The sequence below is a fragment of the Poromitra crassiceps genome (genome assembly GCF_964638095.1).
Source record: "Poromitra crassiceps genome assembly, chromosome: 6".
NCBI classification, from domain to species: Eukaryota; Metazoa; Chordata; class Actinopteri; order Beryciformes; family Melamphaidae; genus Poromitra; species Poromitra crassiceps.
In genome coordinates, this window is record NC_139627.1 from 4819556 (window position 1) to 4890360 (window position 70805).

At 43.2% G+C, this 70805-nt stretch overlaps 7 protein-coding genes across 8 annotated transcripts in view; all 7 read right to left on the minus strand.

Moving 5' to 3' along the window:
* Positions 1 to 3366, minus strand: part of slc13a3 (solute carrier family 13 member 3) — a gene marked incomplete at both ends in the record, with an annotated part of 12754 nt that extends 9388 nt beyond the window's left edge. Inside the window, 3 exons of the mRNA XM_083639270.1 lie at positions 1018 to 1196; positions 1344 to 1609; positions 3256 to 3366. Of these exons, the coding sequence (XP_083495396.1) occupies positions 1018 to 1196; positions 1344 to 1609; positions 3256 to 3366 (556 nt within the window). The remainder of the gene's footprint in view (positions 1 to 1017; positions 1197 to 1343; positions 1610 to 3255) is intronic.
* Positions 3367 to 7382: 4016 nt separating this feature from the next.
* On the minus strand, positions 7383 to 11351 carry LOC310778961 (uncharacterized protein). The gene is made up of 5 exons (XM_083639433.1): positions 11274 to 11351; positions 11005 to 11130; positions 10118 to 10325; positions 9300 to 9457; positions 7383 to 8316 (listed from the first exon to the last, which is right to left on the minus strand). Exons 1-5 carry the CDS (start codon positions 11298 to 11300, stop codon positions 8266 to 8268), a joined length of 570 nt encoding a protein of 189 aa, XP_083495559.1. The 5' UTR covers positions 11301 to 11351; the 3' UTR covers positions 7383 to 8265.
* A 7339-nt stretch (positions 11352 to 18690) lies between these two features.
* On the minus strand, positions 18691 to 20151 carry tcf15 (transcription factor 15). The gene is made up of 2 exons (XM_083638805.1): positions 19591 to 20151; positions 18691 to 18828 (listed from the first exon to the last, which is right to left on the minus strand). Exons 1-2 carry the CDS (start codon positions 20077 to 20079, stop codon positions 18766 to 18768), a joined length of 552 nt encoding a protein of 183 aa, XP_083494931.1. The 5' UTR covers positions 20080 to 20151; the 3' UTR covers positions 18691 to 18765.
* Positions 20152 to 26451: 6300 nt separating this feature from the next.
* srxn1 (sulfiredoxin 1 homolog) lies at positions 26452 to 31280 on the minus strand. Its single transcript, XM_083639069.1, has 2 exons — positions 31034 to 31280; positions 26452 to 27130 (listed from the first exon to the last, which is right to left on the minus strand). Exons 1-2 carry the CDS (start codon positions 31259 to 31261, stop codon positions 26921 to 26923), a joined length of 438 nt encoding a protein of 145 aa, XP_083495195.1. The 5' UTR covers positions 31262 to 31280; the 3' UTR covers positions 26452 to 26920.
* A 2391-nt stretch (positions 31281 to 33671) lies between these two features.
* LOC310778058 (torsin-1A-like) lies at positions 33672 to 42634 on the minus strand. Of its 2 annotated transcripts, none has more exons than XM_083638375.1 (5): positions 42432 to 42634; positions 40324 to 40589; positions 38786 to 38955; positions 36655 to 36782; positions 33672 to 35311 (listed from the first exon to the last, which is right to left on the minus strand). In XM_083638375.1, the coding sequence occupies exons 1-5, from the start codon at positions 42586 to 42588 to the stop codon at positions 35070 to 35072; spliced, it is 963 nt and encodes a 320-aa protein (XP_083494501.1). In that variant the 5' UTR covers positions 42589 to 42634; the 3' UTR covers positions 33672 to 35069. The 2 variants fall into 2 exon arrangements, with proteins under 2 accessions (XP_083494501.1, XP_083494500.1); XM_083638374.1 differs by having other exon boundaries at positions 38786 to 38961.
* Positions 42635 to 44733: 2099 nt separating this feature from the next.
* On the minus strand, positions 44734 to 46623 carry LOC310778826 (uncharacterized protein; the record flags this gene model as incomplete). The annotated part of the gene is made up of 1 exon (XM_083639271.1): positions 44734 to 46623. The coding sequence occupies one exon, from the start codon at positions 46621 to 46623 to the stop codon at positions 44734 to 44736; it is 1890 nt and encodes a 629-aa protein (XP_083495397.1).
* Positions 46624 to 61828: 15205 nt separating this feature from the next.
* Positions 61829 to 67205, minus strand: scrt2 (scratch family zinc finger 2; the record flags this gene model as incomplete). Its single annotated transcript, XM_083639384.1, has 2 exons — positions 61829 to 62676; positions 67037 to 67205. 2 exons carry the CDS (start codon positions 67203 to 67205, stop codon positions 61829 to 61831), a joined length of 1017 nt encoding a protein of 338 aa, XP_083495510.1.
* Positions 67206 to 70805: the final 3600 nt, after the last annotated feature.

Genomic DNA, 70805 nt, shown 5'->3' on the forward strand with positions numbered 1-70805 from the left:
AGACCTTTGCTATTTAATATATGACTTGAGAGCAATCTAACATCATCAATCAATTACCACTTGAGTATTGACTTTGCGTCCGAGAGCTAAATATGTTGGAACAAGTTGTGGTGCAAAGTTCGCATCCTGGATTACATATTAAAGGTTACAACAATGCAAGTATCTTTGGTAGACATCTTTGTAAACATTATGTATGGATGATCCTGGATGATCCTTTGACTTAAGTAATTACACTGAGTTTTAGTGCTGGTTGTATTAGGGGGTGAGTAGGAGTTCAGACCAGAGCCGTATAATAGAAGAGTTCCGACATCTCCATTCACTCCAATGGACCAGTTTTTTTCCAGGAAGTAGAAAGTGGAACTCTTGAGTAAAAAAAAGCAGCACTGTCGAGTTGCAGCAAAATAGACAGTTTGTGTTGTACTCTGAAAGGGTTTTCCCCCCCTTGAATCAAATTGTACATTATCAGCTTTATTTTAGCATGCAAAAGTAGCGCGAGACCCATTCCTGGCTGTTCATTGGCTAATGAGTCTCGCATTTTGGTCCTCCGCTGACGCCACTTTCTTACTAGAGGACACTAGTTCAGCCTATTTATGTGGGACAGACAGTGCCTCAGTGTCAGATCACAGTCTTGCTTGAGTCAGTGTTACCAGCCGCGACAGCATGTTATCATGGGGTGGCTGTAGCTCAGGAGGTAGAGCGGGTCGTCACTAATCGCTTTGGATGAAAGGGGTCGGTGGTTCGATTCCCGGCTCCACCAATCTGCATGTCAAAGTGTCCTTGGGCAAGATAGTGAACCCCAAATTGCTCCTGATGGTGTGCCAGCACCCTGCGTGGCAGCTTGCCACCATCGGTGTGTGAATGGGTGAATGTACCTACTGATTGTAAAGCGCTTGATTACAAAAAAAAACCCATTGATACCCCTGGCGTCAATTTGGGCGTGGTCACGGCTGGTGTAATCCCAAGATGGCCTAGTTAGATATACATTTTAAGAAACATAATATACACAAGTTAAGTTACCGTTGATCATATCGTTCTCAGGATCCTCAGGGGATCTGCAGTTCTTTTTCAGGGTCTCCAGGTCGCCAAACAGACTCTCCAGGATGGCATTAGCGATAGGCAGCATCATGGCGGTGGTGGCAGTGTTGCTAAGCCACATGGACAGGAAGGACGAGGTCATCATCATTCCCAATATAAGCCTGGGAACATAATGCAATGCGCAATCTTGAATGAGCGTTACTATTATGATGATCGCTGACGGTGAAGATCAGATTTTTTTTTTTTAATTAGGGAGCGTTCTCGCTCAAAACGGCCCTCCAATAGAGTTGAAGAAGGTGTTTCCTCACCAGGCCGGCTTTACTCCAACAATTTTGAGGACCTTCAGGGCGATCCTGCGGTGCAGGCCCCATTCCTCGATAGCCGACGCCATCACGAGACCGCTGAGGAAGAGAAAGTTGGTGTCGAGGAAGTACTGTGGGCAGACCTTCTTGGACGGAAGAATCCCCATTGTGGGAAAGAGGCAGACTGGGAGCATTGCAGTGACGGCCAGAGGAAGCGCCTCTGTGCACCAAAACACGGCCATCAGCAGCACCACGTAAAGACATTTTCCCTCCTGGAAGAGAAGCAACACATGTTTGTAAACGTTCTGCCGACTTAAACGGCAAAGGGTTATCGGAGAAAAACAATTCAATTAAATAAGCTATTGACATTTATGGGAAAAATGTATTATATTTGTCTGTGCTGTCGGTGATCGGGAATGCAGCCTTCGTTTTGGTCAGATCAAAAAACATGGCTAGTGTGTGTGTGTGTGTGTGTGTGTGTGTGTGTGTGAGAGAGAGAGAGCGAGAGACAGACAGACAGAGTGCATGCATGTGCGATAAGTTGTGTAGGTAGTATATACATGTATGCATTTCCAAACGATGCAAGGGAGCACGCACATCCAAACCTAACCTACAGGAGGCGCACTAGAGTTTGCTCCAACATCTTTCAGCAATTTGTGTGGACTCTATCTTGCAATATATGCATTTCCATGCATCCGTCTGTGTGCACAGCAGCGTGGCGTAGCTACTGCAGGCATGTCCAAAGTCCAAGACAAGCTAAGCGAGCAATAGCTATTCACCTTATGTAGAAGAGACCGTCTGGCTTGAGAGACTAACAGGAAGTGTATATGCATTCGCAAGTTCCGATTGCATTTACACTTCCTGTGACTCATAAACCTAGTCTGACTCATAATGTGAGTCAAACTAGGTTTGACCAGGTGAGTCAGACTTGTTTCAGCAGGTAAAACAGCTGACGTTTTGAGCAGGAAGTGGTGATACAATGGTAGCCTGGGTAAACCCATCCCCCACGTGACCTGCTCTCAGACCTGTTCTCAGTCACTATGTGACTGGGAACTGAGAGAGCAGGTCACGTGGGGGCTGGGTTTACCTAGGCTAATACAATGGGCCAAGTGGGCGGGGCTGCATAAGGTGAATAGGACGGATAAATGTGAACAACCAGTATATCAAGGATCTGTCAACATGTGTGGCTATGGAAAAACTAACTTATATTTAAAGGAAACAATGAAACTCCTGCTCAAACATTTGCAGCCTGAAGCCAGTGGTTCTCAAAAGGGGGTCCAGGGCCCCCCAGTGGTCCTTGAGGGGATTCCAGGGGGTCCCCAGCAGAAAGGAGGCAAATTTTATTTTCACTATAATTCCATTCATAAGTAACACAATGACAGATGCTCATGGGTTTCATACACATTCTGTAATAAAACATCTAAAAGCAAAAAAATCTGATCAAATGGTGGACTACTTTTTTTTAAAATCAGTTTAGGGGTCCGGAGATGAAAAATAACCACTGGCCTATAAGCAATATCAACATAATGTAAAATCTTGCAATCAGCATTAACGTTTGATGGTCTGTCTCATCATTGAAAAAACGTAAGAATTAACTTGAGGCTGTTGAAGTTGTTCATGCAGGACAGTCAACTTTTTTTGACACCCAATATAATTCCAACGTATAAAAAGATCTGAAACTCCAAAATATAAATATTAAATAAATAAATAAATGAAACAAACAAACAAACAAACAGACCCATGCATATCCTCTACGCATGAAGACTAAATGGGCTGTAGTGTTTCCTGCTTAAACGGTTTAAGCTGCATTTGTGTGGAGTTTATCCACAGAGCAAAGTGCAGGAAAAGTTGGAGCTGAAGCTGAAGCTGCACTGTGAAGGAGATGCTTTGCTTTGCATCATAAAGTAACAGCACTTACCTTCTCTGGTAGAGCAAAAAGCAGAGGCAGCAATATGAGTGGAGTGAGAAGGAGAATCAGCTGTTTGCGGACGCACCACAGCTTCTTAGGGAGAAGTCGGAGAACTTCCATCGTCCAAAATGAGCTTTATTCGGCTGAGGAAGCAGCTGTGAAGTGGCTGTGTGTGTGTGGAGCCTGGCTGGGCTGGCAGCAGCAGTGTGAAGCCTCTGTGTTTGGGGACTCTTAGGGAAGATTAACTATGCGCTTACAGGTTAACTCCTCACATGTGGGTGTCAGTTTGTTTGGAGGGCTGGTCGTCCTTGGAAGGAGACAGCGGGGGGAGACTCAGTGAAGAGCCAGGTAGAGAGGGATGCAGCATGTCTTTGGAGGCAGAGGAGGTTGGGAACATGGTGTACACTGTACAGTACAGCACACTACAGGCAGACTGATCAGCTGCTGCCTGCACACCAGCCAGACTCAACCTCCTCTTTACAGATCAGAGGCTTCTGTAACTTGTGACGGATGAAATTGCCGTTTGGTTTGGTTCACATTTTCTCGTGTGGCTGCACTCTTGGCCTTTCTCATAAAACTGTGGGTTAACCCTGATGGAAAAGACATAAAGTAATGTCATCCTACATTTTAGAGGGATTCATAGCAAAAACTCTTAAATCCCCGTAATATTATAGCGATAGGCCTACCACAGGACGATAAGGTCACATATTGGGCACCACAGACAGTCCCTAAAGGAATATTATAGCAAATGTATAGTGATAGCATAGGACAAATCTAAAATCAATCAACCAATCAATCAATCAATCAATCAATCAATCAATAAATACCCCAAAGAACAATGAGGTCACTAGAAACTCAATATTGGTTGCCGCAAACACTACAGGTTGATTATTATGGTGATAACATCAAGTAGGCCTAGCTGCCAGCTACAAGGCCCTAACTCACACGTCATGGAGCAGAATATCTAACCAACAGACCAAAGATTAAGCAGGTCAAGAACTCTGTAGACTAGAGCCAAGGGACCTGGAAGTCAATACAGGGATGCCCTCTGGTGTCCGAATCTGTCTGGACTGTCAATACTGACCCTGACTACAGGAGTGGGAATTTGGCCCATATAGGAACACGCACAAAAAGTGTGTGGGGGGGGGGGGGGGGGGGGAATACACTGGGAATATATGTGTTATTTATACATTTTCTTGCCATTTTTTTTTACGTTATTTAATTTGACAAAAAACAACAATACACCAAGTGAACATTTGATAAGACAGGACATTGGTCAAGTCAAGTCAAGTCAAATTTATTTATATAGCACCTTTCATACACAAAGGCAATTCAAGGTGCTTTACAAAAAAATAATTGAAAAAACAAGCAGCAAAGCAATGCATATATAAAAAACACAGCCGACAGTTTTAGTTAGAATATATACTCAAATTAACAAACATGAAACATTATTTCTGTTTTAAATAAGTTACAAGGCATTCTTCAGTATTATTATTACATGTACAGTCCATTTGTTGGAAATGTACAGGAATTTTTTTTTTTTAATTACAGGCCGAATACAGGTTTATTCTGCCGGGCTGGAGAGAGGCAGTAGTTTAGTAGCAGTTAAAGGCAAGAGTAAACATAAAGGTCTTTAGCTTGGATTTAAAAATAGGCAGAGTAGGGGCAGATCTAATGTGTTCAGGGAGTTTGTTCCAGTTATGAGAGGCATAGTGGGAGAACGCGGCTTCACCATGTTTTGATTTGGTCCTCGGGACAATTAGTAGACCAGTGCCTGAAGATCTCAGGGATCTGGATGGTTCATAGTGTAGAAGCATTTCAGAGATGTAGTGTGGGCCTGACCCGTTGAGAGATTTGTAAACTATTAGCAGAATTTTAAAGTCTATTCTAAGATTTACTGGCAGCCAATGCAGGGATTTGAGAACTGGTGTAATGTGTTCAGCTTTCTTGGTTCTTGTTATTGGTGAGGTGAGCAACAGAACAAGGGGAAACTAACTGATAAAACGGATAAGAGAAGAATGGCAAATAGATTGGGAGGGTTACTTTAAAAAATGTAATCGGATACAATTACTAATTACAATCACAATCACAATGTAAAAGTAATGTAACTGATTACTTTCTGTTACTTTTGGATTACTTTTGAACAAATTTCCTGCATTCGACCACTGGAGTCCAGGGGGCATGCTTCCTCAGAAGGATATTTTCCCAAAAACTGTTCATGATTACATATTTTCTTCTGTAAGAATGAGTTTACAGTACACACACACTCACACACACACACACACACACACACACACACACACACACACACACACACACACACACACTCACACAGACACACGCATACACACACACACATAGTGGAGAGAGACAAAGTATAAAAATAAATATTAAAATTATATCTATTCTAATTATCTATTAATCTATTTTGTATTAATTGGTCAATAGATTTGAACAGACAACCGTCCAGCCACGAGCCTGCTTCTCTAACTTGAGGTTTACTGTTGCTCCACCACGTTACCTTTTTGAAAATCATCCTGTTTTTAATAAGTCCTGATGGTGGAGGTGATGTTTGATTTGGTCTGACTGTGCCGGCGTTACCTCTGAATTGCCAGCAGGTGGTGATCTGTGCACATTTCTTTCAAGAGGAGTTCCACCTGGGCAAGCTGCCTCACCTCATGTGCTCTCAAATCAATACTGGCAATAGGCAGTGATCCGTCATGTAATGCATCATACATCATTGTGAAGTTGGAAAGCAGAGGCGGTCAAATTCACTCCTGTGTGTGATCAGTGCACGTTGCTGTCGATGTCAGCAGCAACCAGTATCTAACGCAGCTGGTGGCCTTTACACGCCCGACACAGAAAAGTCAATACAAGCTCGAGAGCACACAGAAAATACTTTACTGTTTAACCTCAAGAGGACTTAAGGTGTCGCTCAAAGAAGAAAGTGTGGAATGACTGATCACTCTTCTTGTTGAGATCATTAGGATACATTGTTGCTGACTGTGACATTGTAGTGCAAAATAGAACGTCAGAGTGGAACTGTTCCTTGCATGCTGTCATTTCCTTTTGGACTACATTCAGAGGAACCTTAGGTGTAGTACATGAAAACCACAAGCCCTTTTTCACCAGAAAAGACTATAGTTTTATATATAAAGATCTATATATAAAATTGAGGATGTGGGCAATATTTATGTTTCAATTCTGTAATTCAGTAATGATGGAGCTGGATCTCAGCTGTTTCAGCCTTTGTCCCACTCATGATCAGTGTTGGGCAAGTTACTTTCAAAATGTAATATACTACATATTACTAGTTACTTTCATTTGAAAGTAATAAGTTACTTTACAATATTACTGTCTCTGTAGAGTAACCCGTTACTTATTACATTACTTTTGCATTACTTTCATCAAAACAACAGCAGCAGCAGAATGACATTGCTGCCCCGGAACCATCCCGAAAAATAATGTCAACCGCCTTGAAGTCAGTGTAAACAATCCAAAATTCGAAATGTTATTCTTTTCCTTTGTTATTGTCATCTATAGTGGTTATTTGCATAAAAATAGACAGTTTGATTAGGAAATGATTGTATCTTTATTTATATATGTGCCTTGATTTAAAAAACAAAACTCAATTTGTAACTTGAGTTACTTGACAAAGTAACTGGTATAATATTACTGAAATCCTATAAGTAATAAGTTGTATTACTGAGTTACTGCTAAAAGTAATATATTACATGTAATATGTTACCTTTGTAATGAGTTACCCCCAACACTGCTCATGATGTCATAGACATTGTACAGTCTTGTGACATAATTGATGACATCATCAGTGGCAACAGCAACAGCCTGTTTCAAGGCTATGGCATCACTAATAATGTCACTGTTGATGTCACAATGAAATTGATGTCATCGTGACCTATTTATAGAAGAATCATCAACTCGAACTCCTGAGAAAAGGACGATGACTCCTGATGAGAAAAAGCAAACTTCATGGGCCAGGGGAGCTACTGACCTCAAGGGCAGAACAGCTGCTGGGACAGGCGAGGACAAGCTACGGGCGAGGCCGCGCAGCGGCTGAGCCTAGTACATTTAAAAAACAACATAATGAAACACACCAAGATGATTCCCTTTTATCACTGCACTTTAATTTAAATCAATATCACATAATCAATATACATACTGTACACAACATATACGTTTCAAGCCTTAACAATACAGCAGTGTGTGTGTGTGTGTGTGTGTGTGTGTGTGTGTGTGTGTGTGTGTGTGTGTGTGTGCGTGCGTGCGTGCGTGTGTGTGTGTGTGTGAGATCAGTGTGACAGTCATTGTTCTTCTTTCTGTACATATTAGATCCTCTTATTTTTGTTTCCGAGCTAATTTTAGTTGAGCTGACCTCTTCAGAAAAGGCAGCTGCTGCGTGTGGTTCCTTCACATGATGTGGGACGACCCAACTGTCGTGCAGTTCTGGACTAAAGGTGGGAACTAAACTGTCGGACTTCATATCAGTAACTATGCCTGGCTGCCTTGTTGTTGAATGGTTTGTCGGAGCTTAATATAACCAACCTTACAAGGCCCATTGTACTAGTAGCTGGCCTGACTAAAAAGATGGTTGCGTTGCATTGGAAGCCTCCTCGCTCCCTCTGGTGGTGACATTTTTGGATGTTATAGAGACGTTTTAACTGCTGTTAACTGCTGTTAAGTGACTAGGCTATTTGAATAATTGGTGTGCTGCAGCGGACTTTTAAGGGGAATCCCCTTACCAATCAGGTGCCTTTCAAAGTGAAGTCATTTATAGAAGTGTGCATGTGTGTGTGTGCGTGTGTGTGTGTGTGCGTGTGTGTGTGTGTGTGTGTGTGTGCGTGCGTGCGTGCGTGCGTGTGTATGTGCGTGCGTGCGTGTGTGTGTGTGTGTGTTGTATGCATACTCTGTCTATTCATATAGCTCATTGGATGAGCTTGTTCCTTGTGTTCAGATCGATGGGGTGTGTGCTCTGTGATGTTCTCAAACAGGAAGTTATATTCAGCTTCGCCACCTCTGCCGTTGTCGTCTGGAGCCAATGGCTCGAGTAACCTGAATGGTAAAAAAAAGAAAAAAGAAAATGGAAATTGGAAATTTGCCACCCACACAAAAAAAATTACCCTGAATGTGGGAAAGGACCATTTAAGAGGAAACAGCAGCTCAGAGCACGAGGAACTGAGTTAGCTCGCCTACACTGCAGTGCCCCTCACCACCTATATATATAAATGCAGGCCATTCACCTTTCGGGCACACATATACACATTCACAAACACACACGCACCCACGCACATCCCACCCCCATCCATGATCCTCTTCCCCCACCCAAACCCCCCACCTTGTTAGCCCTTGTTAGCTCTTGCATCATCCCCCCTCCCCCCCCCCCCCTTTTCCTCTGATACATCCATCTGGCGCTGATTGACAGCGAGCCACTTGCGTTTGTTGACGAGCTAGTTTGCAACAAGGCGCTGCGCACGCGGCGACTCGGCAGAAGGGAGCAAAATTTGGTCCTTTGGAATCTGTACGTATTGCAACAAATGGATATGTATTGTATAATATTGAAGTGTGCCTTTATTACTTTTCAAACTAGTAATAATGTTACTATAATTCTGAAGTGTGCCTTTATTACTAATCTCAAACTAGTAATGATGTTGTAATAACCACTACTGCCTGATGTGAACCAAAGTGCCCTTCTGGGACATGTATTAAACTGATTGATTGATTGACCCCACCTGACCCACAATGTCTATGACATCATCGGTGATGTCACACGAGCACTCGATGATGTCATCAGTGATGGTCACTCGCAAAATTGTGATGTCACAATGTCTATGACATAATCAGTGATGTCACTCACGAGCCTGCCTCCTGCTGATTGTCATGTGATGTCATGTGGCGCATGCCAATAGAGCAGGCGAGGCCATGCAACAGCTGATCGAGCTGCAGGGCGGGCGAGGCAGGGGGGACTGATTTCTAGTATATAAAGATTATACATAAGAAAACCATGTAGTGCAAATAGATAAATGATATTGATTTACCCCAATGGTGATTACACATAAAGCTAATTTGATGGAGCATATTCCCAAGAAGCCTATAATAATCCACATGACTGGCAGCTCCTCAGAGTGTACAGGGCTGCTGGTGTCAGTGATGTTCGGCTTATCCACTGTTGTCAGGTAAGCCTGGGTCACACAGTCTGTAGAAGAAGAACACACACAAGGACAGGAAACTATGAGTGTACACATGAAGAGCTTCAGTCCAGATTGCTATAAATAAAAAATCTGATATTTGCATCTCACAGTAAATACAGATGATTGTACTCTCAAACACGTTTTTCTGAGTAAAGGTCTTTAAATAGCTGAGCAATTATCATTTTGTCAGAGAGATTTAGAAATGTAGAGAGCTGGTGAGTGAATAGGTAAACTTTGTATGGAAAACTTCAAAATGTCACAAAGGAAACGAAAATAGTGCGTGTTCGAGTGGGTTTCAGAAGTCTGCATGCGCCTTTGATGTTGCAGTTCTGTGCTGCTGTTTGCAGACTCAAACTCTGAAAATTAGATTTAAACTTATCTAGGCTACTCAAAACCACTGCTGTGGTTGGTAGTCCCCGGTATTATCATTTTGCCATGGGGACACACACATACGCATGCATGCACACGCACACACACACATTCAGAAAACACAAGCTGTCGCGGCTGGTAAAAATACAGTTTCTTATAGCTGCGACAATCTCCTCTTCACTGTAGCATTAGAAATTAAGATCCAATATATGAAAAAGCTCACCTTATTTGATCTAATCCTCTCATTGAAAATGTGTATATTTAGCTAAGGATGGTGGTAACAGTAATAAACGTACCTGGAACAGTGAGGTTGATTTGGTGGTTTACGTTTTTCCCCCCTACATTTGCTCCGATGTCACACTGGTACAGCCCTGAGTCTGCAGGGGTCAGTTTGGGAAGGAACAGACTGTAGTCCTTTGAGAAGCTGGCGGTCCGAAAGAAGTTATAGTGCTCGGTCTTATTGGCACCCCTCCTGATGATGCCAACATGTTTCTGGTTGATGAACTGTTCAAAGTGAAAAATAACATGGATGATGGCAGCTTTTTCACAATAATAAATCAAAATGAAAGTCAGTAGCACACAAAGTGATAAATATATGTTTTTGGCAACTTAAAGTTAGTGTAAAGTAAATGATGGAGACAATAGTAGGCTATATTTCTGCCTGGAAATGACCAGTGTTGTGCAAGTTACTTTCAAAATGTAATATACTACATATTACTAGTTACTTTCATTTGAAAGTAATAAGTTACTTTACAGTATTACTGTCTGTGTAGAGTAACTCGTTACTTATTACACTACTTTTGCATTACTTGCACCAAAATAACAGCAGTAGCAGAATGACATCGCCGCCCGGGAACCATCCCGAAAAAGTCAGTGTAAACAATCCAAAATTCAAAATGTTATCCTTTTCCTTTGTTATTGTCAACTATAGTGACTATTTGCATAAAAACATTGATTAGGAAATGATTGTATCTTTATTTAAAGATAAAGAAAGATGTGCTTTGATAAACAAAAATGTAACTCAATTTGTAACTTGTGTTACTTGACAAAGTAACTGGTATAATATTAATGAAATCCTAGTTGTAATAAGTATATATTACTGAGTTACTGCTAAAAGTAATATATTACATGTAATATGTTACTTTTTTGTAATGAGTTACCCCCAACACTGGACATGACTGACCTTATACCATGTCACTGCGCGGAAGTTGTTGCCGATGATGCCTGGACACTGCAGAGAAACATCTTCATTGCAGTCTTTTTGGATTTCTGTCACACTCTGTGTTGCTGCTGCAAACACCAACAGCAGCTGAGAGAAACACACCACAGTGTTTGGAAGCATCAACAAATCAGGACATTGACACAACTATAGTCTCTGGTTTAAACAAGCACATTACGTTCAACGACTGTCGTTTGGGTATGATCGAATTGTTAATAAAACAGGCTACTCACCTCAACGAATAAAACAACTCTGTACATCTTTAACAGTTCATCTGTCGCTTGCGTGTGCTAACTGAAGATTGATTTCACTTTTACAGAAATGAAAGTAGGGTTTCCTGTCAGCATAGTTTAAAAAGTTTTTTTTTTTTTTACAGTAAGATGCATTCAGCATCTTTTTGTGGGGGAAAGATGCCACCGTGTGGCGGTCGGAGTTGTTACGCCCGTTTGTGAACAGTGCATCATTACTGTATTATTAACTCATTTTCAAATAGTCTATATTAGGACTATAAAAATGTGGGAAATGTGTTTGAGGTGTGGGTCACTTCCATACAGTAGCAGCCGGTCAGTCAGTGTGGGTCTGACTGTCTTCACACAGAGCAGTCAGCAGGCTCACTGATCAAACGCACAGCACAGGCATGGCTTATCCTGTTGTTTTCATCCCAGGGAACTCCCCATTGTCTCCCTTCAACCATAATGATTTGTATGTGTCGCTCTTGTTGACAAAGGAGGCTGATATATGGTTATTAATAGGATACTGGCTTTATGGAAAAGGGAAGAGTGAGGTCTTTGGATACCACCATCTGGATTAAACAATGCTTCATTCAGCAGCAGCTGACACAATAGAAAGTTATAGAGAGGCAAAGTGACCGCCTTCTTCCTGCTTCAGCACTGTACCAGAGATTTCCATCCGCCATTTATTTTCCCATAGACATTTCGTAAAATGCTTATAAAAATAGTTTTTACTTGTTCAAACCAAACGGCACAGATATATTTAGAAACAGGAGAGACCACATAACATTTCACATAACAAATTGCGGATTTAAAGAAAATATTTTTTCGATGTAGTTTTTTAAGTTTTGGTCCCAGTGAAAATGTTCTATGATCTCTCCCGATTCTAAATATAGCTGAACCGTTTGCTTTGATGAAGTAAAACAATTTTTATCAGCATTTTATGAAATGTCTATGGGAAAATAAATGGCGGATGCAAATCTCTGGTACAGTGCTGAAGCAGGAATTAGGCGGTGGGAATGAGGATACTTGGCCACTTCCTATTGCAAGCAGGTAACTGCAGCTGTGTTTCTGGCTTTAGAAGAGGCAAACAGCAGTGAGCAAAATTGCAGACAGAAAAGTATAATAATACTCCACATTTCAACATAATCCAGTAAATGTGGTCTCTATTATTTTTTGTGGCGACGCTTGTAACACATTTTCGAAATTATTTTTTCACTTGTTAGGCCGTGCAAACGTCCAGGTGTCCCAGTGTTGTGCTGCGTAAAACGCACTTTAATCAAACACAAGGGAATTTTTACAGTTGATGCAAAGTATGTGTTATACTCGGGGGGGAAATGGGCTAATTTAGTATCGGAGGTCAGTGAGGTTAGATTTACTGTAGCTCGAAAGAATCCTTAGTCATCAAAGTTGTGATTCTCTGATGGTTTGGAATAATATGTGACTGCGGTGGTGTGGTGTGTGCACGTACATGTCTGTCTGGTTTTGACTCTGTATATATTGTAGCTATACTGTGTGTGCTGCATGCTACAGTAAATCCCAGAGGTTGTTAGCATGTCCAGCTGCATGTTTCTGTCAGCGAGGTTGTTCATTGCACACTCTGCAGCCTCTGATTGAGGAAATCCTCTGACTGTTTGCTCTGGTGCTGAAATGAAATGTCCCAATAGTTCCGGCCGTCTCTCCCTCAGGCCCAGCGCAGGGAGACTTTCCCATGAAGGCTGTGCATGTTTACTATGCTTTGACCGTTAAAGGAACAGCTCACCCTAAAATACAAAATACATATTTTCCCTCTCACCTGTAGTGCTATTTATCCATCTGTATCGTTTTTGGATAGTTGCCTGAGTTTTGGAGATATCGGCTGTAGAAATCCATTTGAAAAACTCAACAGCATTATTGTCTCTTTCCAGAAATCATGACCCGGTTACTCAAGATAATGCACAGACTTAACTTGCAGTCTCATGTAGGAACTAGCTAGCAGCTAGCGGGTGTAGTTCCTCCGTGAAACTGCTCATAACAAGGTCTGTGGATTATCTTGAGTAACGGGGTCATGATTTCTGGGAAGAGACATTGCTGTTGAGTTTATCAAATGTATTTCTTTGGCACTTTGAGCACCACAAGCCGAGTGCCATCCAGTTCCATTGTATTGGAGAGAAGGCAGAAACTCTGCGGCCGATATCTCCAAAACTCAGGCAACTAACACAAAACGATATAGATGGATAAATAACACTACAGGTGAGAGGGGAAATATGTATTTTGGATTTTAGGGTGAGCTGTTCCTTTAAGGCTTTTGGAAGGCAGATAGCCTACCAATCTTTCTGCACTGAACTGGCTGATAGATGATATTTTAAGTCACTTTTCAGTGTTTTCAAATTGGATAATTTTCATGCCAAAAATTACAAATGTATGCGTTTCTCCCAGAATTGTATTTTTAGCCGTATGGAAAATAAACCGAAACAACACTAAAACCAATCATGTGACAGTAAAACTCTCCATTGAGTTAATGAAAGGTTAGCAGCTCTGTAAGGCAGGGCGACCAGTGGAGAATCTGTTTATGCAGCTGCAGCGCTCTGGGAGGAATCTCCATCATATCTGCACTTACTGGCCGGTATCCAACATTGAAGAAAAGGGAAATATCAGCCTGATATAATTAGCAAACTGATATCTTGGTCTAACCTTATAATATACACACTTCTCACTCATGCATATTTAATGGGCAATAAAGCATTTCTTATCTTATCATAACACATGATTAAACACACACAGCAACACATGCTCTTGGTGTCAATCCTCATTTTCAGGTTCTTTGAGTTGATGATTCTTCTTCTTGAATACATGATGCAACATGTTTGATCTGGGTAATAATACAGTTGATCTTAGGATGCTGTCGATTGTTATAAGACCAACTGCACTCGGCCAAAAGCGTTCCTGCGTTTGTGAGGGGATCGCGGCCATAGGGCTCAATCACATTGTTCAATTGTTTGTTTAAGGAAGCGAAGCCTTTGAGTCACTATTACTGGATTCTCACCTCTGCCTCTGGGCTTTGGCAGGGCTGCTGCTGAGGGCCGGGCGAGGTCGTCCAGGCGGGTCGTCCAGGCCTGCACCGGAACAGAGCTTCGTTACGATGGTCTGCATTGTTCCATAATGTCTTCTCTGGGAGTTCCTCTGTTCTCTGAACACCCACCCTTCCCCCTCCCCTCCTCCCTCTCTCCCTCTCTCCCTCCATCCCTCTCTCCCTCCCTCCACCCTCCTCCATTCACTGTCCATGCACAGTCCTCCATCATCCTCTCCTGTCTCCAGGCCCTGCCAAAACTCTCTGGCACTGGACAACAATTGTTCCTGTATGTTTGGGAGAATGGCCTCAGATGCAACATGCTCCTCAGACAGGCTCTTCTCCCCACAGAACCTCAGCTGATGATGGTCAGGCAGACTTCCTCCTCCGCTTCTGGAAAAGTGGTCATGTATACGCTCAGAAGTGGGGTATCCAAATCTCAGGACAGTGTCTCAAAGCCATTAATATCTTTGACATGCTGGCTGAGCAAGTACAGTCTCCCCGGTCGATGAGCGTTTGAAATGTGGTGAAGTAGACTTTGCTTCAAGCTGAGAGAGGATGCTATTAAAATATTACCCCATGTGCAGGTTTGTTTCCTTTCCATAAAGAGCTCTCTAGACTCTCTGGGCAACAAAACGCACGCAGAAGGTAAGCACCCATCTGGGAATCAGGGGTGATGCACGCAGAAGGTAAGCACCCATCTGGGAATCAGGGGTGATGCTCCCACGTGATGTTGAAAAAACATTTGACTTCCCTCCATTTTCTGGATCATCTATTTGAGTTTTTCCTTCTTCTTCTTCTTCTTCCTTTTGGGGGGGGGGGGTTGAGGGTAGGAACACGTGTAAGCAGCCAGTGCTGACAGAGCAGTGAAGAGCAGTGATTTGTGTTTACTATATAAAGATGGCTTTTCGGTTCACGTTTTTTTTAATTTATAGTGCTATTCCTCACCAGGTGCATATAGTACACTTTCTCTTTTCTACTTCTGTATGCTTTACTTGTGCAAAAGTTATTTATTTGGATCGCCTTATCATAATTAGTCATTAAAGGGGATAGCTCTACTACAAATGATAATTTGTTTGATATCATTTGTGCATGAATAATTAAATAATTAAAATCTTAATCTGTCATCTCACGAAGAATGTCGAATATATAGCCTTGGGCTGCTGTATGACAACATACAAACATTCAAGTGCAACCATCGCTGATCCAAACCATGTAGCCTATAGCAGTGGTTCTCAAATGGGGGTCCGGGGACCCCCAGGGGTCCGTGGCACTTTGCCAGGAGGTCCGCGAAAAGTTTTCAGGAAAATCAAAATAAAACTTTTTTTGTGTGTGCAAAAGCTTCATAGTTCAATGAAAATATTGTATGCTTTAAATCTAAAATGGTTCATGGATTACATTCTAATCTAACAAACCTATCAATTTAAAAGTCAAGCACGTTACCGTGGAAACAATTAAGCCTAGCCCAAAATCACAAATCAGAATGAGGCGGTCCCCGGTATATTTTCTATCTTGTAAGGGGTCCTTTGCTGAAAAACATTTGAGAACCTCTGATGTAGCCTATAGTATCATCTCATGAAACTCATAAAGAAAGTTGTCACTATCACATCGTCATCCAACTAAAATAAGACAAACAATATGGCCGAAGTAAAAGAGAAATGGAGACAAGCAATGAGGGTTTCCTCTCCTTTTTGTTTTGTATTTTCCCATCTTCCATAAACAACAGAGCAGCACATGTAGGCCATTTTTCATCTGGAGGTCGTAGAAGTGGCAGGAGGAGGTGGAAGCGCCGTCTAGCTTCATTTCACCCCCGCTGAAATTCTTCCGGCACAAAATCCTCTCTGGGCAGCTGGGAGATTCCGAGCTTCCGAGGAGGGAAAAAAAACCTCTGAGTGAAGTAGTAAAGTATAAGCGTTTGCAGCCCTCCCCCAGGTGCATCCATATCCTCGCCTGTCAGACATGTTAAGCAGATCCGCAGTGACCTTATTTGCTGCCTTTGCTTTTCTCCCCCCCCTCTCTCTCTCTTCTCATATGGTCTCTGTCATCAATTTCTACCTGTCATCTTGGAAAAACTCTCCCTCCGAATTATTGGTTGAAAACTCTGTTTCGTTCACTCTGGTCTGGAGGTACCACCAGAGAGCCGTTTGTACATCTGGGTCCCGGTGCCGGATGATGTCAAGACTGGCACTGACCCAAAACCTGCCGCACAGAGAGGAGCTCAGAGGGGTCGGCCCGTGCGTGTTTTCCCTTCCTGTGCCTCCGTGACATCTTCCTGCTGGAGGAGGGGAGGGGGGGGGGACCTCAGGGAGCCATTCCAGGAGGCCTGCTGGGCCCGAGCATGAAGGACTTAGCACAGCAAATTCTAATTAGCCTGACAGGGCAGGTGGACTCAAACCCCCAGCAAGCACCTTTAACTGCCTTGAAATTCACTTTCCATATCCCCCCCCCCTTTCCCCCCAACACCGGGGAGCCGTCCTCTGTCATTTTCAGGAAAGTGTGAGTCTGCAATCTGTGTCTGAGCCACAGTCTGCCTGTTAGGCCCATCACTACAGAGGCTTTCACTGACTGCAGAAGAAAGAAAGAAAGAAAGAAAGAAAGAAAGAAAGAAAGAAAGAAAGAAAGAAAGAAAGAAAGAAAGAAAGAAAGAAAGGGAAAGAAAAGCCGCATGGAGACTGGATTGTTTTTGCTTAGCAGCCCAATTTCAATTGACTAGTTATGAAACATTTTGGTCTAAGTTGGTTCTTTGCTATGGCGACTATGTTTCAAGAGAATATAGCAAACAGAAGAAAATGCAAAACCTTTTGTGCATATTGTTAGTGAATAAATGTTTAATGATTTAGAAAACAAATGATTTATGGATATGTTAGATTGCAAAAGATGTCACTGCCAAATACAATAATCCTGAATCCAGCCAGTCTGTATTATAACTCATGATGCTCAGGTGCTGGATGTTAAAGTGAAAGTGAACCTGGGAAATGCAGATGTGCAAACTACTAATCAAACCTTATCTACTAATAAGATACGGTGGCGCAGTGGTAGCGCTGTCGCCTCAAAGCAAGAAGGTCCTGCTGGGTTCGAATCCCGCCTGGGACGCTGTGGGTGTGTCCCCATTCCCATGTCCTCAGTATACAGCCCAGGTGGGGTTGTCAAAAAGTGCTTTTCTGTGTGGAGTTTGCATGTTCTCCCTGTGCTCCCCTGCGGGTTTCCTCCAGATAGGAACCCCCGCTAAAAAACACGCAAAAAAAAGTACATGCAGTGTCCTGAAACTATAGAAAGAGTATTTCACAATTGAATATCAGCCTCAGTCTCCATCATTAGATGGAAGTTTCACTTCTGTGCTCCACCATGACCTCTGACCTCTCACCCCATCTCTCCCTGTCCATTGGGCCCACAGCACAGTGATTTATCCCTTTGACATAGCAGCAGCTGTGTGGGGGGCTCCCAGCAGAGTGAGGGCTACTATTTGCCGTGACTAATCGATAACAGACTTCAAAACACAGCAACCGTGAGATTTGCAAAAAATACACCAGTCAATGACACCAGAAACCCTGACCCTTTGCTGTGGCTTCACGGGCTTCATAAACAACTTCTTGGCAATGCTATTGGAAACAATGGGATGGAATGTGTGTGTGTGTGGGGGGGGGGGGGGGGGGGGGGCGTTGTCACATAAAAGCCAATTCACATTTCTAATTTAATGATATGGAGGATCAATGTTTGCAAACGGAGCTGAAGATAAAGATATTCATCATTGGGCTGTTGAACAAAAAAACTTTGCATGGGGAGTCAAGTGTTTGGGGGGACCAGTCTGTTTTTTTTCACTGCATGCTCACTGCTTGTTATAAAATAACAGCACCCTCCCCACATCACACTAGAGGTCTCAAAGATCGATACTTGTTGATCCCAAAAAGACAGCACATCTAGTTTTGTTCTTATTATTTCTTTCTTTTCTTTTCTTATAGAGTCTGTCATAGCTTTCCATTCACATCCCACTGTAACCTAACGACCAAGCAGAAATATGTTCAGACAATAATACAATAATACTTCATTTGCTTTGACAATTGAACTATTTCTTCGGATTGTTAATTGTTAAGAGTGTTGTATACATGTGTTTTCTTGCTGACAGCATGTGATAAACATTATTTCATGAGAAAATAATAATCACGAGCCAGGAAGAAAATGAGCTTTCAGTTTTGATAAAAAAAATATATTTTATTTTAAACTTTTGCATTCATGCTCCAAAAAAGTCATAAACTCTAAACAAATGCACTGCATTTTTTAAAGGCCCATGCCTCATTTCTCACTCAAGTATAAATAGTCTCTTTGGTTCCGTTATTTTATCCAGCAAGTGTGTTTGTGTGTGTGTGCGCCATGCTCTTAAACCATGCTTTGCTTCCCTGAGAAAGTCTGTGAGGATTTACAGGTAGCTGATCATTCACTGGTCTTCAATCAGCGTCTCATTCGCAGGGAGCCCAGCCCTCGCATTTTTAAACAGTCTTTGCCATCCTTTATCTGGAAAAAAGGAAGAAATTTAAATCAATTAGTCATACAATGCCACAAGGCCTTGGACAAAATGACAGTCATAATTTCTATTTAGTTTTGTTACCAGCTTTGCATTTTAATGTATCTGTAATGCATTTTAGCATTTTAATGTATCAATTTTCTTTTCTAGGGCAAATGACAGCATATCTAATAAATCATTTCAAGATGAGGTATACAAATGACCAACCCATTGACAAGCGCATCGTTATGGTAACGAGGAACCCAGCTAGCTCTAGTATTTTTTGATGTATGTGTATCAAATTCCAAAACGATGCTGAGAGTTATAATGCTGTATGTTATTGTATTACGTTGTGCCCTATAGTGTGAACTTTTCAGTAAAGAGGTAAGGTTATAGTGATAACCACCCACAGCTGTGTGAAGAAGCCGTGCGTCATGAGAGATGCGTAAAAAGCAGACAGTGCGTAAAAGTGCTTTTTACGCGCGCAAAAGTGCTTTTTACGCACACACGCCTAAATAATGGAATATGCTGCAATACGTACAATAACAATGGATATGACTAAAGGTAAACAGATACTGCAGTGCACGAGACCCAGCCTTATAAAACATTATCAAAACGAACAAATATTGCCTGGTGGTCTCAGAGATGCCAACCAGCCAATGTGACATACCGGTAGCCTAACATGTTTTTTTTTTTACAATTGCGTTGTATTTGAGCTGCACTGGCGTTTTGGGCTGTTTGTTTGAATCTATGATCTAAATGGCAGTAATTACCCCTCTCCTCTGGTTGCTCAAACAGAAGGTGCAAATGGTCCGCGGCTGCTTTGCGCCACTCTCTCCTTGCGCATAGACCGCACCGAGACACGGCTGCCCATCACCGCTGCCGCCGTCTCCCAGAAGAAGCACGTTGGCCAAGTGGGAAATGTAGCTGGACGCCAGGCGAAGCGTTTCGATCTTGGAGAGCTTTCTGTCCACCGGCTCGGTGGGAATCAGAGTCCGAAGTGCTGTGAAAGCCGTGTTGACGCTCTGGGTCCGGTCTCTCTCCCGGGCATTAGCGGCGTTCCTCTGTTTTATAATCACTACGCCTCCTCCATCCGATTTTCGTGAAAGTCTTAGTCGTTTTTCGGCGGTGGAACAAACTCCGTAACTTTGATCCGAGCTGCCGTCGCTCTCGCTGCGGTTTTCATCATCCTCGGACATCATGCTGAGGTCCGAGTAGATCAAGTGCGTCGCCATAGGCCGCAGCATGGCGAAAGTCATCATCAAAGGTTTGCCGAGCCCGAAATCACTGCAGGACTCCTCTCTCTGTGAAAATATGTTCTGTATGACCCTATAGACTCATCTCAGTTTTGAACGAACGGAAGGCTGCACAGAACCGCTGAAAATAATCCACGATGGTTCTGATATAATTGACCGACCTGTCATCAGCCAGGAGCCTTTCTTTGGCCTGTTGAACGAATGGACCCGGACTACCTGGTCAGCTGGACTCTTATAGCTGGATGGGAGGAGTTGCCAAAAGGAGTCTACCCTCATAAAATGACTATAGCAATCACAGAATAGAAAGATATCTGCACCTCTACAATTATCATGGCGAAAGTAGCCTAAGCCCCTGGAGGAAAATTAAATAAACATTATATGCAGGCCTGGTGATTTTTCGTTTGGCTAATTAATTATCAATAATCAGCACACTTATATAGACTGATTATAATTTCATGTTTGTAAGTTTATATGGATTCTTTTTTTGGATGAATTAATGATGTCTTGCTTATTTCACCCAAACTATATTTTAGCAAGATATTAACTATATTTCAGCAAGATATCTAGAATATAGGCTATCTAGGCCTTCTATAGCTGGAGGACTCTCTCGCCTAATTCATGATATCAATTAAAAGTCAGAGGCATGATTAAACTTGGAAAAGTTTCATCTAGGGTATTTTACATTTTAATCCCTTAAAGTAAGAGAAGTGTTTGTTTTTAATCGCTTTTCGACAGTTACCATGTGTTTGCTTGACATGTTTATGGTGCTGCCACCCGCTGAGGTTTGTTTACCTTGATTTTAACTGGGTCATAATAGTCAAGATGCAAAATGGCGCTTTTTTCCCAAATAGCTATATAATATCAGCTTGATTAATCACCTTGATTAAAACAACCTGAAGACACAAGTTAAATCAATTTCATAACAATTTTGTGCAGAGTTATATGCAGGTGCTTGGAGAATTGAAGTGCATGTGATTGTGATTTCAAATCATATAAAGATTTCAGTTCTTCTCTTTGTATCTTTGAATATATTTTCAGGAAGCCCAATTTACCATTTTCTGCCACTAGTGCACAGCAACATATCCTATTGGCCTATTATAGGCTCTCTTTTACTGAATGCTGACAAAACTTACATTGTAGAATTGATATCATACCTATTTCCTGGAGTTTCTATAGGCTACTATAGGCTAATATCTAAAATCTTCCTATAGGTTCCTGTCTCTCAGTAGCTGAGCTTCCCTCATGCTGAGCAGGTTAGGCAGAGGGAGAAAGTGAAGTGTGCATCACCGTCAGTAAATAAATAAACACTGAGCAGATGTCCTGACCAGAGTGATCCTGGAATGGCGAGGATTTCTCTTCTTGTTGGTCCGGGTTTGAAAAAACAAAGTGGGAGGAGGGCAAATGGCTCATTTAGAACCTCCTATAACCTCTAACAGCCACGTCACCGGAGACCAGGTCCTGCACACATGTCCCCTCAGCCGCCCGCAGCCACCGGCTCATCCAACCACCTCAATGTGCCTCATCAGCTACATCAACATGCTGTCATATAGACTGCCTGGTGAAGCAGCACCAAACACAGTCATCTGACGTGCCAAAGGCTGTGCGAATGTGTGGTCTTGCAAACAATTATCCAGAGAGATTTAAGTCCATGCAATTATTTTTACAAAACATTTACAACAAACTGCACTCTTGAATATCTCCAAAAATGGTACAACTTCTAACTTGTCGATCTCTGTTGTGATATCCAATATCCCAGCAATGCATGCAATTTTACGATGGGATTTACAAGTGTTATTCTCTCAAATATTAGTCAGTAAAAATATGTTGTAGAAGCTTCAGTGGCAATATACTCTCATGACAGTCAGAATTTAACAGTGTGTGTTTGTAGCCTATATTTGTGCTGTGTGAGCCTGTGCCTTAAGGCAGTGGGTCACAAACTTTTTGGCTTCAGTACCCCCTTTCCCTGATTTCTGAATCCAAGTAGCCCCTTTATCCAACTACAACATTAAATGTTGTATGCTATAGGTTCTGTTGCAGTTTTCTAAGCAACAATTTTGCTTAGAAAACTGCAAGAGAACCTATAGCATAATGATGCAATGAATGAATGATAACCCACCTTTTGAAGAATATAACATTACAAAATAAGAAATTAGATCAATTAGTGCCTCCTGAGCACATTTATTTTAACGTTTCATTTATGTTCATGCTTTCCCCCCCCCCCTTTCTCTCAAGTACCCCCTGTAGTACCTCCACCTACCCCTAGGGGTACACGTACCCCAGTTTATTTCTCTCTGTGTGTGTGTGTGTGTGTGTGTGTGTGTGTGTGTGTGTGTGTGTGTGTGTGTGTGTGTATGTGTGTGTGTGTGTGTGCGTGTGTGTGTGTGCGGGCATGTTGACTCGGGACTGAGTCATGGAAGGTTAAGCCTGGCTTTCTTAGAACAACACTCATATTTCATGGGATTTTGGAAGGCTCTTATACTCATCCGGAAGAAGTGCTGCCATTCATCCATAGTGATGAGCAGAGGCAACAACAGCCTGTTGGCTTCGTCCCGAGTTGTTTTGCTTCAGAGAGCAGCTCTGTCTGAGCTGTCTGCCATGTCTGTGCCACTGCTGCATCTTTCAGAGGACAGCGTCCCACACCCAGGCCCACTGAACCGTCCTCCCAACGGGTCAGGGGACACTTGTGAGAAAGACAGAGGCCTATTTCCAGACAAACTGTTTTATGTCTTTTCTTAAAGCTTGAATTAGCTGTACCGTTGAAACAAATAATGCAATAAATGTGGTACGATATAGGCTACATGTATGCACATACAGTACATTGCAAGTCAAAAGTTTCGACACACCTGATTGAATGTTCTCCGTTTTTCCCACGGCGCTGCGCCAGCAGGCCCTGCTGGGGTCAGAAGACGGCAAAGCAAAGTCAGGGCACTCACTCACTCACTCATGGATGTAGTGAGGCTATAGGAAATAGGGGCGGGAGCTATAGGGATTAGGAAGGTTGGATGTAGAGAGTCGGGATTCGGGGATCAAGGATTCTAGAAGCAGCAACTTCTAGAATCTAAAATATGAGACAGTCTGGATTTGTGTTTAACACTTTTTTGGTCACTGCATAATTCCATTTTTGTTCTTTTATAGTTTTGAAAAAAATGCGGTGTGTTCAAACCGTCGACTAGTAGTGTATGGTATGATATCGATAGGTTATCACATAATTTACAATGTATTTTATTCTATTGTCTATGCTGATCCAAACGGAATTACACTTCTAATACAAGATTGTGGGAGCATGACCGGAAAGAAAACCTACAAATCACATCAAGCTACATAGAGTTGTGTTAAAAAGCGGTTGGGGAGGTTTGGGGCACAATGCGTCTGTGTGCAGCAGGGAGGTCGGAGGCCGCGAGTACAGCGTTGCAAATCTGGCGCAAATGACACGCCTGTAGCGTCCGGTAGTCTAATGGAATTCCGGACAGGGAGCTGCTGTGAGAAGACATCATCTCCTCCAAACACAGACACCCCCAACCTCCTTCAAAAGGACAGCGGCTGTAACGCCTGCTCGAGTGGAACAAATGGGTGAGCTGGCTAACCAGAGATCACTTTTCAGCTTTCCTTTTAAATGTAGACGGACCCTACAGGAGAGCGAGGATCAAGGGAGGGCGTTCAAACACCCTAGGTAAGACCTTGGTAGTTTTATTCCGCCACTGTACTGGATCAAGTTACAGACCCACCAGTGACCCAGAGACAAGAAGCAGGTAAAAGCTCTTTCTCTGGACATGTTCGCTCCTTTATGAGCCTATTTGCAAAAACTGTACGAAAACGATACGCTCAGTTGGATGAAGTGCATACAGGTTAAAAGATTCATAACTGCCCAATAAAAAAAATTAAAAAAGGACCTTTTGCTGAAGGTCTGCCATGTCTCTGAGCTTTAATAAATACAACTACACAAATAAACGGTAACTGAACTCAGCATGAGTTAGTCTGGTCTTCATTGAACAAAACAATTCCAAATGGCACAAAGCACAGAGGGCGGCAGGAGTGTGACTGACATGGCAATAAACCATTTATCCAAAATATGACCTGAACCACTTCCTTTTTCTTGGTCCCTAAACCCCCTTGATCCGTTTAAATCCTCGCAGACCAAAGCGTCGAGCACCACCCATGGAAAACGGCTCCCCGAAGTAACAGGTGCAGTGTCTTTTCTTTTTTTCATACCGCTTTTGCGTGTCAAAAAGCCCTTTGAGGATACGGTTACTTCCAGACAGTGAGCGAGCCACAGGAAATCTTCTCACACGCGACGATTCATTGGAGAAATTTACAGTCCTTCAGGGCCTCGCCGGTGAAGACCGCCTCCTGGGTCCCCCCCCCCCCCCCCCCCCTCACTTCCTCGATGGTCACCGAGGGACGCCATCAGGCGGGTCGGAGCTCGCATTGTGAGGGCAGCACTGCTGTAGGAAAGTGTCGGTCTCTCTGCGTAACGACCTGCGATTTAGAGTTTACCTGGTATTATTCTGCTCTGCTGCAGTTCCTTCCTCTATGATGCAGACAGACTGATTGAGTAAGCAAGGCCTCGTCTCAATGTCTGGACCAACAAACATGGGCTGGTGTGGAAAACACTCCGCGGTGATGCGTTCGCTTAAAGGACAAGTTCATCCAAAAATGAAAATTCAGTCACTATCTTCTCAGCCCCCGTGCCGATGGAAGGACGGGCGACGTTTTTTTAGTCCGCAAAATATTCGTGGAGTTTTTCACAGCAAAACACCATTGCAGCATTCTCCAAAACAATTGAAGTGAATGGGGACCAACTTTCAAATGCAACAAAATAATCCGAGTCTCTTCCATCGGCATGGGGCGAGTACATAATGACCGACTTTTCATTTTTGGGTGAACCTATCCTTTAACAAGATTCTTCATCATACCTGCAGAACAAATCATTAAACGTTTTGGAATGATTAAGGCATGCACGTGGCCGATTTATGTGCAATGTAGCATACTGGAATGCGTACGCGTTTAACTAATTGCATCGAGCACTGCAGTGCCATGCATCCGTCAAGCATAACATAATGTTGTTTATTTACAACAATGTGTCTGTAATTAACTTTAACAGGGGGACCCTCCATGCAGGAATGGTTGATTGAACTGGGAAGGGTGGCGTCCTATGAACATTTGTTCTATAGGATGCACAACAGATTGGAGGTCTTCACCTTGAAATGGGGGACATATCTGGCTACTAATGTAGCGTAGGACACTTTATCATAGAAAGACTCTGGACTGATCTAGAGCTACATGATGTAAGATTCAAAAAGTCGCTGTGCCTTTTTGTTGTCATTGTTTGTTTTTTGTCTGTTTTTCCTTTTAAGTTATTTACTATGTATGAGGGACTATTGTCTGATACTGATGAATGTTGTGAAAATAATAAAAAACTTTAAATCGTCAACTTTTACCTGGTGCCATTCACCCTGTCAGTCAAGATGGAGGAAGTGAGAGAAAAGCTCTTGTTTTAGAAGGGGGCTTTTCTTATGACTTTACCACTCAGCCCTGCCATCCCAGAGGAAAGGCTGCGTCTCCTTCTCCTCTTCGGTCGGGCAAAACACAATCTGGAAGGAGGTGGAAGGTTAACATGAGGCATCCTTTTTACAGACGGCGGCTGGGTAAGACTGATGATGGGAGGAAGAGGCAAGACTCCCAACGCCTGTCTCAAAATAGCTCCGTACTGTAACACGTGAAGAAGACCGTCTTTTCCCCAGTCAGCCTGAACCCGCCACTGTGTTCTCATGACACCTGACCCCTCCTCTACAACCCATCTGATCTATCTATAGGCTCCTTTACATCACGATGCTGCCTTCTTGTGCTGTCGAAAAATCATTGTAATTATAATTTGAGTGTGCATGAACGAGCCCACAAAGTGGTAAATACCGCTGGTTTTCTGTGATACCCCCGAGCAGCAGAGACTACTGCATTTTCTTGCTAACTTGCTATGTTATTTTTTGGTTATTGTCTATGTAAATCATTAGCATTGTTATAGGTTTCTATTTTAACTTTTAGCTGTCACTCATTTTTGTCGATGTTTTGGCTAATGCAGAAGTAGGTCTGTGCTGAAGGCGGCGTTACACTGTAAGCGACTGTTGGACACAAAATGCACAAACTTTATCCCCCGTTTTTTCCCCACTCAACTATATCCCCACGGCAATGTCAATATATTAGATCTTATATTATATCATATCTATTCTACAGTATTATAGGAAAATGGCAATGAAGCCTAATCAAATCAACGATACATTCATGTTTCAGTCACATACAGAAGAGAATAACGGCAGGAAATGTAACATTTAAGTTAGTTTTTATGTATAAGGAATGACATATAAACATTTACTTGGTAAAATGTGAACCTCTCACACTCTCTCTCACTCACACTCTCTCTCTCTCTCTCTCTCTCTCTCTCTGCAGATGTTGGCTGACAGAGCAGAACCAGGCGAGGCCGGCCAATCTACTGCATACATTTTGCATTACATTTTGGCACAGTATCTATCCGATACATGAAGGAGTATTTTTAAATATGGGTTCTGCTTTGAATATACTCTCATCTTATTCAATATTAATTCATGAAGTAATTATAGCTCTGATGATAATAATATGCCTTCAGCTGCAGATTCCTGAACAGGAAAGTGTCTTGTGTATAATAACTAAAGAGTTACGTTTCCCCCTGCTGGTGCACACTTTGCTCTGCAGTCATCAGCTGCAATTGAATCATCACTCCTAAAAAGGAAAATACTAATTTACCCACTTATGAAATACAAATGCAGTCTAACTTCAACGGGCATGTCTGTCAAAACAACCCCAGACGACTGCAGCTTCACAGCAGATCAGGCGTTGAGGCACCCAAGTAAGTCCTGAGGTCTGAGATGTTTGATTTGAAGATCTTGGCTGGGATCGTTGGCATGTTCAGCCTCTCGTACGCAGCGAACCTGTGACAGCCTCCAAACGAGTAGTAGTAGTTTCCTCCTTCTCTACCTTTGATCCAGAGGACATCGATCGGAGGAACAGTGTTGACGTCCGCTGTCTCCTGGAGGCAGAGATCAATGGCGGTTAATTGAATTTATACAGGTGCATGGAGCAACATTGGGCACGTGTCTCACTCAAAGGAAATGTATTGCGGTGGGAAAATGATGAGCAACAGGCATAACAACAACCCACTGGAGTTTGATGTGTAAAATGACAAATGTAAATGTAAATTAATTACATCATTAAGATGTGTCTGTATTGATGGTGGTGATCACAGATACCCCACAAAACCAAATTACTTGTCATCAAAGGAGGAAGCCATCTCTTTACTCTTCAGATACTACATAACTAACATACTGCAAGTCCCTACAGGAATACTATAGTAATGCATAGTGTATCACATACATGTACATACTCTTATGTTCCTATAGGATTATTATAGGAATACTGGTTGCAATCATTAAAAAACACCCATATGTTCCTGTGATTACAGACTATTATGAGACCATGAGATATAAATAAATAAATAAATAAATACATAAATAAATACAAGGTTACTAACTAACCTAAACTCATGGTTTAGGAGTGGGTTTAGAGCAGACACAAAGCCACGCCCACCGTGTGGACAGCCAACAGCCTGACAAGGTTGTATCATCCCTGGTAGGCAGTGGTGGAAGAAGTACTGAAAGTTTGTACTCAAGTAGAAGTACTGTTACCTTACTGAAATATTACTCAATTACAAGTAAAAGTACTGGTGTTAAAAATATACTTAAGTAAAAGTAAAAAATACTCTTCTAAAAAACTACTCAGAGTATTAGTTACTTTTTTAACCATCGATTTTTAATAGCAGGCTGTCACAGGCATTCACTTGAAACGGGAGATCCATGTAAAAAATACATTATACACTTTCAACAAAGCATATTTCTCTAATAAATGATATGAATGAAAGATCAATCGCTTCTTAGTATCAACAGGGAGCAAAACCCTAAATAACTAAAAACTGGTGGGTGGGAGGGGTCTGTCAGTCACACCTGCTGAAGGTTTGCTCATCCCCCAGATTTTATTCATTTTTAATAATACTGGTAAGCATTTGACTCTTAAAGAGGACAGGAAAGATTTGATCATATGAATCTAGTTAATTTGCATGTCACCTCAGAGAAGACAGGACACTGCTTTCAAGTCTGAAATGTACCTAGATCTGTTAGAAGGATGAACATTTCACCTTTTTGTTACAGAACTGTTTTTTTATTGCTTAAAGTCCCTGGAAACCAGAAATATTTCTTTATTATTTAGCATTTTGAGTTCATCACATCACAGGACCCTATGTTAATAAGCCACCAGCCAAATTTGAACGATGATGAACGTCGCAAAGTATATAAATTTAGGTTTGACAGGTGTGGCAAAACGCATGAAAATCGATTATTTTTTAGAGTGTATTATCTCCCGCGGAATGTGTGGGCGTGTCCCATCTACAGCAGGGAAATTTCTGTCTCGGAGAGCGCGAGAGAGAGGGGGGAGGGAAACGGAGAGAGAGAGAAAGAGAGATGAGTGCACACACCGTGTGTGTGTGTGTGTGTGTGTGTGTGTGTGTGTGTGTGTGTGTGTGTGTGTTCGCGCGTTGCTCCCCTGGTTGCTCCGTGGCTCTGAGAGGAAGAGATCTCTGTCCGTTCTCTCTCTCTCTCTCTCTCTCTCTAGTCCGAGAGAGAGAGAGAGAGAGAGAGAGAGAGAGAGAGAGAGAGAGAGAGAGAGAGAGAGAGAGAGAGAGAGAGAGAGAGAGAGAGAGAGAGAGAGAGAGAGAGAGAGAGAGAGAGAGAGAGAGAGAGAGTGAGAGAGAGAGAGAGAGAGAGAGAGAGAGAGAAGCACATGGCTTGAAACCCGACACCTTGCTAATCTCACACACAGGCACAGGGAGACGGACAGCGAGGGAGCGCTGTCACTGGGGCAAAGAACAGACTTGCCATAGGTGGGTGCGGATTGCACGCGTGTACAAAGGTTATATAGAGCTTATGACGTCATAAGCTCCTACATTTTAGCACCTCACGCGCTGCTCTCTTCAATGAGGAAGTATCTTGTAGAATCTTGTAGAAAAGTGTCGATTTTAAGGCTTTGGGTTGAAAGTAATGCATAATAATTTCGGAGGCATATAATTAGTAACATAAGATCCTAAATAACATAGTTAGAACGTTTTTGTGGATTTTGGTTTCCAGGGACTTTAACTGTGAGTCTGTGACTGTTTTATTTCTGAACAGAAGGATTAGCCTTGCCTCCAATAAACAAAACCTGCTGATGCTGTTGCTGTGCATTTATTTGAAAAGTAATAGGGCCCACATGACATGCAAATAGTAAAATAATATCAGCAGCACAGACATCAGCACTGAGCAACACTTTTTCCAACAATAAAGAAAATAAATGTTATTCACATACCGAGTAACTGTTCTCCCTTACACCACTATGATTTGTTTCCAGACTTTTCAAGATGTGCTCTGTACTGACACTGAACCAGTGGAAACAACTATTATGAAATTAATGGTTGTATTTTCATTTAAATATTTGCTTTGATTGAAACAAAAATCTTGTCATTAGTATTTTTTTATAGCCTATACCAAGCTGTTAGGCGTTAAACAGGTCATAATTCCCTCTCTCAATTTTATATTGCTGTGAAAACACATTTATTGTGCACTGCAAACTATTTGGGCTTATTTTTATTGGTTTTATTTACGGAATACACATTGAATATCCACACTGGGTAGACTAGCCTCTATACCTAATACAGTATATACAATCAATGCTCTATACCCATGGTCACCTATTAGGCTACATATAATAGCCCCATAATATAATGCCCTCCTAATATGGTCGGACAACGGTACATGTCATGACGTGTCACAGAGCATGGGAACAGAACACAAGGAACTTTCATCACTGCTTGGGACCGCATATTTTGGGATTATTTTATCAAGTGGATTACAGTATGTCAACAAACGGCATTTGCGTGGCGTCCGTGGACAATGCATACCTGGGTGGCATACCAAGGTAGGGTAAGGTAAGGTAAGGTTGGCATACCTTGGGTGGCTTGGCTTCAGGTTTGTTTTTCACTTTGGTGAAGGGTTCAGCATCATGTCGCTTCCTCCTGAGTCCTGTGTTGACTGGTCGCGTGACAGACCAAGTTCGCAACCAAATTAAATTAATGATCAAATGAGCAGTGAACAGGGGGGCGTGTCGCGTCACACGTGATGCACGTGATTCAATAATCGAATTAAAAGTGTTATTTAGACAGTCACTCAAGCGTCTGCACACAGGCTTGAGTCAGTGACAGAGACAGGGCACTTGACAGCGAATTCAGCGCACAGATCAGAGAGGGGAAAGACTGGCGGGGGGGAATTAATGGACCAAACGGCCGCTGCTCGATAACAGTATCATAAGGTCGGACCTTATTGATTTTCGGGTTTCGGGTCGAGTCCCATCCCTACCTACGAGCGGCTTGAAATCCCCGTCTCTGCCGGTCATGCCGGAAAACAACATCTAACCTGTGGGCGTCTCCCCGCCCCCCCATTTCATGGTTTTCATTGCCCCGTTTGCAATCACTTGATAGTTTATTGGCTGCGTAAAATGCAGATCAAAGGTTTGGATGTTTGGATTGAATTAATTAAAATTGTACTCAGTACTCAGTATGATTTAAAAAGTAACGAAGTAGATTACATGGTGCAATCCATACTTAAGTAAGAGTAAAATTACAGACTTGAAAAAATTACTTTTAAAAGTACAAGTACCCAAAAAAAGTACTTAATTACAGTAATGTGAGTAGTTGTAATTCGTTCTTTCCACCCCTGCTGGTAGGTTATGTCACTACTTATCTCGTCTCTCTCTAATAACATTTTTAACTACAGCCACCTCTCAATACATTAACAGAGCTGACTTCAAAACACACCGACAAAATATGTACGCTATAAATTAAATGTTTTACCTTGACTGTGTCCATAAGGCTCTGAACTTTGTGCTCGTCCAGTACAGGAGGAATGGGTCTTGTAATGACATTCATTGGGACGTTGTGAACCTCTTTAACGCCGTCGGAGTGGACCGACCTGTTGTCGCTGTTTGCACCGGACTGCGTAGACATGGCCGGGCTTTGAGTTTTAGGGAGGAAAGCTGACACGTTCACTCGAGGTTTTGTCCCGTGAAACAAGCGAAACATTTCCCTACAGTGCTCTCTGGTCATCAGTTTAAGCGTCATGTGTTTTTCTTCACTTCCCTCATGACTTCCCTGACGCGAGTTTGAACCATTGAACGCGGAAGTGAAACGTCACACGTGCGTAATGTTTTTGTAACCTCGCGTCACCAGGCTCTTCTCGGCGAGAAAGAGCCTGGCCTGCCTGCGTGATTTCTAACCCCACATAGGATAAGCAATAACCACGCCCTGTGGCGCCGGGATTGGCCAGGAGCATTGAAGCTTGGGACTAAAGCACCTGGGGTTTTTCATCTTTTAAAATAAAGATGTTAAAAAAAACTATTGCTTGTTACATTTTCAGTGCTGTACCTTTTTCTCTGGGTAAGAATTAAGCTTGAAATTAACGATATGATACATTATATTATATGAGCTATCAACGTGAACACAACACTGTTTATATTATTGCATGTTTTTGTAGATTGTGTACATTGTGTAGATTACAATTATTATGCTTATTATTACTATGCTAAGGAAGGTAGGTGACCATAATTCATTTCAATGTCCGCTCTCGAAGTGCCCTCCAGTGTTGCTCCTGGCCAATCCCGGCGCCACAGGGCGTGGTTATTGCTTATCCTATGTTTTTTTTTTTTTTTTTTTTTTTTATTGATTAATTCCAAAGCATACAATCAACAAGCATACATTAAACATCAATACAGAGTATGCCACTTCGATAGAAACAAAATAAATAAAAAAACAACAAACAAACAGGGGTATCATGTTAGAATAAACTCAGGCATTAACAAAAATATTTAAATCTTTACAAATATTCACAGTTTTTAAGGCTTTGCTGTTCTTGAGACCACATAAAGTTTTAATGTAATGTCCGAATTCATCTTTGAACTGTTGTATGTGTGGTTTCTTGGTAGCCCACTTGCACTTATGTATATAGTCCTATGTGGGGTTAGAAATCATGCGGCTGGGAGACATGACGTCACAGTCCAAAGGTGAATTAACCTGATCTTCTAGTAGTCCATGGTAGTCCTCCATAGTTCCATCACACAGACAAGATTGCATTGCTGAAAAAGATCTTACAATATGACAGCAGGAAGATGGCAGAGCTCTTCCTTATAGTCGTCCACAGTGATATCACATGCCATGTCATCAGTGACATCGTCACTGTGTGGCATCATCAGTTGACAACAGCGCTGACATCATCTATCATCATCGGTGACAGTAGTATAGGCTATATAACAGTAGTATTTCTATATACATATATATAGTGGAATCCGCTTATAGTGATATACGGTTATATAGTGATCAACCGCTTGTATTGATCAAAAAGCTTGGTCTCGATTCATTCCCTATACACATGCTGTTTAAATAATTTGCTTATAGCGATCAATACTCGGCATACAGTGATCATTTTGGGCCTTGTCCCACCTGAGAACAATGGAAAAAATGTTTAAAACTACAGTAATTGTATTTTTTTACTTACAAACTGCCAAAAATGAGCCAACAAGATACAGCAGCATGTCTGTCTGTATATATGGAGAGATTGCAGCATCTCCTTGTGGAGAGATGGCGGTGTCTCTGTCTATGCGACACCGCTGTGTTTGAAACAGCTGGAGGCCTAACTTACTGTATGGATTTATAAAGTCACTAACATTCCTTTTCCTTATACTGTATTCATGCAATACATATACACATGTCAATTTGATGGTAATCTGCATGAGAAATAAAGAAAAAGAAAACAATCGGTTATAATGATCATCTGCTTATAGTGATCAATTTGACCCGTCCCAAGGTAAGAGGAGTGCACTGTATGTTGCTTTCATTGTTGTAGGTGACTTCAACGGAGCCAACATGAAAAAGGTGCACCCAAAATACTACCTGCTTTCCTACTCATGGTGACAAGACTGGATCATTTTCATAAGCCTACTGCATTCCGGGATAGTTACAAACACACCGCAAGAGCCAATCACACCTCCATCTTACTGCTGCCTGCACAAACAGAATAAAACAGGCAGAGCCAGTTCAACAATCGGTTATGAAGTGGGATGACGAGCCAGTTGCAGCACTGCAGGGCTGCTTGAAATGACGATTATGTTCCAGGAAGCAGCTGACAGCAACATCAACAAGAGACCATCTTGTGATGGGATCACACCAGCTGCAATGCCCACGACTTAAAACATATGTGGGCCAGGGGCGTAAAGTGGTGTGATCTGAACCACTTTACCTTTACGCCCCTGGCCACTAAACTTTACACGTAAGTAGTTCAGATTCTGAACGACACCCATTTTTTAACTTGGCCTTCATTTTGGCGTCAACTACACACCTGTAAAGTTTATTGACTGAATTTTGCACAGTTGTGACGCTATTGTGTTGACAAAATCTGTCCACAGACATATGAACACCTGGGAAAAAACACTGCGCACAATTATTTATTCCCAAATCTGACCTTTATTATGCAAATTTACAGAAAACGAACCCCATTATGCCAGTCAATATATGAAAAAAAGAGCACCTAACCCTGAAGAAATGGATACAAAAGGTTTTTCAATGGATGCTGGTAGTATTGGGGATGTTAAATAACATAATATAAATCTAGGAGAATTTAACTGTGGGGCGGCTTTAGCTCAGGAGGTAGAGCGGGTCGGCCAATGACGCAAGGGTTGGCGGCTCGATCCCCGCTCCCTCCCAGCTGCTGTCGTCGTGTCCTTGGGCAAGACACTCAACCCTCCTTGCTCCCGATGGTGTGTAGGCACCCTGCGTGGCAGCCTGCCGCCATCGGTGTATGAATGGGTGAATGTAGACTACCTACTGATTGTAAAGCGCTTTGGATAAAAGTGCTATATAAATGCAGGCCATTTACCATTTAACTTTCGGAAAGGGGTCATTGTCAAGATGGTTGCATAGTAATTGAGATATCTAGCCATTTTAAGCTCCCGGCAGCTGCCATCTTGATAATGACCCCTTTCTGTAAGTTAGATTTTTACTATGTTATTTAGTATGTATTTTCCTGGGTCTCTACCTCAGAAAATCAAATAACAATATTCTGTACAAAGCATACAATACAACAGAAACAAGAAGGAAACAATAAAACAGACAAAGAAAAGTAAACCAACAGTAAAAGAACAAAAAAGGAAAAACAAAAAGCAATCAAAATGAGTGAGTAGACAGTTAAAATGGCAATATGAGGTGTATGTGTAATGTATTAGGGCTATGTGTGACTCATCAGAGAGGTTCTGAGATTGGATTTAAATGTGTTGAGAGATGATGTATGTTTGGCAATATTGAATGTGTTCCATAGTATGGCACCTCTGTAGCATATTGGAATGTTTTATTGGTAGTGTGACAGTATGGGGTGTGAAGGTGATCTGAATGTCTTGTATTATGTGTATGTATGTTAGAATATTGTTGGAAGTATAACCTACACAGTGCAGGGAGAGAGACAGCTGAGTATATACATTTATAGACAAAAGTGCATACCTGGAGTGTGTGTGTGTGTATATATATATATATATATATATATATATATATATATATATATATATATACACACACACACATTATATTGCTTCTGCTTCTGATATTAAAGAATCAAAGTTAGTGTACATATATATGTGTGTGTATGTACGGTAGATATATATTGCTTCTATAGCTATGGATTCTGAATGCTTTCATACAAGTTTGTCCAAAATTTTTGAAAAATATGGTAGAACACATATTGGGTGATGGTGATGTTTGTAAAACAACATGTTTCTCCAAACTTAAACAGTAGAATAACATTGGCAACTTTCAAGTCGTTCGGAATAACACCAGTTATTACCAGGGATTATTTGTAGTAGTAGGGTAGCCTGCTGTGTACTGTCTTACAGCCGTTGGAAGAGAAGACTTTATGATCTTTGGGGAAATACACCATCTCACTGGTCAGCCTGTCTGCCACCTCAAGGTCTCTCGGCCGACCCTCGTCTTCCATCTGAGCTAGGGCACACTGGGCCACATGCTTCTGCTCCAGAGGCAGGAAGGGGACAAAGAAGTCCACACTCTTTATCAAACTCGAATGCCATAACCCACCTGCAGAAAAAGATTGAAGATTGAAATGAGACCGCTTGAGTAGGATGGGATAATTTTGTTTTGTTTTTAGAAAATCCAGTTTTCAAATGACAATGACTCCTTGATACGTCTTGAGGCAGGAGGAGGTCAGTCATGACATCAGTCTGAGGGGACTTCCTTAATATGCTGGGATTATGTGCCTGGACACTGAGGAGACATGTACCGAAGAGCGCGGCGCTGGTGGCACTGGCAGTGGCTATTATAGCTACTGGGGGCTAGTGGGGAGATGCTAGTCTCTTAAAACAGACTGTCTCATCTACATCCGGCGAATGCAGCTATATACAGTCTGTACGTTACACCCCCAGAACATGCACAAGGAAGTTGGGAAAAAACCTTCAGACTGGAAGGAAGTTCGACAAAATCCGACCAATCACGACACGTGTGTCCACGGAAATTTTTTCTGATTGGACTAATGAGCGGAAGACCCGCCTTAAAAAAATTCTGATTGGACTAATGAGCGGAAGACCCGCCTTTCTGCTTCCCATTCCGGTTGGTGCATGATTCTCCCTCACGAAGTACAGACGGTATGGCGGAAGCATTTGAAAATTGCGGAAGCCAACTCGTCTGTTCTAAGAGACTAGGGAGATGCTAGCTAATGGTAATGCCTCCCTGGAGCGAGTAATTCATTACACTACTCGTTACATTAATTTTGCGTTACTCCTCAACATCACCTGAGATGTATTGTCACGTAATTGCCAACATTAAACCTTACGCTACATGCCCACATAGCACAAATCCCTATCCTAATAAGGAGGACATACACAAGATATTTGTTTCTGGAAGACGGCAAACTTTGACAGTAGGCCTACAAGTCAGACACACAAGCCTCGCGCCACTTGCGTTCCATAGTGTTCCATTGCCGTTGCCACCCAGTGACGCGGTTTGTTTACCTAAATGCTGCTCGGCTGATCCCTCGTATAGAGGCCTTTATCAGAATTCTACAAAACGAGTAGGCTATAGGTTACCTAAATATTTTTTTTATTAATATTATTTTCTCTCTGCAACCCCTCCAAATTAGACCATATACGGGCTACAGGGCGTTGGTAGACAGGTGTGAAGTCTCTACCGAGCCGCTGCTGTCCATTTTTGCTGGGAACCGTGCGCATCTCACAGTAAAAATATAGGCAAGATGAAGAGTCTCTAGAAAACACGCAGCTGAGACACAGCAGAGCCGCGCTGCTTAGGCTGGCTGTGTGGCAGATTGTGCATCCTGTAGCCTACCTAGCAAAAGTGGACTTGGACATGGCTTGAACGCACTTACACCATCGTCTAAATATGGCGCTATGAATGTACAGTCTACTCACTCTGCTTGTCGTTGATCACAGACAGGGAGAGCTCCTCTTCCAGGTCTTTCAGCTCGATCTCCTCTCTACCCCGTCCTGCATTCCAGAAGTCTAGAGCTTTTTGGTTGATGCTGTTCCCTCCAGCATTACTACGAGAAATTTAAGCAACAGGTAACACATGTTCACATTTAACCAAATCAAAAACAACACAGACTAGTCAGACTTCAGAGTAAACACACACACACACACCCCTACACACACACACACACACACGCCTTACTACTATTGGAGAGCTGTCTATTTGTCCAGCTGGAGTTGGCGCACCGTTGCTCCGATCGCCAATTTTTTTTGCCAAAACACTTTTCAGGGTTCTGGAATGAATCTGGTCCAAAAACAAAACAAAACAAAAAACCCACCCACGGAGGGCCACTACAGCGATATATTGTTTACGTTTTTAAGCCTTCACACTCACAGCGCCATTGTGACATAATCAGTGATGTCATCAAGCAGTGGCCTATTTGGTGAAAAGCTGAAATGTTGTTAATCTTTCTACCAAATCTAGGTAAATCTCTGACTTGAAAGCAGTGTCCTGTCTTGCCTGAGGTGAAATGAAAATGAACTAGAGCAGCGGTTTGAAGCGATGTTTGAAATGTTTAAAGAAGATATTTGAAAAAAGAAGGGAGACACACATTGCGTTTCGCATGTTCCAAAAGTCTGATCGTGACTTTAAAATTTAGATAAGATAGGATAAAGATATTTACAAAAAAAATTGGGGGTGGGGGGGTGGGCAGCTGTCTATATGTTCTCTGAGGGGAGGCTCCCACACTTTGAAAACCCTTGAACTAGAGTCATATGATCACGTTTCATGTCCTCTTTAAATTTACCCAAGGTTATTGTAGTTTTTCCATTTTCATTTTTAAGCGGTGCAGCCGCTTCTATAAGGCCGCTACAAGTCTGCAGATTGCATTCCACGCATTTCAATGGTCTCTGTTTAATCACAAACCTGTTTTAAATTCCATCAAGACTAAAATGGATGCTGTTCTCACGGTCCTCTAGTGTCAACAACAGTCCTCGTATTCTTACACTCCAGGGTGAACAAATTGAAACTGTTAATTCTTATAAACTTACAGTCACACATCAGACTGTTTATTCTGCATGTGAAGACTGAACAGGTCTGTTTTTTCATTCTACGCCCCTGATAAATGGAATAGGCTCCAGGACACTCTAAAATTGGAGCGATTGGTCTCTCTAGAGTCGTTTAGAGTGCTCCTAGAGGGTACTTTGGACTAGCCTGGGTAAACCCATCCCCCACGTGACCTGCTCTCAGACCTGCTCTCAGTCACTAGGGTTAGTGACTGGGAACTGAGAGAGCAGGTCACGTGGGGGCTGGGTTTACCTAGGCTAACTTTGGACAGGGAGTGCTTGTGTTTTACATGATGTGCTTTTATCATTGTTTTGATTGTTTGTCTAGGCCTATATCTAATTGTCTCTCTGTAATTTTGTAACTTTTATAAATGTTTTATTGTAACAGGGCACCCTTGAAAATCTCAAGGGCCACCACTATATAAATGAAGGTCAAATAAAAAAATAAAAAATAAGTGACTGTGTCTCCATCCGACTGTTTTCACCGAGATGTTGGCAGTTCACTGAGAGTTGAACAGCGCCCCGGGGGAAGTGCACGAGATTGCCTAGCCCTAACCCCCCGCCTCGACAAGGAAGCACAGTGGAGACAGAAGGCTGAAGACGGCCCAACTTCAACTCACTTCCTGTCATTTTGTCACGTGAGTTTTGTTTGCCCATGGTTTTCCACGGAAACACCCACTTAGGAGACTTTCGGCAGGTCTGAGTCAATGGTTGACCACGCCCATTTAGGAGACTTGCTGCTACCATTTGTTCGAATTGGCGGAGCCTGTGGTGACCCATCTACAGTATAGTAATATAATATCTATGGTGAAATGCACACACGGACGCACACACACACATACACACGCACAGTGCCAGAGAGAGGGATTAGGGGAAGAAGTAGCCTATAGGGTTCGAACTGCGCAAGCTTGCACCGCCGTTTACTTCAACATCTGGGTGTGATTTGTGTTCCCCAGACCGGTTCCTTCCCTTGATACAAATGACAAATTGTGATTGAAGCTGTTGTCACCTGAGGAAGATGAAGATGGCTTTCTGGTAGGAAACTCCGTCCAGGGTGTCGTAGTAGCCCAGGTAGGGCATTATGCTGTCAATCAAGCCAGGAGGCATCTTGTCCATCTCATCAAAGATGAACATGGATTGTGGACATCTGGTGATACTGTTTTTGAGCCACTGCTTCAACTGATACTGAGGATAAACAACAGGCTACATCACTAATGAGTAAAAAACAGACTGTTACGTGCCATGATGTCTTTGCTTGCACTTTAGTTTCTCCCCCTCCCTCTCCTTCATCTGAAATAGCACTCCATAATTCACCCATCCATCATTATTAGTCAAGCAGTCAATCATTATGATCGATTATCAATGTCTTTTTGACTTGCTGCATTCTTGACAGGTTTAGTTAGTGTGGGTTCTGTTTTATTTAGTCATTTCCCCCTCTCCCTCTTTCTATATTCTAAATTTGGTAGTTCAGTGTCTCTGAACAAGTGTGTCAATTGTAAATGTGTAAATAGACATGCAGTATTGTTTTCTATCTTTATCACTGGGAACTGTAAATAAAAACCACTAACACTACTGATGTCTGTATATACAGTAGAGTATCTTCTTGTTCCATCTTTATTCACTGCCCTGTTCTTGACTCTGGAGGAGGACAAGTCCTGGATGGAGGGCAGGTTGGCACAGATGATTTTCTCTGCAGTCCAGACTAGGGCTATCAAAATTGGCCCAAAATCATATTCGTTCGAATATATTCAACAACAACAAAATGGTTTGTGGCAAGGCAAACCAATACAACCAGAGAGCTTATAATAAATAGCCTACTTGGTATATTTATTTGAACATAAACATTTTTTTATATATATATTTATTCAGTCAGCATTAGTACAGTAGACTAGTAGCCTACACTTTTGTAATGTTTTTAAATAACCAGGCAAACGATGTATGTTTTTATGTTGGCCAGTTTTTTTTACCTGGTTAAATGTAAAAATAAATAAATAACATTTATATAATAATAAAATCGAATAATAATTTTAATATTTGAATATTCTTTTAATTTTAATATTCAAATATAGAATATTCTTTTGCAGCCCTAGTCCAGACTGTTCATTGTAGTCTGTGCCTGTCCTGTTTGGTGGCAGACCCAAACCAGACTGACTTTGTGGCGCAAATAAAGCAGAAAACAGTTTGCAGACTTTCGTTGTTTGATATAGTACTTCTTCCGGTTCCAGCACCTGCCAGCTCAGTGGCCTTGTGGTCTGAGTGTCCGCCCTGAGACTGGGAGGTCGTGAGTTCGATCCCCGGCCGTCATACCAAAGACTATAAAAATGGTACCCATTTGCCTCCCTGCTTGGCACTCAGCATCAAAAGGGTTGGAATTGGGGGGGTTAGATCACCGCTCCCCCAGGGGATGGGTCAAATGCGGAGAACAAATTTCACACATTGTGGGACTTTACCTTTACCTTACCTGCCTTCAATAGGTTTCAGGATGTGCACAATTATCTTATGTAGGCTATATTGTTTATTATCTGTTAATATTAGATCAAGACTTACCTTGTAGGTCTGAACCAAACTTGGATGCGGGAAGTCATGTAGTGATATGAAAACATGGACAAAAGGGTTTTTCATGCCTTCCTTGTAAATGCTCTCAGCAATCATCTGACTGACAAAATTCTTCCCGGTGCCGGACCCTCCTTGCAGAGAGAGGACCAGGGGCTTCTTTGGGTTGTCATTGTTCATGAATCCCGTCACAGCTTTCAGAATGATGCGTGAGGCTATATGCTGCCCAAACAGTTTGCGTCCCAGGGCCAACTCCAAACCTGACAAGTACAGAGCAGAATGTCAGCCTAGTGGCCTTCGTCAGGGCAGACTTAGGACTGCCCTGACGAAGACTACTAGGCTGAAACGTGTCAGTGTTTTCTTTCTCTCCTCTCTTTTCTTCCTTCAATAACTTTAAAGTTTCTCCCACAAGTGTGCTTTGGACCTGCTGAGAGACCACGCTGTGGCCTCTGTCACAGTTTTTAAAATGTAAACAGAGTTAGCCGGCTAGAGTCAGACACTCACGCCTCGCGCCACTTGTCCTCTAGAGTGAGAGTGGCGTCAGCGGAGGACCAAAATGCGAGACTCATTAGCCAATGAACAGCCAGGAATGGGTCTTGCGCTACTTTTGCATGCTAAAATAAAGCTGATAATGTACAATTTGATTCAAGAAAAAAAAACTTTCAAAGTACAACACAAACTGTCCATTTTGCTGCAACTCGACAGTGCTGCTTAATCCAGGACCTTACTTCCTGGAACTCTTGAGAGTAAAAAACTGGTCCATTGGAGTGAATGGAGATGTCGCAACTCTTCTTACATGGCTCTCTGGTGTTCCATTGCCGTTGCCACCCAGTGACGCGGTTTGTTTACCAAAATGCTGCTCGGCTGATCCCTCGCATCGCTTATATTTTGACATTCTGAGTGAGAGCAGAATTAGCTCAAGAGTTTGATGTATAATACATGCATATCGTGTTAAAGTTGTGTGTACTGTCGCAGCTTTTAAAATGTGAACAGAGTTAGCCGGCTAGAATCAGATACACAAGCCTCGCGCCACTTGGGCTCCATAGGGTTCCATTGCCATCCAGTGACGTGGTTTGTTTACCAAAATGCTGCTCGGCTGATCCCTTGTGACGTATAGTAGTCATGCGACAGCCAGTCATGCACTCACTCAAATGTGATCTAACCAGCTGGGCAAGTTACTTTCAAAATGTAATAGGCCTACTACATATTACTAGTTACTTTCATTTGAAAGTAATACGTTACTTTACAATATTACTATCTGTGTAGAGTAACTCATTACTTATTTACACTACTTTTGCATTACTTTCACCAGAATAACAGCAGTAGCAGAATGACATCGCCGCCCGGTACCATCCCTACAAATAATTTCAACCGTATTTAAGTCAGTGTAAACTGTCAAATATAGGCTATCCTTTTCCTTTGTTATTGTCATCTATACTGGTTATTTGTATAAAAACACACAATTTGATTCGGAAATGACTGAATCTTTATTTAAATATATACTTTGATAAAAAAAAAAAAGTAACTCAATTTTAACTTGTGTTACAAAGTAACTAGTAGGCCTATAATATTACTGAAATCCTATTGGTAATAATAAGTTATATTACTGAGTTACAGTTAAAAGTAATATATTACCTGTAATATGTTACTTTTGTAATGAGTTACCCCCAACACTGGATCTATCTACCAGGAAGCTTGTTATTATTTATTATTTATGGAGAAGGGGTGGGAGTTAATAAGTTTTACTTCTTCTCACTCCTTTTCAAATATGTATATATTCTATTTTTCTTTGTTTCTGAAATGGCTTTTATTTTATTATTTTGCTTTCATATTCGAAATAAACACTTCAATCAATCAATCTAACTGATGGGATTTGTAATTTTTGAGTTAGCCTATTTTGTTCAACACACTGCTACTGTGTTTGACAACAGTTTTACCTAGGCCTATATCAGCAAACATTTTGAAACGCCATACTGCAGTACATAGGTATGCTACAAACAGTCAATGATTGGTAATGGCCTATTCAAATTTTAAAGACATTCGTTCAAATAAATTTGCCTGTCTTTTCAACGTGTGCATTATCTCAGCATTAATTAGCTCACCTGTCGGATTAAAGGCGATCCACCCGCATTGTGGCTGTTCACACCACGATCCACAGAGCCAATTGAAAAACGATAAGACAGGTGGTGGATTGTAAGCATTTACCGCGACACTTGTGATTGAAATGCAGAACAACAAAGATGGGTACATTGGTCTCATTGTCAAAACCACTTCACTTTAAGCCGGCTAGAGTGACTGCGGTCAACTGAGCCGTCGTTTGCGAAACCACAGTCAATATAGAGAGCCGCAGGGATGACGTATTTTTGTAGGCTGAATGCGGAAGTCCCGAACTTCCTGGTTCTTCACTGTTTCTGTCTATGGGATTTTTGAATGGGTTTTTGGCGTGATGCTTCAAATAATGTCTGTGGGCAACGCAAGTTTAATCAAACGCGAACCAAGGTTCAGCGGGATAATCTTCACACATGAGGACCACTTTCATGAGATTTGTAGCGTAAATGCGAGCTCTAGAAGTAAAAAGCTTGTGCTAAGCTAATCCAGAACTACACACAGTGTCGCATAGGCTTCCACGTCACGTCAGCACTCAACCTGACTGTTGTTGATGTGTGCACTGATTACCCCGGGCTGAACCAGGTGAGGGAAAGAGAATTTCCGTGTTCGTCGTTTGAAGTGGTGACGTTATTGACGTATATATCCACATCGACTCAGCAGTGTAGTCTCATTTAGCCGTTTGCTAGCTAGCCGCCCGTTTAACGGCACGTAAAAGCTTCAAAACTCATAAAAGTGGTCCTCGTGTGTGAAGATGATATTACTAAACACTGGTTCGCGTTTGATTAAGCCAGCGTTGCCCAGAGAGAGTATTAGAAGCATCGCGCCAAAAACCCATTCAAAACTCCCATAGGCGAAAACTGTGAAGAACCAGGGCTGTTAGCATCGATGATTTCCGGACTCGTTACTGCGGCTCTCTGTTTCGTGCTGTAACGAAGCCAGGCTCTTTCTCGCCGAGAAGAGCCTGGTGACGCGAGGTTACAAAAACATTACGCACGGCACGTGTGACGTTTCATTTCCGCGTTCAAACTCGCATCAGGGAAGTGAAGAAAAACACACGAAGCTTGACAGCACCAATGGTCTGGAAAGTCGGCAAAGCGTGATTTCTAAACATCTTTATTTTAAAAGATGAAAAACCCCAGGTTCCGTCCCAAGCTTCAATGCTCCTGGCCAATCGCAGTGGTTATTGCTTATCCTATGTGGGGTTAGAAATCACGCGTCGGGGCAAATGCGTTTGGTATTATGGTCCGACACATAATGCTGTCCGACAGGAAAATGTGCTGCTGCAGTGACAAGGTTTAGTTCCGCAACAACTAAACAATCCAAGATGCATCTGGGAAACACACAATTCAAATATTCGATGTGAGCCAGCTTTAAAGATCTCAGTGGCGAAATAGCAGAACATTGGCTTTAGGTTTTGTACCATGGCATAGTTGTTTTGTGACTGCACTAGTATTGTTAAACTACGGCCTAAAAGGAAGCAGAACTTTAGAGAATCAATTCAATTCAATGAGGCTTTATTGGCATGAGAAAGTTGCCAAAGCAAGTGTAAAATAAAAACAAAAAATGTGCTTACAATTAAACATACACTAAACATCAGCTATGTAACATTGCACTCAAATAACAGTAGTAATTGCAATCAATATACAAACATTGTGCATACAATTGAAGATCTAAGTATAAACCAGTATAAACAGATGTGCAACATTGCAACATAGTCAAAGCACATAAGAGTAGCTAAAATTAACTTTTAAAATGTACAAAAAGAAACAAATTGTGCTTAAATGGCTGTTGAGGTAAATATAAGTAAGTAAGTAATATAAGTATGAAAATAGAAAGTACAAAATTGTGGAAATTGCAGTTAAAAATATAAGTGCAAATACAAATAAGTTGTAACTGTGTCAAAACACTGCAATGTTTTTTTCTTCTTCCAGAAGGTATTGACACTTTGAGTTCCAATGATAGACCGGAGTGTCCGATGTGGATCCACCATCATCTATTGAACAAGCCTGTGTGTGTGTGTGTGTGTGTGTGTGTGTGTGTGTGTGTGTGTGTGTGTGTGTGTGTGTGTGTGTGTGTGTGTGTGTGTGTGTGTGTGTGTGTGGGAAGCTATGCAACAGGGAAGCAAACGGACCGGTAGCGTCTGTCTGTCAGCCTCATTTGTGATTGGTTGGAGGGGTGGAGCGACCATTGGTCACAGTCATTCAGAGCTTGACTCCTATACATCCATGCTCTGAGGAGGGTCAACTTGTCTCCTGCTCCTCGGCCCCCCTGGCTCTCCTCTGGGTGTTGGTACTGCTACTGGGCTGGCAGCGGAGCCTGGGGCTGGTAGTGAGCGCCGTGCCCCAGAGCCATAGCCAAGGTTCTCCGCCGCTGCTGGAACAGCTGTTGTTGCTGGCACTGCTGTTGATGATGCTGATTGTGTTGCAGCTGTTGCAGTTGCTGAGGCAATGACTGCTGATGTTGACGCAGTTGTTGTTGATTAGGTTGCTGGTATTGTTGCTGTTGATTATATTGCTGGCGGAGCAACGGCTGCTGAGGACGGTGCTGCTGCTGCTGTTGCTGCTGCTGCTGCAGCTGCAGCGCCTTGGGTTGCTGTTGGCCGAGTTGTTGAATTTGTTGCTGCTGTTGGTGATGTAGCTGTTGGTGCAGTTGCTGCCGCTGGAGTAGTTGCAGTTGTTGGTGCTGTCCCTGTTGTCCCTGTTGTTGCTGTTTGGTGGTGGTGGGCACAGGCACCGGGAGGGGCATGTGACCCGGAACCAGGTTGTCGTAGGAGGAGCCGGGTAACAATGTGCTGAGGCTCTGTGTGGAGGTGCAGAGTTTGCCCTGACCCAAACCACCAGCCAGCGGAGCTCCTCCCATGGCGGGAGGTTTGAAAACATGCTCGCTGGTCCCTGCCAGGGCTTTCGAGGGCACCTGGGGGGTGCAGATGGCGATGGGCTCCACCCCACTGAACGTCCCCATCCGATGTGCTCCCGGTTTGCGGCAGATGGTGGCCGTGTGAGTCTGCGACTGGTGCAGGATGTCGATGTGTGTAGTGTCTTCGGAGCCGGAGGGGGTGGTGGCCTTGCTGCTGCTGCTCCTCGGGGCATCCAAATTCAACGCACCCAACAATGGCAGCTGATCCCCGGCCGAGCAAGTCTTCCCCAATGCAGGCATGGCGAGCGGCCTCTCTCCATGGTGCGTGTTGGCATTGTGTGGGGGGGCCAGCGAGCCGTCCTCAGCCCCCCCGCTCCCGCCTGTCCCGGACCCTGTAGCCAGCCGATTGGTGGAGCTGACGGGGTCCTGGATGTGTATTCCATTCACAGCCCAGCTGATGGAGTCCAGGGAGGGAACATGCCTCACTGATCCTGACGGGTAGTCACTGCTGGTGCTGCTCTTCCTGGATGGTGTGTCACTATGAGAAGCTGGAGGCGTCTGGTAGGTGTAGCTGGAATCAGAACCTTTCAGGTCCAAGATCACCTGTTCGCTGGCTGGAGGCAACTTAGTGGGCTCGGCTGTCAGGTTGGTCATATCTTCTAAAATGGTCTGCAGGTGGGTCGCCTCTTCCAGCATGCCGATCTCATGGTCCAGCACAGGTTTGAGCATGGTGACGAAGCTGCAGTAGCGTCCTCTCTCCTCAATCAGCGCTTTGTGCACCGCTCTCTTCTCAGTCTCCTCCAGGATGGTGTAACTGACGTTAAGGGCCTGAAATGTGCTGACCAGCTGGCCCCGCACGTTGTCCCTCCCTTTCTTCCCCTTCTTCTGCAGTTTGATGCTGTTTGAAAACTTCTTCTTGATGTCCGCCCTTGCCTTCTTGTACTCTTTAGCATGGTCTTTGTCCAGCTGACTGGCCACCTTCTTCCACTCCTCCATCTTCAACTCCAATGGAGAGATGAGACTGTCTGAGAGGGCTGTAGTAAGCAATTTGAGTTTGGACTCGATGTTGCGTTGTCTCATACAGATCCTGGTTAACGCAGAGCCAATCTCCTTGGTCGCTCCTCTGGTTCCAGTGGCCATGTCTGCCACATTCTGAAAGGCGTCCAGGAAGGCTCCGGTCACCAAGCAGGTCTTCCTGAGCTGTGACTGCAGCTTGGTTCCTTTGGTTAGAAGATCCTCCCATGCAGGATAACTGGACTTCATGTCTTTCATGATGTGATGGAAGAGCCCCCCAAGGGCGCTGCAATCCTTCTCTATACTCTCCTCCATTTTGCACAGGCTCAGAAAGACAAAATCTAACTTCCAAACTCAGCAACTTTACTCTTCCAACGCACTGATGCACTGATGCTTGGTGGGTTGCGCCAGTCTTATTTATACTCCCTGCAGTGAAGGATTTCGGAAAGTCCCTAACGTCCCCCTTCTGATTGGTCTGCTGATTCAAAACAGAGGGCGCCTCGCCTTCTGATTGGTCTGCTGACCCAAACGAGGGCTCCTCCCCATAGCAACCTTTCCTTCACACGCCCCCGGGCAAGCTAGCAGCATGTCACGGTGAAACGGACTGGAGAGCTTTCTAGTACCTGGCAAATGCAGTATGCTGCAGCCAGGTAAGATAAACAATATGGTTTTCATATGTTTACAATACTAGGCTATGTGATGTTGTTCCAGTTAACGTTAATAGCCTTGCAGACCTAATCGAAAAAGGCAACTCTTGATTATTTACAACGTTAGCCTAATGTACTAACGTTACATTTGAGACTGATACTGTCTAGCTAGCTGAGCTAGCTACGAACTGTTGCTAGCTCGCTATGCTAACCTGTTGCGCGGGCCTGGGTCGTTATCATATAAACTAGCGTTAGCTAACTTGCTGGTAACGTTAACGATAGAGGGCAACATTGCTATTTCTATAACGTCAGCTTAACTAACTAGCTTAACACTAGCGTTACCGCCACCTGTGGAGCTCTCAGCGTTCCCTCACGCTCCTGGGGCTACGCCTCCGAGGCTCCGATGACTGCGCGGCCATCCCACTTCTGATGTAATGGCACAGGCGAGGCTGGTTTTGAACCTATTTATTATTGCTGCGAAGTGGACTGCACACAGGGTATTGAGCCATATTACTTAACATGGCTGAATACCCTGTGCAGTCCACTTCGAAGGGGAACTACTAGCAGATCGGAACGCAGCATGTTTTGAACAAGAGGTCTCCAACTTACAAGCCCAACACGTTCCATCCGACCAAAGGGACAATCCCTTTGGTCAAGGACCAACGTGCTCACTTTATCCAGACCCAGGATCGCTACAATATTATAAACACTCATAACGTTACCCCCCCCAAACAAGCACTTCGTTGATGGCGCCCCAAGCGATCGATTTCCAAATCCACGGGGGGCGGCAGGGACAGCTGCCAAGCCTTGCAGACCTAATCGGAAAAGGCAACTCTTGATGATTTCCAACGTTAGCCTAATGTACTAACGTTACATTTGACACTGATAACTGTCTCAGATGTAACATTAAACAGTAATACTCTCAGATGTAACTTAACACAACCAGCAATGAGCTGTTGATTAGTAAGTTTGGTGTCGGTGTGTTGCTTTTGCGCCAGCTAATGTTGCCAATGCCATGCCATTTTTGTAGTATTTTGTAGTCTGTAACGTTGGTGATGTAGGCTACTGTAATGGAAGTCATGCTTCACTCCCAGCATCTCATTACCATCTCTCACTGTCTATATAAGCAAACATTTGAAAGGAAAAAACGGAGAATACATATTTGTAAAGGGGTCCCTTTACCTAGATATCAACTCTTCATCAGAGTCAAACAGACTCTGATGATGTGCGTGCGTTGAAACGTTAGTCACTGCACTTTTTAATCCAGTGAATCGAGTGCTCCAGGATCCTCTTTGGGTTTACCCATTTGTTGTTGTGTTTTGTTTGTTTGTTTGTTTTTTGTCCATATCGCCCAGGCCAGCCCTACACTGGAGAGACCATCAGAGACCAATGGAGACCCCTGGAGATAAATCAAACATGCCGTGCCTGGTGAAGATGTGCTGGAAACATATGTAGAAAGGGCTGTAGCTAAGATTAAGAAATTTAAAATAGGTTCAGGTACAGTAGAGTCCCAAACTCTATGCTAGGAAATATAAATGAAATATGGTTTGTTGTTAGTGAAATATAGTTATTTACCTGTGGTAGCTCAGACCAGTGCCAAGAGGGTCACTCTTGTCCTAAAAGTCACGTCCAAGGGTGGCTGGTTCACAATGTAGGAGATGGGAGAATCGGACATCCTTTTCAGCAAGCTTAGTTCTGCATCTGCCACCTTTAAGTGTTTCCTGCGAGCATGAATGCAGACCGTGTACTCAGAAGTGTCCTCCAACTCATTCAACTACTATGAGGTCAAGTTCAACCGATACATATGAGACAATACTACAGTCAGTGTTTATTTTGTCTTACATGCACACTGTGGGTACAAGTATCCTACTGGCAGTGTTGGGCAGGTTACTTTCAAAATGTAATATACTACATATTACTAGTTACTTTCATTTGAAAGTAATAATATTACTGTCTGCATAGAGTAACTCGTTACTTATTACACTACTTTTGCATTGCTTTCACCAAAACACCAGCAGCACTACAATGACATCCCTGCCCTGGAACCATCCCGAAAAATAATTTCAACTGTCTTGAAGTCAGTGTAAACAATCCAAAATTCTAAATGTCAGGGTAGGGAGAGAACACACACCCATGCATACTGTCACCCCTCCCTCCCTCCCTCACACATACACCCACTCGCTCGGCCTCCCTCCCGCCCACTTCTACACACACACACAGATTCCCACCCCCTCCCTTTCCTCCTTTAAGAAAACAAAGACTAAAACTATTGCTTGTTGACTAATCTGTTTATCCAATAGCCAACCACTGGCAATCTATTGAATTCTGAATGTTATATATCTTTTATTAAACTAAATTGCAGTGTTTTCCTCCTGTATTATTTACACTATGTTCTACCGCTCCAACTTTCTACATAGCTTGCCCATTTGGACCACAGTATGCATCTCAATCTGATTTCTCCCCTGATTGTATATGTTAACTGCTCCATTTCTTTTACCTGTTCCATTAGGTCTCTCCATTTCTCTATGCTAGGACTTAGCTTCTGAAGCCAATTTTTGGTTATAAGTTTAAGAGCAGTTATCCTTAATATTCTAATAAGGTACTTATCTTCAGTTCTAATTATCTCCTTTGGAATTTCTCCTAACAAAAGGAACTCATTGTTAATTTTGAGGTCCATTTGCAAAACAAAATCAATTTCAGCACAGATATTTTTCCAAAACATTTTCAAGACGGGGCATGACCAGAAGATATGACAATTTGACACAAGTATCAGAACGGCAAACAACAAAACAAAAGATGGACGTACCGAACAAAGTTTTTGAAGAAGTTCTTGTAGAAACATTGCGGATTCACAATCTCACATCTTTTAAGCCAATACAGAAGCTTTGCATCAGACAATTAATCAAGGAAAGAGACGTCAAGCTAACGGCAACAAAGACGTTTTTTGGCGCACTTCCTTCCGGTGTTCATTCTGGTTCTGTGGTTTACGCCCCCATGACAAAAAGCGGGGTGAAAGCCATGGGTGAAAGGTGACCAGACTAATGTTTTTGCTTCCCCCCCCCCCACAGGAAGCTTCTCATTGGCTCCTCCGAGGCTCCGAGCTGTCCATCATCGCGCCCCGCCCACCATGATCTCGCCCTGGCTTGTTTGCACTTCAAGAACTCAAATAAATGCCTGTTTTCCCATCTAAAGTAAGTGAACAACGTGTCCGTTTGTTTTGTTAGCATATAACATAAACTGCCCGGTCTTGTTGTGCAGTAAGAGCCACGTTCCTGCTGTTGTATTAAGATGAGAGTGTCAGTAACAGTATCAGTCACAGGTCTCCTTCTTCTTACATGCAAACAGGCCTGTGTGTGGATGAGTTATATAGTGATCCAAAACAACAACAAGTTCGACTTTCCACAAGCTGCACGCCACGGCCTACACTTTGGATTAGCACACCCTCTGCAAGATATAGCCTATTCATATCGTGGCCAAACTATCTCTCATTAAAATTCATTCCAGCAATTAGTCGCACAGTTGAAACGAACCCGCTACAAGCTCGCAATCCTTTTGGTGACAATAATTTTTAATGAGGTGAATGTTTTGTATTGTTGAGTGTTGCATGGTATTAGGCTTTCCTCCTTCAAAAGACCACTTGGTAATAATATGCTATTTTTGTAGAGATTTCAAAGAGCCAGCCAGGTTGCTGTGGTTACAGAAGAGGATGTCTGGGCTCAGAGCTTCGCACAGGTAAGTGGAAGAAGGCTTCAAAGATCCACGGCAGCAGAGTGGAAACAGAACTATTGTTGTTTCCTCCAATCCATCGCTACAGCATCTTCTAATGAGACAATTAAAAATGATTTCTCGGACAGGAGAGGCAGACCATTATTATTGAATTATTACAAACACTTTGAACTAACAGTGGCAGCACCTTTAATGTTGATTAATTGGTCACACGGGGATCAGTTGCAATATGCAGGAGGTCTATATATAGTGTGTAATCATTAACAATGGTAACGGTACATAATATCGCTTTGTAGATTAAAACGCAAAACAAAATACACATTGTAATCTGGCTGCTGCGGTGAATATAATCAACTTTTTTTTGTGGCTTCATCGTTATTATGACAGTTACTCAGCAGCAGTAGCAGCGACAATCAGGTTTATAATTTTCCCAGAACAGTTAAGCATTGAAAGTCACTCCAAATGTTTAGCTTTTTTCCCCCTGAGAGAGCAATTAATCTAATTGCAATAGGTTATGGTGTAAAAAGGCAACAAAAAAAAAGAATAAAAATCCAATAACACTATAATTTGCTCATAAACTGCGCACCTGGCTGCGTGACTTGGTATTTCCATATAAATAACAATGGTAAATATATGTATGGTGATTGGCGACATCCCTCCTGGGCATTCTCTTCTCTCTACAAGGTCCACATTTGAGGCGATTGCTTTGCTGTCAATCAAAAGCAAGTACATCACAAACCCGCCGAAAAAGAGCGTCAGATGAAGAGAGCGGCCCGCGTCAATCAAACCATATAGACATGCAAATGATGTGCGGTGCGGAGGTATGTTTGGAGTCCCACTACACTCTGGGTGACCCTCGGCTGTCACAGCAGGACTGTATTCCGGGGTTGCTAACACATCTCAATTACTCAGATTGAGTTAGTCACACAGGTACAGCGGCGGGTCACAGAAGAACAGCTCCCACATAATGATTTGCTGTTAATATTAGATTTCAGCCCCCGTGGGATTGTCACACTTAGAGCAGCTGGAGAAAATTACCTGCCAGCTCCCCGACAGGGAAGTGAGCTATATTTATTTATACCTTCGTGTGTGTGTGTGTTTTTTCTTTTTCTCTCAAACACATTGACATGCTTTTAAAGTGATAATTATTCTAACGGTGATTTTCAGTCTTCACGCCAGCGTTTGTGATAGATGAACGTGTCGGAAATCATGACACGGTTTAGCAGCGGCGGATGTTGCTGTGTTTTGCAGCTGAATATGTGACTGATTTGCTCAGTGATGTTGATTTTTCACTGGTGGCGGCGGCGCGCGCGCTCGCCGGCTAAACCCTTTGAAATGATTCTCATCGCTATCTCCTTCCAGTACGGCTGCCCGGAATGGGATTTCTGTTTAATGATCTCCCTCGCCTTGAAATGAATTTGCTCGCCCAACCTCATCCGGAGAGAGAGAGAGAGAGAGTACAAGTGCTTCTTTGGAGAGAGTGCTTATTTATATGTGGATTAAGCTCGCAATGCTGTAGTCTTTCTTTCCAAACAGTCAGTTAACATAAAAGACGACAACAACTTGATTTCTAACAATTTTCCAACTATATATTCCAGCTCGGATATCATGACAAGCCGCTCAGGAATCGTGCAAATATTGTGCATTTGCCCCCTAAAACAGGTTATAAACACATTGTAACTACCGGTATTTTATCTGCAATTCATATTCTCTGTGTTCCTTGTCACTGCATTCGTTGTCCATGGGGGGGGAGTGTCTATTTAAGGAGCACCCTTTTTGACTTGTCCCCCGAGTGCTGATGACAAGTTGGATATCTTAGATGCATAAAAATAGGATTTTTTTCCTGACATGACTTCAAAAAGAGGAGCATACGGATGAGGTGGACCCTCTGCCAACAGAGAGAGGAGGAAACAGATGGGTTTCTGCACAAACAGCACAGACATCAAGAACAGTGAGTTAAAGAGCTTGGCAGTCTCACTTGATGAAACAGTGAGGAATGGAAGCTTTAATGAGCATCTCTCTCCTGTGATGCAGAATGTGAAAAGACAAACTGTTCGCTCTTAAAGGGGAAGTTACAGTTGGTTGGCCTTGACTGATTGAACCAACTGGTGCTATATACCGCCAGCCAGCCTCGTGGTGACAGTAGACTTTGGTCAGAAACGCATGCAGGCTGCTTATAATGAAGAGACAGGCTGTGTGGCGATCAGTTGTTGGGCAAGTTACTTTCAAAATGTAATATACTACATATAAGTTACTTTACAATATTACTGTCTGTGTAGAGTAACTCGTTACTTAATTACACTACTTTACACTACTACTTTTTTCACTACGCATTACTTTCACAAAATAACAGCAGCAGCAGAATGACATCGCCGCCCCGGAACCATCACGAAAAATAATTTAAACCGCCTTGAAGTCAGTGTAAACAATCCAAAATTCTAAATGTTATTATTTTCCTTTGTTATTGTCATCTATAGTGGTTATTTGCATAAAAACACACAGTTTCATTAGGAAATGATTGTATCTTTTTTAAATGTGTGCTTTGATAAAACAAAAATGTAACTCAATTTGTAACTTGAGTTACTTGACAAAGTAACTGGTATAATATTACTGAAATCCTATAAGTAATAAGTTATATTACTGAGTTACTGCTAAAAGTAATATATTACATGTAATATGTTACTTTTGTAATGAGTTACCCCCAACGCTGGTTGAGAGTGACTTTGGTCAGAAAGCATGCTGGCTGCTTATAATGAGGAGACAGGCTGTGTGTGGAGATGGAGCTGCTGGTTATGATGGAGAATGAAGATGAAGTTTCCATTTTGAAAATTAAATTGCCTACATCATAACTTTGCCTCTCCAGTTAAAGCATCCCATTTAGCTGATGGCAGTGTCACCGATGAACAAAGGGTACCAAGCTTGTTTTTTATTGTTTCATTGTTTACGATGTGAGCTGACAGTGGGTGATCAGCCAACAGATGGCGCCAGATGGATGCGTTGGGTCAGAGCGAGCGCCCGCACACACCAGTTCAAAACACTGTTGGATTCACTACTGATGGTTTTGCTTTGAATTACAAAGATGTCATGTTGTGTATTGCGTCAAGTGTGAGCAACAGACAGACAGACACTCATTGCAATTAAAATAGTCATTCTTCTCAGCAGTGGATTTGTTTTGGACAGCAGCACGCATTAGGAAAAGATTATGCTTCTCCTTATTTAGTTTTCCTGCCCATAATCTCAACAATAAATGGCGGTGTTTCTTTGTGCCGGGCACCAGAGCAGAGTGTGAATAAATAGTGTTTACCAGTAAGTAAAGCAATAATGACAGATGGGGGGTTGGATCTCGTCCTCGTGTCTGTGTTGTTTAATAGCCCCTCTCTACCTGGTGCTGAATGCAGATTTGTGCAGTAACCTTGTGGCGTCCCTTTACTCCAGCAGAAGACTGATTTTTCTCTCTCTGACAGTCACTTAAAAGATGAAGGCGCTGAGGTCAGTCTCTTTGAAGTGAGAGTTGGACCGGCGCGCACATTTCGCAGGTTAGTTTTCAATAATTTACTTTCCGTTTCCCCCGAGTGTGTGTGTATGTGTGTGTGTGTGTGTGTGTGTGTGTGTGTGTGTGTGTGTGTGTGTGTGTGTGTGATGGTGTGTGAGTGTGTGTGTGTGTGTGTGTGTGAGTGTGTGTGTGAGTGTGTGTGTGTGTGTGTGTGAGTGTGTGTGTGTGTGTGTGTGTGTGTGTGATGGTGTGTGAGTGTGTGTGTGTGTGTGTGTGTGAGTGTGTGTGCGTGCGTGTGTGTGTGTGTGTGTGTGTGCGTGTGTGTGTGTGTGTGTGTGTGATGGTGTGTGGGTGTGTGTGTGTGTGTGAGTGTGTGAGTGTGTGTGCGTGCGTGCGTGTGTGTGTGTGTGTGTGACGGTGGGTGGCGTCGGCTGTCGTGCAGCAGCAGAGCGATGCGGGGATATGTATGCAGGGCGACGCGTCCCGGCGCTGATCACTCAGAGGCGCTTCTTGTTACACACCCAGGGGTGATGTAATTGGATTCCATGGGTCCCAATTTTACAGTCCATTGGCATGTAATGAAATCAGTTATTTACTTTCATCATAAAATGTGATAAGGGGCAACATCTGCCACGCTCAACTTTCAGCGAGCAGCAAGCAGCACATGAATGTTGATGTACAGTACGTACGTAACGTACGCGGGTTCTGGAGCGCCCCTCAACCGCAGCACAGTCACTTGTACTTGCTGTTTGTGCCGCCGAGTGTGGCGTAGTGCGCTGCTCCAGTTTGCGCCCACACACACTCGGGGTGTAAACTTAGCGTTTGACTCAAAAGGAGCAGCAACATGTCGGGGAATAAGGTTGTCAAAAGTATCGAATAGATAAGAATCAATCTACAATAAAGTTGGGAGTGTGGACATCCGCCGGACGGACGTCAGATGAACGGGCGTTGTGCCACTTTTTGTTCATGGGGTTGATGGATTAAACCCAGGCAAAATCAAGAGGGGAGGAGGGGGAAGGGGAGGAGAGGAGTGATGTCATCTGACAGTTGTGATGGCTAAGTGGGTGGGTGGGCCTCAGTGATGTCATCAATGATGTCATCAGACAGTTGTGATGGCTAAGTGGGTGGGTGGGCCTAGAGGTAGCGTGGAAGACGTCTATGGTATAGGACAAAAGTTGGCTATGACAACTATGATGGCACTCAGTAGTGATGGCTAAGTAGGTAGGCCTAGGTAAGCAATATCATCAGTGATGTGATGCCACGCTCGAGCAATTGTGATGTCATCGGTGTCACACAGGCAATTGTGTGATGTCACTCACACATAAATGATCAATGATTTAAGACATCACCTATGATTTCACTGATGAAACACTGTGACATAATCACCAATGAATCACCAAACGAGCAATTTGGCTAAGTGGAGTCTTGATGGGTGGGTGGTACAGTATGTACTGTACAGAGGGCAGTCAAGCTTTTCGGATGAAAAGGAGAGGAGTGTTAATGGAGAAGGGGAGGAGAAGAGCGGGAGGAGGAGAGGAAGGGGGGAGAGAAAAAGAGGGAGGTGGATGGAGATGTGAAAGAAAAAGACAAGAAGTGTCAAAGTGGACAAAGGGAGAGAGAGTCTCGTCCCTAGAGATCGACTCTAGTACTAAAAAACTGAACCAGATACAATACTCATTTGCAACAGGTATCATTAGTATCGATAAGTATAGATACAAAAAAAATTAAACAGAATACTAATTTGCGACAGGTATCAATAGTATCTATAAGTATAGATAATTTCTTTTTTAAACGGATACAATACTAATTTGCAACAGGTATCATTAGTATTGATAAGTCTCGATACAAAAAATTTAAACCAATAAAATACTGATTTGCAACACCTATCGATAAGTATAGATTCTTAACATTTGAAACGGATACAGAATAGGCAATTCTAACAGGCATCGATAGTATCTATAAGTATAGATAGATAGGCCTACTAAACATTTTAAATGGATAGAATACTGATTTGCAACAGGTATCGATCGATAAGTAGTGCTTTCAACAGTGCTTTCTCTTAATGAAAAATCAAACATACTACTGTTTACAGTACCTCCCTATCATTCATTGGTGGGTATCTGTTGCTTCAACAAGCTAAGCGTGTTCTGATAGGCTGATGATGACTAGAGCAGGGGTAATCTGCTGTGTAAGTGCAAAGTTTGAGAATGAGTTTGATCGGGCCTAGATTAGATGGGGCCTATAGATAGAAGCGTGCGTCTGTCCGTCCATCTGTCTTCGTTTATTTTTATGCCTCTTGATGTGTTTGTCATCCCCCCTCGAGTATCCATATTTTCGGTATCAAAGTTATAAATTCAAGTATATCGTGACATATCGGTGAATAATACAGATTTGTCAATATATGTATGCAGCTGTTTACTTTTACTGACTGGACTAGCGAGGAGGCGTGTAGCTACAGTCGTGGCTTCTCACCACCTCCCTGCAGTCGGATGGGAGTCTTGTTGCCGAGCCCCAGCCGGGTGTCTCATTATGCTGGAGGACACTGAAGGACACACGCGATTGAATTCAAGTGTTGTATATATTCCCTGGAAACCAATCAAGAAAAGCCCCCGGAATAATAATCCTTGTCCTCTGCCATGATTCATTTTTATTTTGTTCCATATTTTTCTCTCGCTTTTGAGTCACTCACAAAGAGTAGTTCCAGCGTAAAATCAATGTTCTATTAAAATTTAATGGCCAGGAAGGGCTTAATAGTACTGGAACAGATGCCTCTGCTTTTGATATTACCCTACATCTCAGGAAGTCTCATTCAAACTGCTTTATTGGTGTTGTCAATGAATCCGACCACTCCTGTTCTCTGAGGCTGAAGACAGTCAGGCACTGGGAAGAAGGAATGGTTATTGGCATTGAAAGTGTTGTAGGTTCCTAGAGCTGAAATTATAAGTCAGCAAATTGATAATAAAGCTCCAAAAATCCATCAGACACTGAGAGGGGAAGCTACAGCTGATGGCACATTATTATCATAACTATAATTACTTCATGAATTCATGTCGAGTAAGGCCTATTCAAAACAGATTCCACATTTAACATTGTCAGCTATCTGTTAGATAGATGTACAAAAATGTACGGGAAAAAAAGATGGGATAGCAGGTTGGCCTGGTTCTGCTCTGTCTAACAACATCTGCAGGTCTGTGTGTGTGTGTGTGTGTGTGTGTGTGTGTGTGTGTGTGTGTGTGTGTGTGTGTGTGTGTGTGTGTGAGAGAGAGAGAGAGAGAGAGCGCATGTGTTTCCTTGAGCAGTGATAGCATAATCGTGTGTGTGTGTGTGTGTGTGTGTGAGAGAGAGAGAGAGGGAGAGCGAGCATATGTTTCATAGCATAATCGTGTGTGTGTGTGTGCGTGTGCGTGCTCGTGTGTGTGTGTTTCCTTGAACATAATCTCCAAGATATCCTGTTATAATAAAATACTTCATAATAAAAACAAAAATATCCTTTCAAAGTCCAATGAATATTTCATAAGAAATAAAAAATGGACTTGTAGGTTACTTGTGCTATTGTTTTTATTAACGTTATCATTGTTATTGTTGTCATCATTATTAATTGTAGCAGAACAAGATAAACCAAAACACCCCTCAGCAATCATGGCTTAAGTTTCTTCATACTCAGCTGGAACAGAGAGATAGAACGATAAAGAGAGAGTGAGTGAGAGAGAAAGAAAGAAAGGAAGAAAGTGGAAAACCTAAATCAGTTTTTTTTTCTTTTGAGGACCATATGGAAGGTTTCAAGCAGCCAACCATATGTTGAAGGCTTTTGTCATGGAAATCATACTTTTTGGCACTTTTCATTGCGCAGCCAAGCCGGGCACATAAATAAAAGAAAACAAGAACAGAAAATGATACAGAACATGGTCAAATCTTTCAGAATACACAGAGTTTGAAGTTGTGTTGGTAACTTACAACAGATAGCTTTTAATCAAGACACTCCCTGATTCACATTGCCACCCAGACTGCAATTGGTACCTGTATTTGTCTTTTTTTAAAGACAACATATGAATTAAAAACAAAACAAAAATAGCAATTAAATGTCTACATGCATTGTCATATTATTGCTGTGATATATTTACAAATATATTTACAAAATAATCAAAGAGGAACAATGTTTCCCTATCTAAGTTCAGAATCAAGTTGTGTCTCCTTTTCTGTAACGACTATTTTCTTTGTGGGCAATCTGGTAATACTGCCAGTTTTTCATACAAGCTTGTTCAACCGATATTTCAAGGGGGGGGGGGGTTTGTTGTGATGATCTCAATGCTTTTCCTGCAATATTAATTCACAGTCCAGTCTTTTTCCAATATAGATCCCTCTCACACAATGTAAAATAAAAGTGGCGGGGGGGTTCGCCCCCCCCAAAAAAGGGGGGGGGGGGTCAAAAAAAATCTTTAGGAAATAATTATTCTGCCTCAATAGAAAGTTGTATAATGCAAACGTAAAGCGACGTGCCGAGCCAAGTGTGCACTGCAAGCTAATGAGGAGACAGGTGGTTCGGTTGCTCTCATGCAGCGATTCAACTGGAGCACTTAGGCTTCCATTGACAGGAGGACGGTGGCATAGAAAGAGGATGGATGATAGACCGGAAACTCCTATTTTCTATTTTCTCACCACGTTTTTTTCCTTTCTTAAAAAAAAAAAAAAAGCAAGACAAGCTCACCATTACTGTGACTGTGTCATCCATTTAGAATATGCAAATCGCTGACAGTGCATTTGCCTGCTGGTGCTTGACCTTCCCCCTTTGGAGGTCGCTCACCGACTCAATTACGCTCCCCTATCTGCAGTCTGTCTGCAAACACCTGTTATCCTCCCACACGCCGCCACCCTCCGCCAAGCCCACTTCAGCGCCTCTCCTGCTCCGTGCGCGCGTCTGCTTGCAGACAGTTGGGTGATGGTGGTGGGGATGTGGAGGGACGGCTGGTGAGGGATGCAGAGCGGGGGACAAATGATGGGTGGGTGGGAGTTTTGGGAAGTGCGTTACAGTGCATCGTTTTTTATTACGACAATCATGAGGACTTTTCTCTCTAGCTAGGAGGAGGATCTGCGTCAAGATCGTTCCCCCGTTAGCGCCGGTTAAAAAAACGACATCTAACACCTCAACGGCCCCCGATCGTTACGTGATCTCAGTGGGATTCTCTCCCTGTAACACATCCGACACTGACTTATCTGTTTTAAGGATGATTTGAAAGCAGTGGTGACTCTTTGACTTTCATTTGATTTTTAAACGCCCTTTTTATGTCAGTCAGTGCCCCTAAATGAGAATTATTGTCATCCTGTTGTGGAATAGTTGTCCTTCCAGCAATTCAGTCAAACCTTCTCTTCAGCTGTCAGGAGAGATTAGTTGGCTCTTTAAAATAAAAGAGACAGTAAAAACAAATGGTAACAAAAAAAAGAAAGAAAAGGTTTCTTCTCAAATTGGGTCTATTCAGCACATTTTCCCCCAAGACTTCTATCAATTTTCGAATCTTGCACTGTAAAAAAGGATTGAGTCTTGCTCATATATACTGCATTGCTATTATTATTGCTTATCCACCGTTGAAGACTTCTAGATTACACCTACATTACTAGTCGCTAAGTTTAGCAAGTGCTGCAAATTTACAAATGGGTCATGTTATTTTATTGGGGGGGGGGGGTGGTATCTACACGGTCTGCCATCTCTGGGAATTATTGCCTGAGATTCGAAGAGAAAGGGGCTCGAAATCGTCAATCACGAGGAGGCAGTGAAGTGGCCTTCTCCTTTTGGAAACAACCACCAAATGGAGGAGAATATTTGAGTGTTTTCATTTTCATCGTTTCATTTTATTGCCCTCAAGAGACTGAAAACAGGGACAGCTATGATTGTTATACATGTCAATCGCCGTGCCAGTAAAGTTATTGCCGTGAAAACAAAAGTCAGATATCGTCTGCATTCATTTGCTTGAAGTACTCGACCACTGGTACTGTACATTGTTCCTCTTTATAAAAAAAAAACTAAGTCCCACGGACTCTCTACAGTTTCATGCATATAAACATTTTCTTTGAAGATCAGCAGCATCTTACAAGGTCAATGGATGTTCTTTTTTTAACTCAATAAATAAACAATAAATAAATACATAAATAAATAAACAATGCATAAATAAATAAATACATACATACATAAATAAATACATGGTAATAAATTAAGAAGCAAGTCTTCAATAAATACACAGAAAAAAAACCAAGGTAAATAAATAAATAAATCAAGTATTTACATGATAAATAGATGGTATGTATCTAAACCATGGGCAGAGCTTTGAGCGACGTACAAAACAGACAAACAGAATCATTTGACTGTCACTTTGTAACTGAGGGTGTGTGTGTGTGTGAGTCCATAGCGTCATCTCTCTCTCTCTGAGGTATCAGTGGAGGGGAGGGGGAGCACCTCAGATTGCTTGTTAAGAGACTGCAGAATGCAGCAGAAAGGCAGCAGAGTTCATGCAAGCCACCGTGGAGGAGGGAAGAACAATGGGGCTTTTCATTGCTATAGACAGGATCACCGCACATGGCACTTTATAAACGATAGATCATTTGGTTTGGCTCCCAGTGTTTTTGTCCCAGTCAATATGTCAGGGCGAGAACATGAATTTGATTGGACGGAGGAAGTGATAACCTGTTCAACAGGCTTGCCTTAATAACATCAAAATACCTGCTCTTTTTTCAGAATTGGATTGATTTTCCCTTTTTTTTTTTTTTTTTTTACTTGTTTGAATACCCACAGTTACAAAGATACTTTCGATCAACAAGGGATAAGAAGCACAAAAAAATAAATTTAGAAAAATCAAATAGAAAAATAACATCCGTTGAATTGAAACATTGGTGTGGAAAAAAGGGGTTTGTCTTTTACCTTTTAAAATGATCTCCCTTTTTTTTTTTGCAAATACTGTCATAGTTCACATTTTCATAAAAAGTTCATGTTGGCAGTTGCAAAAGAATTCAATTCTTAGCAAATAAAAAGCAGCATAAAAATACAAGAGGTCATTTTTGTCTCTAAAAAACAAAAGAACACTGTTACAGTCCTTTTTATGTTTGTTTTTTTCATTTTCCCGTACTATTTGCTATAAAATATCAGGAATCTAAATATTATTACTATTGATATCAATATCATTATAGTCATTGATAAAAATTCACATGCCAGGCCTCATATATAATTGTGTGTGTGTGTGTGTGTGTGTGTGTGTGTGTGTGTGTGTGTGTGTGTGTGTGTGTGTTCACATGCGCATATGCGCACATGTGCACGTGTGTGTGTGTGTGTGTGTAGTGTAGTGTAGTGTAGTGTAGTGTATGTAAGCGCACATCCGTGCGTGCACTTGTTAGTTATTTGTGTACAACTAACATCTACAGTTTCTATTTGGGGGAAGGTTGCTTGATTGTATGTTTCTGTGGACGATTAGCTACTGTGCAGGGACAAAATCCAGCATCTTTTGAAATTGTCTTTGCCATAATCATTATAGTTTCTTCACGTTAATCTCAGTGAAAATATTGCTTTCTAAAAAATAGGGAAGAAAAAAGGCATGGAGGGCAGAGTGAACAGGGTTATTGGTTTTTGAGAACCTGCAACAGGGGGTTCCAAAAATTTTAGCTTCTCGCTCCGCTAGTCTTCTGACCCGGAGTCGTCCTCGTCCGCGGAGCCCTTGAAGCAAGCCGACTCGTAGTGCTTGTTCAGGTAGGACTTGAGAGCGAAGGTCTTATTGCAGCGCTTGCATCTGTAGTGCTTGAAGGCAGAGTGTGTTTGCATGTGGGCGCGGAGGTTTGAACGGTCGGCGAAGGCTTTGCCACAGTGGGCGCAGGCAAACGGCTTCTCCCCCGTGTGCGAGCGCATGTGGCCCTGGAGCAGCCACGGCCGGCTGAAGGCCTTGCTGCACACGTCGCACTTGTGCTTGAGGTCGTGGGTGAGGATGTGCATGGCCAGCGCCGGCATGGACACGTACACCTTGTCGCAGGTGGGACACTTGCGCGCCATCTTGCTGTCCAGGCTGCGGTGCGTCTGCTTGTGTCTGCTGAGGTTGGACGAGGTGGCGTACGTCTTGCCGCACTCGTTGCAGCTGTGGCGCGCCCCGCCGGCTCCGCCCTTCTCCTCCACGGCGGCGTTGGCGGCGCTGCTGCTGCTTCTGGAGCTCCCCCCCCCGCCCCCGCCGCCGCCGCGACTCTCGCCCGTCTCGCCCTTCCGCCTCGAGCGCCCGTCCGAGATGAAGAAGGCATCCATGGTGTATCCCTCGCTCAGGGCCTCCGACTCGCCGCTGTAGAAGCCGCTGGCCGTCATGCCGGACTGCGGGCTGTCGGGGTGCTCCAGGTCGGGGTCGCAGTACTCCTCGTCGACGTCCTCGCCACCGCCGCTGCTCACCTGGGTGTACAGGGGGTCCGACACCGGCGACGCCAGCTTGTGCTCCATCTTCTTCTCCCCCTGGTATACAGATGGCGTGATGTAATCCTGGATGTAGCCTGGAGGAAGAGACGCAACGCAAATTACAGTTGGCCAGCGGGTTGTGTGATGGATAAGGACGCACTGACATGGTTGGTGATTACATGATTATCATGTTGGATGATTGCCCCTTTGTGGAATGATGGAGTAATGACACCACAGAACAAATTGCATTTTCCCCCCCAGATCACACAGGTTGTATCTATACAATAGCATGATGATGGTGATGCAGGGAAACTATAGGTTTGCACACTATCACATCGAGGAGGAGCAGCAGATCTGAGGCACAGATAATGTCTCCTCAAAGGATTCTCCTGTGAAAGGAGACTCACTTTAAATCCCCTCTTACATAAAGTAGTCTCATTGATTAGACCTCCTTCCCACGATAAGATTGGTCTTGGTCTGCGGTACGCCGCTCCTCTGTGGCCGCGGCCTATCTCCCTGTTTGCTCAATTAAAGGTTCTGTGAGCTCAGGCATTATGAGTCAAACACAGAGCACACACTCTCTGTGCAAGGAGCCAACCGGCATCGAACAGCTTACTTTCTGTTTCAACTCTGACCTCAACGCTTAATGCATTTGAGATCACGCATCGTTTGTTTTCCCGAAAGTATTTGATCGCCGAATGGGTTTTGTTTGTTGTTGTTGTTGTTGTTGTTGTTGGTGGGCGTCTTCTCCAAATCAAAAGGTTTGTGTTTAAGGAGACACTCCTGTAAACAGGTTGCACCTCTTGACTTGACAAAGCTCTCTATATTATTTACTGACTCTTCATTGCAGTGAGATATATTTGGGCAGATAGCGGGGGGCACGCCGCTATAGCTAGAGGTCGGAGGTCAACTTGTGACATACTGTAGGGTTCAAGCGAGTGCAGGCGTGACGCAGCAAAAGCCACAGAAACACCACGAGCGATTTTAACCGTACACAACGACAACAGTGCGTGATTACAGAGAGATATATTCTCCTTGGCGCCATTCCTGTCTTTCTTTCTTCGCCTTTCCCAAAGCAGCGCAGCAGCGCCATCGGAGCTAAAAGCCTTGCTGGCAGCCTAAACGCATCTAAACACAAGTCAATACATCCTTCGTGCGCTGAATGAATCTCATGGGCTGAATGAATTCTGATGGTGCTTCACCTCCAAGGTTGCTTCTCCTATAGGACGAGAACATATGCGTGCAAAATGCAGAAAGCGGTGGTGCCGCCATTCCTACCCTGAGGGGAAATAGTGCATAACTGCAAAAAAAAAAAACCCCATTCCTAAGCACTGTGTGCAGCAAGCAGTGGAAATTAGGTATTGACTGCTTTTTAATGAAATTCAAAGTTTTGCACTGATCAATAGGCCATCATCTGTAAAATAGTACAGCTGTTAGAAGCAGCCGAGGTGCAGGAGAGAGAGGATAGAAATAAGTGCGAGGGAACCGATTAAGTGTCTGCGACACACAATAATAGTGTATTGAGCACGGTGTGCTGCTGCTGCTGCCTTGAGCACAGAGGTGGAGCTGGTATCTGATACAGGCAGGCAGGGCACATTGCAGAGTCGTCTTGTTGTTTGTGGAGGAGGAGATGGGGTCACCTGTCTACACAGCCTGACAGGTCTGCCTGCTGAAGAGCTCTCAAGAAGCAGGTCATTACCAAATCAATTGGAGGGGCTCTCTTACCACACCGTCCTCCTCCTCCATCCCCCCCCCTAAGGGTCTCTGATCACACAGCCCACCGTGCTGTCAAAGGCACGACTGTGACACCCAGGGACAGGCAGACACCAGGCACACACACACACTCCAAACACACACACTCCAAACACACAGACTGCTGTTTGTGTTCCAATGTTTTCTTTCAAAAGAATAAAAAAAAAAATCAGTGTTTCACTCAAGCATTTTATTATTAGGTATATATCCTTGCTATTATTCGTGAATTTACAAGTACCACCTTCAACGCGTATTTGTAGCCACACCACAAGCCCAGATGAATTCAGCCTTTCATCATGAATATACAGTAGCTACTGTAGCAGATCTGCATTCCATATACGACGACCATATGGCCCCTTCTTTCTGTCGAGACGATTATTTATTTCTTTGTTTTTCCAGCCCAAATGTATCAAAGGTGTAAAAGCGGAGTTTGTATAATATGTTTCAATTAAACCCCAAGGTCAGACGAGGAGTTCATCATTCAGGACTAGCGCTGTATCAGCCTTTACAGCTCACACACACACACACACACGCACACACACACACACACACACACACACACACACACACACACATTTCTGTAATGCAAAGCAAGCATGTCATGAATGGAGCCCCTCATCCTCTTTGTTGTTCGACAGACACTCAAGTCAAACGTCTCCACAATAGAAGAGAAGGAGAACCTCCTGGCACACGCGCGCAGCAGAAGTGCTGATGCTAGCTCTTTCAGCCATGTTGAGATTTCTTTTATTTCTGCCTCTTTTCTTTCTTTTTGACTCAGCGTGAAAAGGGAGATTCTTTTGTGCGAATTAAATGGCTTTTTGTCAAAGCCGGTGTTGTAGTGCCTTATCGTTTCTTTTCCTCCTTTTTTCTTTTCATAATTATGATGCTTATTTATCGTGGTTTTTGAACAATAGAATCAGGAACAATAGAGGGTGAGAATAATAATAATAATACTACAGAGATCTCCCATGATAATGATCTAAAAGTTGCATTAAAGCTGAATAACATCCAGCATTGTTAAAAGAATAAAGCTGGTCAATAAATATACAGTATCTCCAGTTACATGCTAGTCTATTAGCAATGCATTTCAAAATGTGTTTTTTTCTCTTGTCATAATTTTCTATTGTTCAGCCAGTCAAGTCGTTTGAACAAACCATGACTGTTTACAAAACCCATGCAGCCTCTCTCGTCACCACCACAAATAACTATGCACCCATGTGCTTGTTAATAGCACTAATGCAGATCATCTCAAATTCACTGAAGCCTGGCATTAACGCGATCGAATAACAGGTGGTCATCATCTCATCTCCTCATTTCGCCTACGTGGTCTCTCTCTGTGAAGCTCATCCTATTGTGGCGCCCACACATCATAACAAATCACAACAAAGAGAGAAAGAAAGACAGACGTCTGACTCTGGCCCCTCTAAATATGGCCACAAAATGGAAGCGGGCAGGCTCAAAAAGCTGACTGTGAAAGTGAAGGACGCCTCTCTCTCTCTCTCTCTCTGTCTCTCTCTCTCTCTCTCTCTTCTCTCTCTCTCTCTCTCTCTCTCTCTCTCTCTCTCTCTCTCTCTCTCTCTCGAGTCAGCAGCAGAGTGGAGAGCTTAGTGCCTCAGTGCGCGTGTTGACCACAGTGCAGCTATGTGCCTTTCTTCGTGTTTACTGTACAACCTCCGTCACGTGACACCCCCCCCTCACCACCACTCCACCCCACCACCACCCACCCCCCTCAATGCTGCCCCAAGCATTTTTTGTCTCCTGTTTCTCCTTCCCCTTCGCGATCCCTCTCTCCCCTTCAAGCTCTCCGGCTCCCCATCGCCCCTCCTGGCTGTTACTGTACAGAGAGTGTGTTGATGTCTCTTGTGGCGGTGAGAGGCCTGCACGGCTGAAACTCTAACCCCTGCTAGTTTTCAAATGCCCGGAAGCGAGAGAAAGATGTAGCCGAGGAGGAGGAGGGGAGCAGGGGATGATGGGGGTGGGGAAGAGACTGTGTGTGTGTGCAGCATGCTGCTCCAGTTGGATGATGGGGAAGAGAGGAGGAGAGAGGGGGGCAAAGGGAGGCTGCAGACTGTGATGGGAACTCAAGGACAATAACAGCTAAGGACAAACGTATCATCCGATACTCATCTCTCATATTCATGCATCTTTTTTTTTTTTTTTTGCCCCGCATGACGAGCAGATGGATTGAGCCTTGTATGTGTCCGGTCCACCACCACCACACGGGGGGCTGGTGCAGTCATACAAATAACCTAACCGAAGCTTCTTTCCCCCCCCCGATTAGAGACACGTTTTGTTGCCACATTTACATAAGATAATCCGCGGCGGTGACCTGAATTGTGCCTGTCCTTCAACTGGAGTCAAAAAACAAAAGTCTGGGGAGCGCGGTGGCGATGGGGGGGGGGTGGGGTGCTGCTGGTGGGGGGGGGGGATTATTCGGGATATCGATGCAGAAATCAGCAGGCTACCTGTCACATCGCGTGTTAATTTACACGCTATGGACACGTTAGAGGCTGAGGCGCACAGGGGGAATGGCAATCTAACACACACATAAAAGAGGATGCATTGCTGTGTTTAACTGTGGAAACGGTCAGGCGTGCTGAAACGGGCAGCCGGAGCTTCTCTCCCGGGGCAAGCGCTGCTGCTGCTGCTAGCCTAGCAAACATCTCGGAGCAGCAGACCAGAGAGGCACGTTTAAAAACTCACCATTCTCGCTGAGACGAACCCCCAGGCTGGTCACCGAGTCTGTGATGGAGCGTGCAAAAGTGAACGAGTCGTCCAGGTGGTGGTGGTGGTGGTGGTGGTGGTGATGGTTGGAGGTGGCCACAGAGAAATCATCGAGCTTGATTTTCTTCACCAAAAATGAACGGGGCATGTTTCAATGGATAAAAACACAGAGCCGAGAGAAAAGCATGGGTGGAAAAAGAGAGGAAGAGAAGCCCTCTGAGAAAAAGCACGCGAGGAGGCGAGAGGGAGAGCTGGCTTTTGACGGTAATCCTTGTGGGTTAAATGTGGAGAGACAACAGCCCAAAAACATAAGATAAGAAAGAAAATGGAAACCAAGTGGAGAGAACACGGCTGACGGCGATGCTGTGTGATACTCTTATTATGGCTCCCCCCCAGGTTCCCCCCCCCCCACACCCAACCAAAAAAAAACAAAAAAAAATAAAAACGATCCTGTTCAGCACTGGATAGCTCCTGTGATGCAGCAGGCTTAAGGGACCAGCGAGGAAAGAGAAGAGATGGAGACAGACAGAGAGGAGAGAGGAGGGAGAGAGAGAGAGAGAGAGGGAGAGAGAGAGACACTGTCAGACTAGCTGAGATCAGCAATCACGCCAGCCTTTATATGGGGCACAGGCAGTGGGGAAGATCAGGTGGTGCTGCGAAATGGAGCTGCTTAGCTTTAATCCATCAAATGTCCCCGGGGACACACATCAAATTACTACTGAACCGTCTGTGCATTCGCACACAGACAGAGAGGAGAGAGAACACAGCCAGACCCCCACACTCACTGCCCCCCGCTGCTGCTGCTGGCTGCTCCCCTCCTCTCTCTCTCTCTCTCTCTCTCTCTCTCTCTCTCTCTCTCTCTCTCTCTCTCCCTCTTTCACCCCGCTTATGCTCTCTGCTCGGAGGAGGAGTGAAGAGAGGACGAGGGCAGACAATGGAGATGTGGATGAGAGCACATTCACTGTCCTGTTCCCCCCCCTCCTTCATTGTTTTCAGATGAAGTGGCACAGTTTATGTTTGCCTTGTTGTACCGGGCGCTGCTCGCTGCTGCCTGCCTCCCCTCCTCATGTCCTCTCCGTTACCTCAGACACCCTCTCTCTCTCTCGCGCCCCTCTCTCTCGTGGGTCGGTCCATCCATCGCGTCGCCGCCGCCGCCGCCGCACTGTGCTGGCAATACTGAGGACGCCCCAAGTGCAGCAGCACACGACTACACTACAGCAGCGGTGTTACACACACACACACACACACACACACACACACACACACACACACACACACACACACGGGGGCTGTCTGAGCATCTGGGAGAGCTGGACCTCTTTAAAGCCGGACTGGATTCCAGCACTGCTGCTGGTGATGGAGCAGTGCTGGGCTATAGGGGGGGGGGGGGGGAGTGATAGTGCTAGCTACTGCTGCTGCACCGCTCAGCTTGTTTTTTTTGCCCTCCCCATTACCACAGCACAGATGTGTGTCCGGCCATGCGTGGCAGTGAATTATCTGATTAATTAATTACATCTTTTTTGATTAGAGTGAAATGTAGAATTACACTGGTGCTCTGGTGAATTGGCCGGATATCTCTCGCTGGGTTGGTTTGTGTTTGTTTGGACTCATTGAGTTCACTATGACTTGTTGTTATTGTGTATGTGTATCATTTGAACTCAGTGTCAACGTTTTTATTTTTACAGACAAACGAAATCTCCTGGAATTTTCATAAAACAATAATACCAAAGTTTAACCGGAAGTGAAAACACAAATTATATGTGTACAGTACCTGTTTGATTCAACATGAATAGCGACAATCCTATTCCTATTTCCTATCCTTATATAGCAAAAGAAAAACACATCACTTGTTTGAATAAATTAACATCTAATTGAAATAGATCAAAGTAAAAACAAATGTGTCTATTTCTATTGTGATATAGCTGGAGTTGACACACATCAGATCAGGGGAAGGTGCATACATCAAAACACACTGTAGATTTATGTTGTCCGCTGTGCTGCCATCTGTTCTGTTCTGTTCTGTTCTAATCTACCTCTACTCTACCGCAGTAAAGTGCTGCTAAAGTAATTGTTTGGCCATTGGCCATAATGAGCCAAATTCATGTTTTCAAATAATCCTCTTTGTAAGATGTGATAATACCATAGTTCATAATTCTGCTATGGTGATAATAACAATGGCATAGATAATTATTAAGAGTGTTTGTTTTTCTCTAAAAAGTGAACGTGGAATCATCCTCATAGATCAACACTCAAAATAGCGTTCTCACATATAAGTATGTGGTGATATGAGATGTTTTGTGAAGCAATTGTATTTTACTCTCTCTATATTATATTTCCCACAATTAGTTTTTTTAATGAGTCACATTCAAACATGAGAATCAAAATGAGATTTATTGAAAATCTGTGAGGAGACTGGGAGAGGCTAAATCCAAGGGATCCCATGACCCTTGTGCCTGTTTGACAGAGATGATGATAAGCTTATCTTCTGATTGATATCAGATATTTGCATTTTCTATGTTGTTGTTGATAAGGGGTCCCCGAAATTGTGGGGTGAATCTGGCCGAGGAGCCCATAGATTCATCTTGACATTTAGAGGTGCCTTCTGGCTCCGGTCCCTCTAAATCATCCCCGTCACCGACGGTGACCCTGCAACTTGGATGTGGAAGAGGGAACTGTGTTAAATCAATGTGGTCGGGATTTATCACACGCGTTCTGTGATTGTGCATTACAGTACAGGTTCACATTGCTGTCACCGAGCCAAACTTATAGTACAGAAGCAAGGACAGGAGAGATCAGGGGGAAACTGACTGTGCATCATATTCGTCTGAAAATAACGGATTGCAGTGAGGGCGGCCTGCTGTTTCTATGACGTATCTTATTTCACGGACATTTTAGTCTGTATGTGTCAGCAGCTTTTCAGATTAAGACGACACCATATCTAATTACGACTACTTTTATAATTACTACGACTATTTAATTATCTACGTGCAGCTATTTTCTATATTGTGCTACTACTGTTTGTCGAGCCTCCACGCCGTCAACTTCAGCTTCTCACGTCAACGTGTCGCGAGGTTGCAGCAGTCAAATGCACACCTGTACTGATGAGGTGCCAGCCGACGAAAAACAAGCATCAGAAATGTAAAAGTGGGCGTGCACACTCGTAGCTCCGATGCAGTGATTTAGCTTTAGCACACAGGTGCAGGCAATCAGTGTGACCTGACCAATCACAGGACAGGGAATAACGTTAAAGGAGAATTTCGGTATTTTTCAAACTGGACCCTATTTTCCTAACTTTTTGTGTCTAAGTAACTAATCGGGACATACATTTTTTAAATGGGTACAGACAGTATACGAAGGATCAGCCGAGCAGCATTTTGGTAAACAAACCGCGTGGCAACTGGGTGGCAACGACAATGGAGCCTGAGTTTGAGCGTCTGACTCAAGCCGGCTGACCGTGTTTACAATTTAAAAACTGCGACAGTTCACACAACTTTAACACGACATGCATATATTATACATCAAACTCTTGAGCTAATTCTGCTCTCCCTCAGAATGTCAAAATATAAAGCGATGTCATGTATAGTTTTTGAAATATTAACGTTTGTTTGGCACAACTCATACTAATAACTGCCGCGGGGTTCCGCATTTCTGGGTGGCAAGTGACGTCATGCTGATTCGTCCTATTGAGCATGAGCGTTTATCAGACGGGGCACAGCGCACGGTCAATGTAGAAAAAATCCGGTTGAAA

Excerpts from the sequence above, each read along its gene's own strand:
- LOC310778961 (XM_083639433.1), bottom strand. The coding sequence starts at position 11,300 with ATGTACAGAGTTGTTTTATTCGTTGAG. Across the intron at positions 10,326-11,004 it reads GCGCAGTGACATGGTATAAG|TTCATCAACCAGAAACATGT; the intron begins GTCAGTCATGTC and ends CACTTTGAACAG. Across the intron at positions 9,458-10,117 it reads AATCAACCTCACTGTTCCAG|ACTGTGTGACCCAGGCTTAC; the intron begins GTACGTTTATTA and ends CTTCTTCTACAG.
- tcf15 (XM_083638805.1), bottom strand. The coding sequence starts at position 20,079 with ATGATGACTTTCGCCATGCTGCGGCCTATGGCGACGCACTTGATCTAC. Across the intron at positions 18,829-19,590 it reads TGAGCAACCAGAGGAGAGGG|ATAAAGGATGGCAAAGACTG; the intron begins GTAATTACTGCC and ends CCTTTTTTCCAG.
- srxn1 (XM_083639069.1), bottom strand. The coding sequence starts at position 31,261 with ATGTTTCGCTTGTTTCACGGGACAAAACCTCGAGTGAACGTGTCAGCT. Across the intron at positions 27,131-31,033 it reads GCCTTATGGACACAGTCAAG|GAGACAGCGGACGTCAACAC; the intron begins GTAAAACATTTA and ends CTCTGCCTCCAG.
- LOC310778058 (XM_083638374.1), bottom strand. The coding sequence starts at position 42,588 with ATGAGACCAATGTACCCATCTTTGTTGTTCTGCATTTCAATCACAAGT. Across the intron at positions 38,962-40,323 it reads GTTTGGTTCAGACCTACAAG|TATCAGTTGAAGCAGTGGCT; the intron begins GTAAGTCTTGAT and ends GTTTATCCTCAG. Across the intron at positions 36,783-38,785 it reads GCCATCTTCATCTTCCTCAG|TAATGCTGGAGGGAACAGCA; the intron begins GTGACAACAGCT and ends AATTTCTCGTAG.